This window comes from Peromyscus leucopus, chromosome 22 (genome assembly GCF_004664715.2).
Source record: "Peromyscus leucopus breed LL Stock chromosome 22, UCI_PerLeu_2.1, whole genome shotgun sequence".
Lineage (NCBI taxonomy): Eukaryota > Metazoa > Chordata > Mammalia > Rodentia > Cricetidae > Peromyscus > Peromyscus leucopus.
The window spans coordinates 5,345,501-5,417,589 of NC_051081.1; the positions used below are offsets into that span (position 1 = coordinate 5,345,501).

Consider the following 72,089-nt stretch of genomic DNA (forward strand, 5'->3'; position numbering starts at 1 on the left):
CATTGAAGAGATTCCAAATCACATTATTATGTTTATCAGTAAAGTATTAATGACTCACTGTAAGCCCCTTCAGCCAATGAGTGGCCAAAATCCTCCACTGAGGACCTCTAATTGCCAGGTTCCACCCGCAGAGTACTCTAACTGCTCTAACTGCTAGAATCTGTCTCCACCCTACAATGTAAAAATCCCAATCTCTGGACATGAAATCCCACCAATCTCCACCCTGGATAGCTCCATCCTGAAAAGTTCCACCCCCTTTCCAAGAAACTCAATATAAGCCACATGTCCTCTTCAGTCTGTTGCTGTTTCTCACCCAAGTAGAGGCAGCCACCATCTTTTTTCCCCCTCCCTAATAAATCTCTTGTGTGAGGCTTGTTGTTCAATATGACTTCATTGTATTCCTGGCTCTTGACTGCCAGAATACCTTTTCATCTAAGCTTCAATGCTTACATTTGGTGATGTTACTTGGATACTCTCTTCTAGTGCCTGCATTTCCCCTTATGATCTAAGTTGCACTGGCCCCCATCCCTCATTTCCAATCCACCCACAACTGACTCATCTTCTGGCTCACCAATTGCTCAGCACCCCATTTAACAGTGGCAATTAGGTACATTTTCTCTTTGGTTGGTATAAATGTTCCCTGCATCTGAGCAAGTGACCATTGAGTGTCTGACACCACTCTGGTACTCTTGGAAGTGGAAGTACCCTTGCCCATGTTCTTTAAGACTACAGCTGATTCTCTTCACCTGATCTCATCCCACCCCCTTGGAGCTGCAATCCTGAAATTTCCTTAGGCCAAACCAGGCTGTTGTGCCCCTTCCTGCCCTCTTCTTGAACCTTCCCTCTGGAGCTGCCTGTAATTCCACAACTCCATCAGTCCCTTGCGGCTTCTTTGACCAGTTCCCCAACCCTTTCCTGTGGATGACCCTCCCCTAGAGCTTGGTTTTCTCTTGCTTTCTAGCCTCTGCAGAAGATCTAGTACCAGACACTGACTCTCTGCTAGCTTAGCCAGCTAAGCTCCTGAACCCCATTGAATGTGGTGATGACCCACTGAATGGCTTGGACCTCATTTGGTCCTCCTTGTGTCCTGGGGATGCCCACAACTATGGGCTGCAGTAACATTTTCCTTTTCTTTCATTCATGGGAATTTGTCTTCCATACCCTTTAATTCCCCCTTTGTGAAAACCTCTTAGAAAACCTCCAGTCTCTCCACCTGACACTCAACCTGAAGGGCCCTAAATTTATTCACTTTTACAATAAAATTCAGCTTCAATACCCCTTACATAATCAATCCGAGAGGTCACATAATGACATCTTAGATCATAATATTATTTAGGACCCTTACAGATACTGTGAGCAATTAGGGAAATGGAAAGATTCCCCATTCACTATTTCTCTGCTCCAAACCCTATTTGTTTTTGTCTAGTCTCTCCTCCACACCTCACACACATTGTGTAAATGTCCTGTCTTTTAAGTTAACATAGATGGATCTGTAAGTTTGCTGCAAAGTGGGATCTAGAAATGAGACCTAGCAAAGAGGGGAAGAAAGCAAAAAAGCAGGCCAGCTGCAACATGCACACACCACACACACTCTCTTCACTGACTGGTGCTTCTCTCAGCTCCCTCCTGAAGCATCATTTGCCCATAGTCAGGACTCAAACATTTCCTATCTCTAAGCCTTCTTTGTTTTCAGCTTACTAGATTCAGTTTTATAGGAATCCAGGTGTCTTTTAGGTATGAGTGGCATTAGACTGTTGTTTTATACTGTACCACTTGAAATGAAATCTGATGCTGGAGTAGGGTATGGCTCTCCCTCCTCCAGACCAAACCATGCTTGTTAAAAGGGTTCTTTCAAAAATCTCTGTCCCATATTAGAAGAGCCATCTGCTGTGTGACAGAAAAAGGATACCAAAACAAAATAAAGAGACAGACTATTACCATTATGGACTATTACTACTCATCTCATATTCTCTTGGTTTTGGTTTAACTTTGGCTAAGGTATAAATCTTATCTCAAAATTTATAAAATGTACAAACTTCCTGTATCTCAAGGTTTCTAAGCATATTGGGTCTGATTAAAATCCTGTAAAATCTGTAACAAAGTGGTTAATTTAAATCTCATAACAGCATGGTTGATAGCTAAAAATCTATATAAAGGTAATCTTAAAGAAAACATTTGGCTTCCTGGCACCTTAGCTGCTATTATCCCAATGGGATGAAAGTAGCCATGCGACTGACAGCTATTGTTGCTAGAGTTGGAAAGGATGGACTTTGCCATGTGATCTCACTCTCACCTTAATAAAATGACCACATGGCATGAGCCATCCAAGAAAAAACACCTCCTAGCTGTGAGACCCAAAGCATATGATTCTTACACTATTTTCAATCACGGTAAGAAGCCTCTACCCACAGTTCCTTCTCTTCCTCTCCAGCCTCTCTGGTTTCCCTTTGTCCCTTCTTAGTGACAGGCTACCCACAGTCAAGGTTGAGGCCCTCCCTGATGAGTACCCTAAATGAAGTTACAACACCCCAGAGAGTATTCTTGCTTGGGATCAGTTTTAACTTGCCTCCTGGCTGGCCACCCTTAAAGAGATAAATTATGAAAACAATCCAAGAGGTCATTCAGGACAAACATGATAACTCATTTCAATTTCTAGACCACCTTACCAAGGCCATCTTACAATATATCAATCTAGATCCCAAAACCACAGATGGAAAACAACTCATTATGACCTACTTCTTCTCCCAGGATTTCCCAGATATTAGGGCCAAATTGAAACATCTAGAGAAAGGATCCCTGACTCTACAGGCAAAAGTCTTAGCAATGGCCTTTAAGGTATGCAATAAGAGAGATGAAAACACCATAGAACAAAAATATCTGATGCTATGTAAAGGCCTTTTGGCTGACCTTAGCAACTGCTCAGGCTTCCTGGCCTCCCAAAGACTGAGAACCTCTGTGTCCTGTTTCAAATGCAGTCAGGAGGGTCACTGGGCCCAGGCCTATCTGATCCCTCATAAACCACCCAGACCATATCCAAGGTCCCATCAGGAAAAGCCTTGTGGTGTTGACTGTCCCCATGTCCTTCATGGCATGGGGACATAAAGCCCAGATGGCCCATCAGCTGACCTCTTAGATCTGGTTATGGATTACTGAGGGGGCCCTGACTCCGTTGGCCTGACCACTGCCATCTTTCTCTAGGAGCATCTGGTAAACATCACAGTTCAGGGTGCTCTGTCTCTCTCCTTCTGGATATGGGGGCCACCTATTTAGTCCTGATGGAGTTTTAGGGACCCACATTTTCTTTTTCTCCTCTTGTCAGGATAGGGTAACAGCTTTACCAACTTTATCAAACCCCACCCAATGTATCACCCAGGCTCAATACTCAGTCTCTGTCCATAGCCTCAGGGGACTTAAGCCTCTTATCTCTGATCTTTTAAAAAAGACTCTTCTATGCCCTTTGGGCTTTCCCCCAAATGGGCATACTCTCTGAAATGCCCTTCAGGGCCACACAACATGTGCATTTCCACTTACTGAGATACTTGCACTTCTCTAGCAATTTTCTCCTCTAACTGCTTTAACCATTTGTCTCTCCCCTTCTACTGTGTGTCACTATGGAGCCCCCTGCTTTGTTTAATTTTACTACAAATGCTACCCAGGTGGACCAAAATACCTTTCTCTTCAGAGCTGTAACACATTTTTGGTGCTGAGTTCGGGGACTATTTCCTTAGGTATTTACCATCACTCTTCCTCTTGGTTCATCCAGGATCCCAACAGGTGGCTCCAACCATCCTTATACTCCAGGGTCAAATAGATCACTGAGCCACCATAAGTGCTACAAAATTGGCAACGATTAAATTCACTAACAGGAGAGAGAAGTGGTCTTTGTGTCTTCCTTAGGGAGGAATGTTGCTTCTATGTCAATGAATCAGGTATAGTAAAAGATAAGACCTGACAACTCCAAATGAATCTCCAAAAATGTAAGAAACAGCTCAATGCCTCTGGCTAGTGGCTCATTGATAATCCAATAAGGAATTGTATACTACTCTTCTTAACCCCTTCTCTTGCTTTTCTTAATCCTACTAGGTACAGCCTGCATTATAATCTTGTCTAGAATTCTTAAAAAACAGATTTAAAAAAATCCCTAACTAGACTTTTAATCAGTGGCTATTACAGGGTTACCAGCCCCTAGCTACAGAGCAAAGCCCAGAAACTCCCAATTATACCCTGATTGTGAAGATCAAATTCACCCAAAGGACTTTGACGCCCTGATTCACCAGGAAGTAGTCTAATGATAATATTGCCCCCTTTCCTGTGGTCTGATTGCTTATCAATAATAAACAAAAAAGAGGGTAATGTAAGCTCCTAGAGCCACATGAGTTGTCAGGCCTTTCCCTTGAGGACTTCTAATGTCCTCAGAATACTCTGACCTAACCTTACAGAGTAAAAAGCCAAATACCTGGACATGAAATCCCACCAATCTCCACCTTGGAAAGCTCCAATTCAATAAGTTCTACTCCTTGTATCCTGTATCCTGTTCAGTTTGCTGCTGATTCTTCCCTGAGCAGAGGCACCCAACCTTCTTATTTTTTTTCTCCCAATAAATCTCTTGTGTGAGGTTTGTTGTGTGGTGTGACTTTGTGGTAGTCTTTGGCTCCCAGCTGCCAGGATTGCTTTCCATCCAAGCTGTAATGCTTACACTCACTGCTCTGCCTACCTACAGCCCAAAGAAACCAGACACCACATCACCTACATGTCATCAAATACTTTGTCTACTTGGCCCTTCATAGAAAACCACCATACCTCCCCTGTCTTAGGGTCTCTGCTAGCACATCTTTGGTAACATTAGAGTCTGGAGATGCCTAGTCATGCCCTGTAACCCTTAAGTCAACTTGGATTTTATTATCAATTTAGGGGATTGACCTGTGACCTCTATACTTGCACATGTACACAAACAGCACACACAAATGATAAAACTGGGCACCACTGAGATGATTCTAGGGGTAAAGACACTTGCTGCCCAGCCTGTCTTTCTACCTGAGTTCCATCGCTGGGACCTATTTTGGGATAGTCTTTTCACCCTGTGTAAAAATGTGTTGTGATGATTGGTATTTAAAAAGCTAAATGGCAAATAGCTAGGCAGGAGAGTATAGGTAGGACTTCCAGGCAGAGAGAACTATGGAAGGAAAAAGAGGTTGAACCACCAGCCAGATGTGAAACAAGTCAGACATAAAGAATAGGAGGGCAAAGCCACATGGCAGAACTTAAGTTAACTGAAATGAGTTAATTTAAGTTATAAGAGCTAGTTGGAAACAAGCATAAGCTAAGGCCAAGATTTCACAATTAATAAGAAGTCTCCATGTCATTATTTGAGGGCAGGTTGCTAGGACAGAGACTCATTATATGGACCCAAATGGTTGAAAGAGAAAATGGATTCATATAACTTGTACTTGACCTCCATACATGCAAGCCCTCACCACTACATTAATAAACACATGCAATATTAAAAACTTTATAAGGGTAGTTGGGAAACTTAGGTTCAAATCCTAGTTTATTATCCATATGCTGGCTGTGTGATTTCTGTATAAGTAGCTTAACCTCCCTTTACAGAACTAAAGCTTTCCACACTTGTTACCATAGTTACAATAGCCATATGGTATTGTATGGTTATTGTACCCAGAATTGCTCTAGCTGAGACTCTTCCTCCTCTGTGTCTCAGTTTCCTAAATGAGAAGTGGAAGGATTTCATAATACCATGCCATCTGAGAGGCTCTTCAGTTTTGTGCAATAGCTCAGTAGGCCCTGACATTGAGCAGAAGGAAACCCTCTTTTTTTCATTCTCCTTGTCCTTGTCCAGGGACTCCTGGGCACAGCTCTGGCACTGATATTCGCACTTTACCTCTACATAGAACAACTGGATCTGCTTGGCTATGGTCAGGTGGGCCTCAGTTGTGTGCATCTCTCACTTCATAAACAATGCCTCACACTGCGTTTGTGGCTCTAGCCCACATGAAACTCTCAGAACATGTAGACCTGAAAAAGGATAGGACCTCAGCCTGTTCCTATCCTCCCATTCTGAACTGATGACATTCCACCACAAAAAAAGGTACTGGATTCTGACCTGACCCTAAGAACATTCTGATCTTGTCATGCACCTCTGGCAACTAGCTGTGTATTACTGGACACATAGTTAAGCCTCTCTGTTCCTTGACTTCCTCACTCAGTAGTACAGACCTATTCTCCAGGTACATAGAAGACTGAGGCCAATCGTCAGGACTTCAAGAACTACCTTGTTATTTTAAGGTTAGCCTAGGCACTGACAGAGATGCTCTCTGAAAACACACACATACACACAATTTTGTTTAACCAATTTTTTGTTTGTTTGCAGTTTCTGTTTGTTTTTTGGACAGGGTCTCATTGTTGACCTAGGTATCACCAAGTTGGATACATCAATGTTTTCAGCTCAGATGGTACTTATTGGGTAGAGCACTATCCCAGTATGCACCAGGCCTCTGCATAAACAGGGCATGTTGGTGAAACCTGTCATCCCAGAGTTGGAGGAGGAAGCAGGAAGGTCATGATTTCATGGTCATCCTGAACTTCATGAGCCTGTTTTAAAAACAATCCCCCCCCCAACAATGATTAACAAAAAATATCAGGGCTCAGTGGATATTGTAGCATGGTTCACCAGGTAAAATTGCTTGCAACCAAGACTGATGGACTTGGTTTGATCTTTAGGACACACATGATAGAAGGAGAGGACTGGGTCATACAGGCTGTCTTCTGACATTAGAAATATAGTATTCATGTACACATACAAAGACAAGAATGATACATTAAATCTTAATGAAAGAAAAAAGGTAAGAGCTTATTCAACAGTTTAGTACCTGGTGTGGGCCACATGGTGACCATTGCTGCTTGACAATCTTCCAGCATTTTGACTTTGCAGATCACAGTTCTCCAGCATCTTTTTACTTCCATTTTTAATAATTCACACAATGTTTTAAGGGAGTTTCCTTATGCCTTTTCCTATGGGAAATTTTGTGAGGGCTTTGGTGGAAGATGAGGATGCATACACTGGAAGTTTCCTTAAAAAAATAATTCCTTGGAAAAAAAATCCCCATCAGCAAGGAACCATAAATTGTGATAACCCTGACTACACCCACACAAGAATACCCATTGTCTTGTCCTGATTACATCAAGAATGGAGAAGTTGAAGATTTACTAACTGGACACACCTGGTCCCAAGGATGGAAGCACACTATTAAAGAGAAACAATGGGCTCATGTCCAGATAGGCATTTAGATACTTGCTGAACTTGTCACTTTTTGCTGTAAGAAAAAATGTTGTGATAAAGTTGATGGCTGCTTTCATCCTGGAATCATTAATTCTGCTTTTAATCTTGCTTGTGGCTAAAGTATTATACAATTTTAGAGTATAAAAGGTGAAACTTTCTTTCAATAAAGCGGCAGCTATTCTGATTCACTCAGATCCTGTCAGCCTCCTTCCTTCACTGACAACACACCTCTTTGGAACCTGAACCCATTGGAGCTGGATTCTGGCAAGTACCTCTTGCAGAAAACCTGTTTCTGTTTTCAGCACCTACATGGGGGTTCACACGTGTAACTTCAAAGTTTCAAGGGATCCAATCACCTCTTCTTGCTAAATGGACAGTGGCCTGTGTGTGGACAGACATGCAGACAGATATCCATGCTCAGGATGAATTATACCTTAAAGGTAGCAGGTGGCAGAAGACATTTGTGTGGAAGACCTCACTCATGTCCTCTCATGCTTGGACACCTGCCCTAACAGCTGCCTCTGTAGCCAGGTTATGTGGTCTGGCAGGGAGCCCAGACAATGTGCTCTATCTCTTACTGTCTGCACCCCAGGTAGAACAGATATCCTTAAGGTTCCCACAACCTCCCAAACAGATAAGAATCTTTGTGCATGCGTAATTATGTATTGGTAAAGATATTTTATCACATTGTATTCCTTTTGTGTACATCTGCAGGAAGGTACACACATGCCACAGTGCATTTGGCAGAAAGAGGAAAACTTGAGAATTGGTTCTCTGCTCCCATTATGTGGAAAGTAAACTTAGCTAAGTAGGGTTGGCAACAAGCCACATTATTGGCTGCTTTATCTTGTTGACTCTGAGTATACATTTTGGGAAATATGAAAGTATATGTTTACAGTATGTATCTGAGTGTGACTGGTGTGTTTATATGTGTAGGGCATGTGTGTGTGTGTCAGCATGGTTGACATATTTGCATGTGTGTGTAGTAGTCTTTAATGGTGTTTGGGTTTGTGGGAGTCTTGTGCGGGAGATGTAAATGCACAAGGCTGCCTGTGTGAAGCTCTGGCATGTAAGGCTTGGCTTGGCACTGACAGACTTGGTCTAATTCTACCCACCCATACACTTGTATCTCCCATTCATCTCTCTGGCTTAGCCTTTGCCCTGCCCACTCCTGAACCCTTCTTGGATGCAGCCCCACCCAACCCACCTCTTCCAGTACTGGCTCCACCCACTTTGATGAATGGCCCCCATCAGCCCTGTTCAAATCCTCCAACTTTAGCCAAATTTCAACCCCCTTAAAAATCTCCAACCACATCTAGCCTCTTTTCCTACACCAAGCCTCTGACTATACCCTGCCCAGCCTGTCTTTACACCCACACCAACAAACATTCCTGTCCCTACTTTTTCCCTCACCCACCTCCATGAGTCTATAGTCTCTATATATACTTGGCAGAAGAGGGAATGGTAATGGGAGTAGAAACCTTAGGCATTTGTGCAGTTTCTTCATATAACTTGCTTGTGTCTTCAGGACATGCTTAGCTAAATCACAAATATATCACTTCTACTTGATAATAGATTGCTTCTGTGAGCATCCTAATTTATGATTTCATGGGCCAGATAACACCTAGCTCATGATGGGCAGGAAGCTCAGGTTGCATGGCAATGTGCTGTCAAATGTTCAGTTTCCAATAAGGCCCAATAGCATGTCAATAGCTGTTTCTAAAAGGGAGAATAGTTATTGGCAGATGGTGGTAGTCTCACTCCAAGATCCAAAAGTTCTTTTCTTTGATACAACCACAGGGGACCAGCAAAGGCTCCTAAGAGCATCCTTATCTGCCACTGACATTTTGAGTAGCATCCAATTGGGTGGTACAAGTGGTAGAGAAGCCTGCACAGCAGCCTGAGCCTGTTGAAGACTCCTGTTCCAGGACCACAAAAAGCTAGTAGCTTATCAAGTCACTTGGTATATGTGCTGGAATAATACTCCCAAGAGAGGAATATGCTGTCTCCAGATTCCAAAGAGCTCCATTAAATGTTGTGCTTCTTTCTTGGTGGTGGGAAGAGACAGGTACACTAACTTGTCTGTCACCTTAGAAGGAATATGTCTGCATGCCACACACCAATGAATTCCTAAGAATTTCAATGAAGTAGAAGGTCTTTGAATTTTGGCTGGACTTGTCTCATCCACTGATGAGCATATGTCTTACCAATGAATTCAAAGTGGTTGCTAACTCTTGAACACATGGTCCAATCAACATAATGCCATAAAAGTAGTTTCACCAATGTGTTTTGTGGAAGAGTCAGGCAATCAAGATCCCTTCTAAGTTATGACACAGGAGGGGGAGGTAAAATATTATTGATGTAAAACTGTGAAGGAAGACAGTCCAGTGACATCTATTCTTCTATAGTTTTAAAAAGATTGGTGCATAATTAGACATTAAATATTTTGATTAGGCTGCAATTGCACTGGAAATAACAATCACAGTTCATGAGGCCAGAAAGGAATTGATAAAAGAAGTTAGCTTTCCCATGGACTCTCTTAAGTCCTCATCAAAATGGAGAAGATTCAAGATTCTATATATATTAGACTTATTAATCTAATTAGATTTAATAATAGATTAGATTTCTTAATAAATTACTCACCCCATAATTTAGGATCTTTTTCAGAAAATAGATGATATGTATCGAAAGGAAGCTTCAGTAAGGGAGCTGAGGGGACTGTCACCTGCACCCATGCTTTACTTTTGATTTTACTTGAATAAGAAATTCAACTTTTCTGCCCCTTTTACCAAATTTAAAGTTTGATCATGCAATTTAAAACATGGAGTTTCTCTCTCTCTTACACACATACCTTTACACCATCACCATACCTGGTACCCTAAGAAGGCAGAAAAGTTCCAGTCCTCCTGGACCAATAATTACAGGTACTTCTGAGCTACCTGATGTGGGTGCTAGGAACCAAATTTGGATACTCAACAGCAGCAGTACTAATGGGTTCACTCTCCAACTCCCAAAGATGCCATTATAACACAGAAAATGAAGATTCCCTTTACCTCTTCTACCTTCTATTACTTGCAGGTGATCAAAGTCCCAGCTACTTGGTTAATGAATGACTAAATGGTTTTCAATCCCTTTGTGAAAGGACTACTCACATTGCTTATTTTAATTGTTAACATGATTCTTAATGTGAATGAACTCAATGAGAGATTTAGTTGAGTAGAGAAGAGTCCACATTATGCTAGGAAAAGTTCCATAATGTGATATATACTTTAAAAAAATGTTTACTTTTATTTTATGGGAAAATGTGCTTTGCCTGCATTTATGGCTGTATTAGGGTGTTGGATATCCTGAAACAAACTGTCCTCAAATTCAGAGATATATATCTACTTGCCTATCTCTTCCAAGTGCTGAGATTACAAGAGCGCATCTCTAGATACAGGTGAGATATGTTCTTTAAATGACCTATCTTTGAATCAGATACTGAAAGAATAATATAAGTTAAAAACATAATATAATATAAACAGGAAGAACCTTTTTTAATGAGCAAAAATACTTCTTGGGATTTTTCAATGTATTAATCTGGTAAATTGTATCCTATGTTGTCAATATTTTGGTTAATTCTTTGCATTGTAAATTTCCTTCCTTTAAAAAGTTTTTAATGGCTGGATGTTGGTGGCATACACCTTTTATCCCAGCACCTGGGAGGCAGAGGCAGGAAGGGTTCTTTGAGTTTAAGGTCAGCCTGGTCTACAGAATGAGTTCCAGGATAACTAGGGCTACTCAGAGAAACTTTGTCTCAAAAAAAAAAAAAAAAAAGAACTGTGTGTAAATATAGTGCCATGCCATGGTGTGTTGTGGGACTTTCCTCTTTTCAACCAATGGCTTTGGGTTAAAAAGCCCTAGGGCGTGGTCTTGTCTGGGTATGTGACTGCTCAGGAGCTGAGGACGAGGGGTTATGTACTCTCCTGGGGGTCGAAGCCAGATCAAGCAGTGGAGAGCAGCTTGGGTTTGGTCCTCATCACCCTTGGACAGAATGGCAGCTGGATCAGCACTGGCATTTACTTGTTCCATATTCATGAGTGTGATTCCCATTTTATTCCTTAATAAATAAATCTTCTGCCCAGACATCTGCGGATTTCTCGCATTAATGGTGTGCATGTGCCCATCAGAGGACAACTTACTGGTATCTATTCTCTCCTTTCACTATTTGAGTATTAGAGATCAAATTGAGGCAGTCAAGTTTGGCAGTAAGTGCCCTAAATTGTTGAATGAACTCATTGGACCTTATTTTACCTTCAAAAATATACATGGTGTGTTGATGTGTGAGTGTGCATAAAACCCAACTGTAGCAATCAGAGAAAAGCTTCTATGATTAATATGTTCATTATCCCAGAGAATGAACTAGGGTCACCAGGCTTAGCAGCAACAACATTTACCCATTGATAAAATTCTCTTCCATTCGTGTTTCTGAGAAAACGTTAAGAACAAGTATTTAGTCCTTGGAATTAGTAACATGATTCAAAAATTATGGATGACAACATAAATATGATTTTCATTTGCAAGTAGGTTTTATTATTCAAACTATCGTATGTTCCTGTATTCATCAAATGCAATATGTTTACAACTTGAAAAGGACACATTATGTTAATGGTGGAGTGGCTCTATTAATCATACTCAAGCACTAGTTGGATATAGCTCAGTGGGATAAATGTAGGTTGAGTGCAAGTCTTTACCTCATTTATTAAGTTCATGGGGATTTTCACCAGTGTGAATTTTTTCATGATTTTGAAGTTTTGGGCAACATGTAAAGACTTTATCACACTGATTGTACTCATAAGGTTGTTGTTGAGTCTGATTTCTTTCATGACTGTGAAGATGACTTTTATATGCAAAGGATTTACCACATTGACTCCATTCATAGGGTTTTTCTTCAGTCTGAGTTCTTTCATTTATTTGAAGATGATTGTTACATGCAAAGTCTCTACCACATTGATTATATCCATAGGGTTTCTCTCCAGTGTGACTCCTTCCATGTCTGTTAAAATGACTTTTATATGCAAAAGCTTTACTACATTGACTGCATCCATAGGGTTTCTCTCCAGTATGACTTCTTTCATGCCTATGAAGATCACTTTTACATGCAAAGGCTTTACCACATTGATTACATTCATAGGGTTTCTCTCCAGTATGACTTCTTTCATGTATTTGAAGATGACTGTTCTGTACAAAGGCTTTACCACATTGATTACATTCATAGGGTTTCTCTCCATTATGACTTCTTTCATGCCTGTGAAGACTACTCTTTTGTGCAAAGGCTTTACAACATTGACTACATTCATAGGGTTTCTCTCCTGTATGACTTCTTTCATGCCTGTGAAGATGACTTTTATATGTAAAGGCTTTACCACATTGATTACATCCATAGGGTTTATCTCCAGTATGATTTCTTTCATGCCTGTGAAGATCACTTTTACATACAAAGGCTTTACTGCATTGACTACATTCATAGGGTTTCTCTCCGGTATGACTTCTTTCATGTATTTGAAGATAACTGTTCTGTGCAAAGACTTTACCACATTGATTACATTTATAGGGTTTCTGTCCAGTATGGATTATTTCATGCCTGTGAAGATTACTCTTCTGTGTAAAGGCTTTACCACACTGATTACATTCATAGGGTTTCTCTCCAGAATGACTTCTTTTATGTCTTTGGAGATAACTGGGACATGGAAAGGCTTTATCACACTGATCATATTCATACCTTTTCTCACTAGTATGAGTTCGACTCACTAGATGAAGACTGTGAAATGTTAAAGCTTGGCCACTTTCACTATATACATAGGGTTTTAATTCCAAATGTGTTCTTTGGTGTACTTTTATAGAGGAATCAGATCTAAAAGATTTATCAAGTTGATTATATTCATAGAGATCCTCTTCATTATTGGTTGTTTTGTATGTTTGAAGATACCTGTAATGGTTAAAGCCTTTAGTAGATGGCTCACACTTATTATTTCCTCTTCCCACATGATTCTTTTTAAATCTTTGAAGAGAATTCAGAGTTTTACCATACTGATTGCATGCATAACATTTTCTTATACCGTGAGTCACACCACATGTGCAAAGCAAACCAGTATAGACAGATAAATTTCCATATTTCCTGTAGTCATAAAGTTTTTCTTCAATGTGTGTTTGTTGATATATTCCCACTGAAGTTGGAAAACCAATTAACTGTAAACTTGTACCACAGTCATATCTTCTCATAGTGGGGACTACTACATATTTTCTAACTGTTCTGAGAGAGACAGAAGAACAATACATTTTTCCACATCCTGTATGCTCACATGGCTTGTATCCAGAGTGACAGATGATATACCTATTAAAGGAAGAATAACAAATAAAAGGTTTACACATTGCAGTCACATAGTCTAATGTTTTGTGTCTCATACAGGTGTGGTACAGTGATTCAGGTTTCTTCACCAAGACAGTCTCCTTGTCTCTCATAAAGTGCTTCACTCACTAAAATATGGTGGCACTCACTTCAAGTACTTGAGGAACACTAGCTTTAATATGAAAGATTTACATATAAAAGTTCTTAGACATTCACTAATCCCCTTATCAATGTGAATACATTTTATGATAATTGAATCATATGAAAATAAGTAGACAGACAGACACCTTACAAGATGACTCTCATAAGGCCATGATTTAGTTGTGACATGTTATGGTGGTGTTTCCTGGTTTTGTCCTTAAAGAAATGCTTTGCAAACCATGATCAGCTACCTAACACTGGAATATATAATGTTGTGAGAATTTAATAATCATCACAGAGCTGTGCTTATTTACACTGTTATTTTTCATTAAAAGTTAAAGGTAGCTGGGTGGTAGTGGCATATGCCTTTAATCCTAGCACTGAGGAGATAGAGGCAGGTGAATATCTGTGAGTTTGATGCCAGACTGGTCTACAGAGTGAGCTCTAGGACAAGCTCTAAATCTGCACAGAGAAACCCTGTCACAGAAAAAAAATGATCAGGGTACATTAACATTTCTTCAGAGGTCAATATGTATTAGCTTACATATAAAAATTACCTTCCATGTCTTCTAGAATTTTGACCATGTTCTTTAATATTGGTGTCTTCCCATTTATAACCTAAAATACAGTACCAGAAAATATATATTAGCAGAAATTAGGAACGAATGAAATTCTTATCTTTCATGAACCTTTGAAAAAAATGCATGATTTATTTACCAGATTCTTCCTCTTTAACATTCAAAATTATAGGAGAGTACCAATGTACAAGGAAGATTTATCCTCTTAAGTTAAAAACTGACAGAAAGCTCACATTCTTACCTATAATAGTGAGGTTCCAGTAGGTTTCTTGCATCACATCTTTGTAGAGTCTCTTCTGGGAAGGATCCAGCAAAGCCCACTCTTCATGAGTGAAGTTCACATGCACATCCTCATACGTCACTGCATCCTAAAGTATCTCATATATATACATAATAGAAATGTTGAGACTGTCCGCATTGCAAACGTACACTTCACTGAGAATATATTTACATAATTCTGTGTGCTTCATACAGTCTATAACATGGGTCATAGAATTTCAAATGCAGTTACCAATCCATTTTAAAAAGAAACAAGCCGGGCGGTGGTGGCGCACGCCTTTAATCCCAGCACTCAGGAGGCAGAGGCAGGCGGATCTCTGTGAGTTCGAGGCCAGCCTGGGCTACCAAGTGAGTTCCAGGAAAGGCGCAAAGCTACACAGAGAAACCCTGTCTCGAAAAACTAAAAAAAAAAAAAGAAATGGGCTATAGAGCTAAACAGAGAATTCTCAACAGAAGAAGCTCAAATGGCTGAAAGATATTTAAGGAATTGCTCAACATCCTTAGTCATCAGGGAGATGCAAATCAAAACGACTCTGAGATACCATCTTACACTTGTCAGAATGGCTAAGATGAAAAACACTGAAGACAGCTTATGTTGGAGAGGATGTGGAGCAAGGGGAACACTCCTACACTGTTGGTGAGAATGCAAACTTGTAAAGCCACTTTGGAAATCAATATGGCACTTTCTTAGAAAATTAGGAATCAACCTCCCTCAAGACCCAGCTATACCACTCTTGGGCATAACCCAAGGAATGCTCAATCATACCACAAGTACACATGCTCAACTATGTTCATAGCAACATTATTTGCAATAGCCAGAACCTGGGGAAACAACCTAGATGCCCTTCAACTGAAGAATGGATAAATAAAGTGTGGTACATATACACAGGGGAGTACTACTCAGCAGAGAAAATCAATGACATCATGAGGTTTCCAGGCAAATGGATGGAGCTAGAAAAAAATCATCCTGAGTAAGGTAATCCAGACTCAGAAAGACAAACATGGTATGTACTCACTCATAGGAGGATACTAGATGTAAAGCAAAGGATAACCAGACTGCAATTCACAACTCCAGGGAGGATAGCTAGTAAAGAGGACCCTAAGAAAGACACAGGGATCATCCAATGACAGAGAAATAAATGAGATCTACATGAGCAAACTGGGGGTGGGGCGGTAATGGAGAGTAAGGTTGGGGGAAAGAGAGCTTAGGGGAGAGGAAAGTCCCAGCTTGATCAGGAGCAGAGTGGGAGAATGGAGAGGGAGATACCATGATGAATGAAGACCCAAGGGGAATAGGAAGAAGCAGAGTGCTAGAGAGGTCCCCAGAAATCCACAAAGATACCTCCGCTCTAGACTACTGGTAATGGTCGACAGAGAGCCTGAGCTGACCTGCTCTGGTGATCGGACGGCCTGTCATAATAGAACTCTCATCCAGTGTCTGATGGAAGCAAATGCAGAGATCCATGGCCGAGCTCCAGGTGGAGCTCCGGGAGTCCAATCAGCAAGAGAGAGGAGGGATTGTATGAGCGAGAGATATTGAGACCATGGTTGGAGAAAGCACAGGGACAAATAGCCAAACTAGTGGAAACATATGAACTGTGAACCAATGGTGGAGGAACCCCCATGGAACTGGATCAGGCCCTGTGGATAAGTGAAACAGTTGATTAGCTTGAACTGTCTGGGAGGCCCCCAGGCGGTAGAGCCAAGACCTGTCCTTGGTGCATGGGCTGGCTTTTTGGAGCCTGGGGCCTATGCTGGGACACTTTACTCAGCCTTGGTGTGGGAGGAGGGGACTGGACCTGCCTTGGCTGAGTCTACCAGGCTGGGCTGACTCCCCAGGGGAGACCTTGCCTTGGAGGAGATGAAAATGGGGGGGGGGGTGAAATGGTGGGAAGGGCTGGAAGGTGGGAGGAGGGAGGACAGGGGAATTCGTTGCTGATAGGTGAAATTAAGTTAATTATAAAATAAAAATACTATTAACAAAAAGCTGGATGGTTGTGGCACACACCTTTAATCCAGCACTTGGGAGGCAGAGTCAGGGGGATCTCTGTGAGTTCGAGGCCAGCCTGGTCTACAGAGTGAGTTCCAGGATAGGCACCAAAACTTCAGAGAAATCCTGTCTGGAAAAAACAAACGAACAAACAAAAAAGAAGTACAGCTCTAATACATTCTTTGCAAGTGGAGAATGCGGCAGTCAGAAGAAACATTAATTTAGCATTGTTGGCAAGAACACAAATAACCTCAGACTGAGCTCACAGCGGCCATGCTAATGATAACTGCAGCCTCTCAGGCTGAAGAACCTGGTTCTCTTGACTCTTTTTGATCAAGCACCAGACCAGAACTTTCCACATCAACCCCTCCCTGGTCAAGAACACAAAACTAGTGTACCCTTGGTACTTTCATCAGGGCCTCTGAGAAAAACTTCCATGGGTCTCACTCCCTAAAGGCCCAATTCCAACCCAAACAAGCAAAAACTTAAAAACTAAAAAAGTTAACACACATGAAAATGGAAACATTAAGTATCAATGCATGGAAAGATAAGGCTTAGAAAGAAGGGCTGGTAGAGATTGGAGATTAAATCAACATAATAGGGAATAAGAAACTATTAATGACACCAAAAGTTCATTTTTAAAAATCATAATTGACACACATTTAGCTCTGTCACTTTTAAAAAGAAGACAGACTCAAATTGCTCTTCTCCCACATGAATTTAAGCTTAAAGTGGTAGTGCAGCCCTGGAATCCCACCACATGAAAGACTGAAGTAGGCCCATCACAAGTTTAAGGCCTGCCATGGCTACAGATGGAATTGACAAAATACTTGGGCAACTTAACCAGCTCCTGCCTCAAAACAACTTTTTTGTTTAGGGCTCAGTGTACAGATGCTGGTCACGCATGGGTCGGGTTTCAGACTGAGTACCTAGTATTTTCAACCCCCAAGGAAAATAGAGCCACTACAGTCAATATTCTTAAATAGGTGGTTAGAAGGTAGTGCTGTAACTGGAACCAGCTAGTTGGCTGAGGGAGTAAGTCATTTGCAACCCAGTCTCAGGACCTGAGGTGAACGCCCTGGAGAGAAACCACTTCTTCAGTTTGTCCTCTGACCCTCACACACATGCTTTGGCATATGTGTCCACATATGTCTCAAAGGCCCAAATTCAGAATTCTTAAAAAGAAAACTGAAAACAGTATGAAAAACAAAAAAGCAGCAAATGTAAAATTCCAGGAAAATAGCTAGCAACGTGTTAGTACAACCATTTACCAGAACGGAACCACACTGCCAGGACGGCAACAGGAAGTCAGGCAATCACAGTTAACTTCCTACCAAGCTATCAAGTTATCTCTGTGCAGCTTCCTTAAGGTACAATGGGAACAAATGAGTTTTTCATGGAAATTTTTATCTCCTGGTCACTTTCTTTTGTATTAAACAAATTACTCTGAGTTGGCAAACAAAAGAAAAACAAAGAAAGAAAGACAGAATGCAAAGAAATTTGTAATAAAATGAGTAAGAATCACAAATACAAAATCCAATCCTTAGCAGGATACACCATGGCCTGTCTCTGTGTATGGACTTTGCCTCAGGCCTGCTCAGGCAGTGCTTACTGAAGACTGAAGACTGAGTCTCCTCTACCGCCGTCAGCTCATTACAAAGCTCCTTTGTGACAGGAACATTTATTGTGGGCTCTTCTCAAATCTGAGGATCTGGGACCTCAAGAGTGGGTGGTTCACCAGACACCTGGGCAGTGACTCCCCCAAGGACTAAGGTACTATCTGTCATGTGTGAGTCCTCCATACCGCTGTCCTGTGCCTATGACATATATACTACTGGGATATCCACACAGCTGCAAGGTGGATGAAAACCCCATGACCAACCTTCTACTTTAGTGCTGTACAGATGTGGGACAGGTGCCAAAGGGTTTGTCTTCATGTTTTCCATCTGACAGACTCCATTCTACCATCCATAGATTCACTAAAAAGCATCATTATGATGCTGTGCCATCTAACAGCCTTCATATTCTTGAAATACAGGCCACCATAGTCTCAGGCTGTACATGCAATCCACTCAGGGACTCTTGGCTGGAAGGTGAAGTGATACCTTGATTCTTTCCCCAGCCCTGCAGTACTCCTAGAATGTTCCTTTGACATCTGGGAACAGACAGTAGGGCCTGTTTTTGAAATCTTATTTTACATGTATGGGTGCTTTGCCTGCCTGCATGTCTATCTTCCTTGTCTATGAAGTGCCCTTGGAGGTCAGAAGCAGCTTTTGGATCTGCTGGGATTGGAATTACAGATAGTTGGTGACCATTATTTGGGTGCTGGGAACTGAACCCCTATCCTCTGGAAGAAAAACCAATGCTTTTAACTGGAAAGCTCTCTCTCCAGCCCCAGTGGAAGTAAGTTTTCTAACCAGCCTGCAATGAAGTGTTTTGGCTTAACTTTGACCCCCGAGTTCCTGGAAATAAAAATATAGTATTAAGTATCTGAATAAAGGACAGGTGAAATGGTTCATCCTGGTCTGCAGAAAACCAAATTTCAATTCCTTCCATCTACATGGCAGCTTAAAGCCATCTGTAATTGTAATCTCAGAGGACCTGACACTGTCCTCTAGCTTTTTCAGGGAGCTGCATCCACATGGTGCACACACATACATGTAGGAAAAATACTCATCCTCCTAAATAAAATTTAAGATTTTAATATGAGAAACATGGGATCTTTTTTTTTTTTAATGTAGTGCAGGGAAATACATCCCAAGTCATCACAAGGCCTGCCCAAGCAACAGAAGGAATTCTAGACCAGCCTGCCCCACTTTTAAAATACTTTGCTTTCATGTTTGTGTGAGATGAGGGGGGTGGGTGCATGTGAGATGTGGGGCATGTGCATACCATGGCGCTTGTGTGGATCCAAAGATGACTTTGTGGAGGATCTCCTTACAACTTTTAGGTGGGCTTTGGGGATTGATTTTAGGTGGTCACATTCTTCGTATGCTTGCAAATATATCTCTGCTCACTGTGCCATCTCCTTGGCCTAACCTATCCAGTTTTATGGACCTTGTTTCGTTTGTAGATTGGCTGTGTCATTGAGACAGGACCAAAATATGCATTCTTGCCAAAATGAAACTCACTGTTAGACCAGGGTTGTTCAGAACTCAGAGAAATTTGCTTGTCTCTGCCTACAGAGTCCTGGGTTTAAAGGGATGCTGTTAAGAAACACTGAGCTGGTTGCCTTGGACATCCTATTCTAGATCTGTCAGCACCACTGGCACAGCACAGTTGCTCAGCTGTGCCTGTGACATCAGGGAAATGAGCAAGTGGCTATTTCTAGCCCAGTGTTCAGAAGTCAGTGAGCTCTAAGAACGGATTATAGCCTGACAAGTTGCAAAGCCATGATGAGGTAGCAGTGGGGTTTGGCTTTGAAGGTGTTGGCCAGATCCCAAAGTCTACCCTCAAGGGCTCACCATAGGGTTGCATAGTCAGAATTTTAGCAAGATTTGGAGTTAGAGGGTGTGGAACCTGTGTTTTCTAGGAGACATTCAGAGGGGACAAGAAAATACGAGGAACTATCCATCTTTTTTCATCTTCCAGATCTGGAAGCCAGGAAGAAGGCCTAGCTGTTGCCAATATGACTGGTCAGAATGGGTGCAGATATGATTTTAGGTCATGGGCCTTAGGCATGGCCTCTGTAACCTCACTAGGGAATTGCAGGCTTTAGGCAGCTCCTACATATCTCATCCTGGTAGCCCGTGTCCTAAATTAACATCCACATTTTACTTGGCTTGAGTTTGACTGTACTTCCAAGACTGGTGAAGTGGAGGGCACTCTAATACTTATGATTTCCATCAACCTAACTGCACATTTCCTTAGAACTGATAATTATGTAGGAGGAGTAAACTGGATGTAGGTACAAATAAATAGGTTAATTCTACAAAGGTAAAAATACTGCTGGACTTTAAATAAAAGAATTTACACAATGAACCCAATACTCTGATATTCTTAACCAAAAGTGGCCACAGTAAAATCTGACCTGAAAGAATGGTGTTAAGATCTTGGTACCCACTGTCTTGTTATCTTAGAGTCATGAGAAGCTATTTAAAGGTTGAAATCTAGAAGACGTGATGATTAGATTTGTGTTTGAAAAACTAGAACCCTAAGAATTTACTGGGAGTTGGAAAGTGTCAAAACTAAAGTCAAATTCTGGGTAAAATGATTAAGATAGATCTTAGTATACTATTGACATGGGACTAAGAATTCACTGGGACTGAACCTAGCCTGAAATTATAGAGGTATTTAATGAGGAGAATTGGGGGCATTAAAGGGGTGTAAGGGCTGAGTAAAGACAGGAAAGTGAAAATGTGTGCAAAAGAGGATAAATGATGATGAGATTGGCATCCTCAGATTTGATCTTCCTACCCAGCCTTTTAATGGCTGGGAATTCTTACTTTGTTTGTTTCCCAGGACCCACGTGGTAGAAAGAGAGAACCAACTCTCACGACTCTCATAATTTCTTATCTGGGATCCACATATGACAACAGCATTTGCATGCCCCTCCCCATACAAGCTAGCAAACAGATACATATGATTTAAAAATGGAAATATTTCTATATTCTCACAAGGAAAGCCACTGATTTCCTCAAACTTGGCAAGGATCCTGCCGGTTTCCTTCCCCATGGCAAAGATCAATGGTGTGCTCCACATTACTCCACTCCTACCTTACACTTCAACTTGTTGATCATCTGTCTCATTCAAAGCACCCTATTTCTGAAATAGATCCTCAAGAAAGAAATCCAGTTCATCAGCAACATATAGCTTATATCAGAAGGAACCAAACTGAAGCCATTTTGGATAGAACTGCCATTTTGAATGAAGATCAAATAAAGTTTAAGTTCCCAAGACCTTCCTAGATCTCCCTGGTTGGCAAGGTGAGACAGGAATGGTGGGCAAGCCATCCTGTCACATGAGTAAACCAACCATGTGGGAGGCCAGCTCCCACCTTTTAAATGGTTTCTATCAGGAGGAGAGAGAGACATAAGAAACTTTTAGGTAGAAAGACAGCAAAGAGGAGAAAGACAGAAACACAGAATAGCTTCAGGAGGATCTGGATCAAGACCCAACAGCACCTTCTGCCTCTTCAAAAGGGCTTTTTATAACAATGCAGGGAGGCAGGACAAAACACCCCCCCCCCTTGCTAGATCAAAACACACTGCACAGCCAAGTGTAGACCCTCCCAAACACTTGGTAACCACGCCGTGGTCAAATCATCCCCTTATGGAGCCCTGCTGCATGAAGCAAGCTCAGATTCTTGGACCCTGAGTAAGTTCTCACTAGGAAACCTCTGTGGGTCTCTACATAACCAATGAGAAAAAGATAAGTGTATCACAAAGAAACGTTCCTAGAAAAGTCTCTAATCCCTGAATCCTGATTTATGAAAAGTGTAACTTGGCACAGATATTTGCAGTTTTCAGGGTTAAAGCTCTGTAATATTCTGCCTAGGGGTCAAAGTTCAGCTCCTGAGTCTCTTCTGTGGCTCTAATCAATCAGTAGTAGCTGGATTACAATAGTTTTTTTTTTTTTTTCTGCAATGGCTTGGTGTCTGAGTTGTGTTGGCTCCAAGTAGACTCCATAATGTTGTTGGGTGGAACCCCCCTAGTAGAGACCACTTTCTACTTGTGTCTGTTTATATCATCAAACATAGAATAAATATATTTCTTTCTTCTTGTGAAATACTCCTTAGATATATTTAGAACTTTGGAAGTGGAATATGAAAGAATATTGTATGATGAAGCATTTCATTATCAGTTCGAAGTACTGAGTAATACTGTGAACGTAAGAGAACACTGAGCCTAGTATATCAGTATCATTTGTGCTAGCTAGTGTTTCAACCTACTTATTAATTTATTTGTTTACTCATTCATTCATTTATTCATTTAAGGGACAAGGTATCATGTATCTCAAGCTTGCCTCAAAAGCCCTATGTAGTCAATGACAACCACAAACATTTGAATGTTTCTATTTCATTGTTTGGTGGTGTGTTGTTTTGTATTTTGTTTTACTTGAAGACCAGTTGTATTACTGTAGTCCATGCTAGCCTGTAATTTGCTCTCCACTTGTCTCAGGCTCCCAAGTGTTGTCATTACAGCTGTTCACCTAGTGTATGCTACACAGAGCACAAATCACAAACTTAGTACAATGCCAAGCCAAAACTCCACATAAAGAGCTTCAAGTCCAGATTTGACGTTTTTTTGTAAAGTGTAGATTTTTGTGTTGAGAAAAGGAAAGACATCTTTATGAAGAATGTAGGGCCTCCAAAACCTGTCACATGAGTAAGTGTAAATAAAGTGATTCCCTAATGAAGGCAGGCTTCACCACTACTAATATAAACACCAAGAGCTGTCCTAAAAGTTATGCAGTAGGAGGTCACCAAAACTCACAGTTGGTTTATACCTGGTTGGTCAGCATAAAAGGACAATGGACATCCCAAGTGTGGGCTCTTCTGGTTCTGAACACTTTACTTTGTGAAATCTAATATTTTACAGGTAGTGTCAGAAGTGGATTAAATTATAGACAGCTTGTGCCAAGAGAACTGATGATATGAGGAAGATCATATGCAGTGTCTGAAGTATATGTAGATAAAGTGTGTTTCAGGGGCTGAAGATGTAGCTCATTTGGTAGACTGTTTGTGTAGCATGCAAGAAACATTGGGTTCAATTCCTAGCACTACATAAAATAGATAAGATTGTGCATGCCTACAATATTGGCAATTGACACAAAGGAGCAAGAGGATTAGAAGTAAAATGTCATCCTAGAACATATAACAAGTTCTAGGTCACCCAGAAAGACATTAGATCTACCTACTCACACATACCCAATCAACTAGATGGATTTTAAACTTAAAAGAACTTGGGTAAACAAGTCCAAAATGACAATTGGCCTAGGGTATCAAAACTTACCCTAGGGGCCACTGTCCACTGCTGACCCCATTAACCAATTGCTTTTAAATGTTGAGAGAATTGTAGTTGCTACCTGTCTGGTGGAGGAAAAACCCAAAAATAGGATATGTAAAGCCTCCCACCAGTCCTTGAGTCACCCAAATATTTGTTGTTCAGAAAATATCAGGCTATAGGCTGTTACAAGGCCTTAAAAAATTAAATTTTTGGAGTCTATGGGAATTTTATAGCCTGGCTTGCCATAAGACATGCTTGCATATTTCCACAGGATGCTGACTTGCCTTATGGATCATGGATCGCTTGATCACACCATATAACCAGGCTGCTGCAGGACAAAGGCACTCCTAGCTGACAGTCTGATTACAGGCTGTTATTTACCTCTCCATTCCTAATAATTGGGCTTCTACTTTACATATGAATTGATACAATTTCAGATCCTTTTGATGAACTGTTCATCAATGATATCAAAACGTATAGATCTGATATATTTATAAATGACACATTTCAGATTTCTTCCTCTAGCTATCTATCCTGCTATTTTGTTGAGACTTTAAGGAGTTGTGGGCAGAGACCTTTGCCGAGACTTTCCCTTAGGAGGGCTGAGCAGAGAAAGTAACAACTTTTCACCAGAACCTGAGTAAATTGCTACATTTCTGCAAGGGATTCCCCTTTAGCAGAGTGTCCCAGAAGAAGTAACATCTTGGGCTGGAGCTGAGAAGAAATGGACACCTCCCTTAGTACATTAACTTAGGAGAACAGAGCAGAAGTGGATAGCTTATCTGCAAAGGCTTTATCACATTGATTACATTCACAGGGTTTCCCTCCAGGATGACTTTTTTCATGCTTATGAAGATGACTCTTCTGTGCAAATTTACCATACTGATCACAGCCATAGTTTCTCACCAGTATGACTTCTTTCATGCATGTGAAGAGGACTATTACATGTAAAAGCTTTACTACATTGAATACATTATAGGGTTTCACTCCAGTATGAATTTCTTCATGACAGAGTAGACTACTTTTATATGCAAAGGCTTTTCCATATTGATTACATTCATAATGTTTCTTTCCTCTATGACTTCTTTCATGACTGTGAAGATTACTTTTCTGTGTAAATACTTCACCACATTGATTACATTCATAGGGATTCTCTCCTGTATGACTTCTTTCATTACTGTGAAGATTGTTCTCTGCAAAGGATATATACTTTTTAACAGTTATTAATTTATATTTTATATGAAAAGTTGTTTTGCATGCACATATAGCTAATGAGGCTGTGAGATCTCCTGAAAACAGAATTACAGACAGTTGTGAGCTTCTACGTGGATGATAAGAATTGAACCTGGGTCCTGTGGCAATGCATCTATCTTTCCAGTTTTGCTTTTTTTGATTTTTTGAGAAAGGACCACTCTATATACCTACAGCCATTCTGAAACAAAATACCAGGTCATCAGGCTTAGCAGGAAACACATTTACCCACTGATAAAATTTTCTGCCATTCATTTGTTTCTGAGAATATGTTAAGAACAAGTATTTAGTCCTTAATAAAGTAACATGATTTAAAAAATAACAGATAACAACTTTGGTAGTTTGAATATAACTGGACCCCATAATCTCATAGGGAGTGCCACTATTAGGTGTGGCTTTGCTGGAGTGGATAAGCCTTGTTGGAGGAAGTTTCACTGTGGGGGTGGCCTTTGAGGTTTCCTATGCTCAGGATACTGCTGAGTGTCTGTTGACTTCCCATTGCCTGCAAGGTGCAGCACTCTCAACTCCAGCACCACATCTGCCTACACGCCACCATTCTCCCTGTCATAATGATAATGGACTGAAGCTCTGAAACGATAAGCAAGTCATGCCAACTGAATGTTTTCTTTATAAGAGTTGCCATGGTCATGGTGTCTCTTCAGAGCAATGAAAACCCAAACTAAACCAACAGAATAAATATCATTTTCATTTGCAAATAGGCTTTATTATTCAAATTATTCTGTGTTCCTGCCTTCTTGAAACACAATGTTTACAACTTGAAAAGGAGACAATAGCCGGGCGGTGGTGGCGCACGCCTTTAATCCCAGCACCCAGGATGCAGAGCCAGGCGGATCTCTGTGAGTTCGAGGCCAGCCTGGGCTACCAAGTGAGTTCCAGGAAAGGCGCAAAGCTACACAGAGAAACCCTGTCTTGAAAAACAAAACAAAACAAAACAAGAAAAGGAGACAATAATTTAACAATGACTTGTCTCTATGAATCTTACTCAAGCACTGGTGTGGTGGTATTGTGTATTCTAATAAATTTATCTGGGGTCAGAGAACAGACAGCCACTAGATACAAAGGCTAGAAAATGGTGGCACTCACACCTTTAATCCTAGCATTCCAGAGATAGAAATCCCTCTGGATCTCTGTGAGTTCAAGGCCACATTGCAAACAGCCAAGCATGGTGACACACGCCTTTAATCCCAGAAAGCCAGCCTTTAATCCCAGGGAGTGGTGGTAGAAAGCAGGAAGATACATAAGGCGTGAGGACCAGAAACTAGAGATTGGGCTGGTTAAGATTTTGGCTGGTTAAGCATGTGGCTGGTTAAGCTTCAGGCTTTCGAGCAACACAGTTCAGCTGAGACCCATTCCGGATGAGGAGACAAGACCAGCTGAGGATCCGGTGAGGTGAGATAGCTATGGCTTGTTCTGTCTCTCTTATCTACCAGCATGGACCCCAATAACTCGCCTCGGGTTTGATTTTATTAATAAGAACTTTTAAGATTCCTGCTACACACTGGTGAGATAGCTCAGTGAGAAAAATGTATGTGGACTGCAAGGCTATACCTCATTTATTAGGTTCATGGGGAATTCTACCACTGTGAAATTTTCCATGACTTTAAATGTTACTGTAATGTGCAAACATTTTACCACACTGACCACATTCGTAGGATTTCTCTCTAGTATGACTTCTTTCATGCCTGTGAATATGACACTTATCTGCAAAGGCTTTATCACATTGATTACACTCATGGGGTTTCTCTCCAGTATGACTTCTTTCATGCATATGAAGAGGACTATTACATGCAAAAGCTTTACTACATTGATTACATTATAGGGTTTCACTCCAGTATGAATTCCTTCATGACAGAGTAGACTACTTTTATATGCAAAGGCTTTTCCATATTAATTACATTCATAGTGTTTCTTTCTTCTATGGCTTCTTTCATGACTGTGAAGATGACTATTACATACAAAGGCTTTACCACATTGATTACATTTATAGGGTTTCACTCCTCTATGACTTTTCTCATTACTGTGAAGATTATTCTCTGCAAAGGCATTACCACACTGATTACATTCATAGAGTTTCTCTCTACTATGACTTCTTTTGTGACTGAGATTAGTCTTCCATGCAAAGGCTTTACCACACTGATTACATTCATAGAGTTTCTCTCTACTATGACTTCTTTTGTGACTGAGATTAGTCTTCCATGCAAAGGCTTTACCACACTGATTACATTCATAGAGTTTCTCTCTACTATGACTTCTTTTATGACTGAGATTAGTCTTCCATGCAAAGGCTTTACCACACAAATTACATTCATATGGTTTCTCTCCAGTATGCGTTCTTTCATGACTGAGATGACTTTTATGAGCAAAGGCTTTATAACATTGACTATACATTCATAGGTTTTCTCTCTCCAACGACTTCTTTCGTGACTGAGAAGATTCTTCTGTGCAAAGGCATTACCACATTGACTACATCCATAGGGTTTCTCTCCAGTATGACTTGTATGTATTTGAAGATAAGGCAGACATACAAAGGCTCTACCACATTGATGATATCCATACCTTTTCTCTCTACCATGAGTTCTATGTACTTGATGAAGACTGTGACATACAAAGGTGTTATCGCTTTGATCATATTCCCAGGGTTTTACTTAAAAATGAGTTATTTGCTGTACTTCTAAAGAGGAATCAGATATAAAGGCTTTATCACATTGATGACATTCATAGAGATCCTCTTCATTATTGGCTGTTTTGTGTGCTTGAAGATAGCCGTAACAGCTGAAGTCTTTAGTAAATGGTTCACATTTACTACTTCCTCTTCCCATATGTATTTTTTCATGTCTTTGAAGAGAACTGGAAGAACTCACAGTTTTACCACAATGACTGCATTCGTAACAATTTCCTATCATGTGAATCATACTACAAGTGCAAAGGGATTTAGTAGAGACAGATAAATTTCCATATTTTTTGAATTCATAAGGTTTTTCTGCAATGTAAGTTTGTTAATGCATTTCCACTGAAGTTGGTATGCCAATTACTTGTAAACTTGTATAACAGTCATCATTTCTGCTCATAGTAGGGACTACTACATATCTTTTAATTGTTCTTAGAGAGACAGAAGAACAATGTTTATTTCCATGTCCCTTATGCTCACATGGCTTGAATCTATAGGGACAGATGATATACCTAATTAAAGGGAAAATAATCAAGAAAAGGTTTTCACATTGCATTCACATGTCTAATGTTTTATGTCTCATACAGATGTGGTATAGAGATTCAGGTTTCTACACAATGATAAATTTCTTGTCTCTCAGAAACTGCTCTTCTCACTAAACTAAAGTAAGTTACTCATTAAAAGTATATGAGGAATACTAATTTTGATATGGAAGATTTTTTTATAAAAGGTCTTAGACATTCACTAATCCACTTATCAATGTGAATACCTTTTATGATAATTGAATGGTATGAAAGTAAATAGATACACTGTTCTACAACATGCCCCTGATATGGCTATGAATTAAAATTGTGACATCTGTTGTAGCATTGTTTCCTTGTCTTGTCCTTAAAGGAATTTTTGCAAACAATAATCAGCTACCTGACACTGGAGCACAAGTGTTGTGAGAATTCAATAATCATCACAAAAGCTGAGCTTATTTGCATTGTTGATTTTCATTAAAACTTCAGGATACATTAACATTTCTTCGGAGGTACATATGTATCAGCTTGCACATGAAAATTACCTTCCATGTCTTCTAAAACTTTGATAATGTTCTTCAATATTGTGGTCTTCCCATTTGTACCCTAAAATACAGTACCAGAAAATGTATGTGATATATTACTGGAAATTAGGCACAAGTGAAATTACTATCTTTCTTGATCCTTTGAACAATGCCTGATTTATTCACCAAATTCTACCTCTTTCACATGCAAAAATCACGACCACAAGTATCCAAGAAAGTCTTATCTCCTTAAGTTAAAAAGTGACAGAAAGCTCACATTCTTACCTATAGCAGAGAGGTTCCAGTAGGTTTCCAGCATCACATTTTTGTAGAGACTCTTCTGGGAAGGATCCAGCAAAGCCCACTCTTCATGAGTGAAGTTCACATGTACATCCTCATAGGTCACCACTTCCTAAAGTATCCCATATATGTACATAATAGAAATATTGAGACTGCACTGCAAATGTATACTTCATTGAGAATATATTTACATAATGCTTTGTGCTCCATATATTCTACAACATGGGTCATAGAATTTCAAATGCAGTCACCAACTCATTGTATAAGGAAACAGAAAAGGAGAATGATGCCTTCCATTTCTATGCCTGCTGAATAGAATATGGCATTGCAGAAGAAATGCTAGTAATATATACAGAGAAACATGCAAACAGTTTAACACTATTTAGAATACATCAGCAAAATTTTATCCAAATTGTTAACTTCAAAAAAGGGTAGACAATATGGGTGTGGTGGTGCACACCTTTAACACCAAATGCCAGGAGGCAGAGACAGTTGAAACTATTATTCCAGGCCAGCCTGGTCTATGTAGAAATTACCAGGACAGCTAAAGTTAGACTAATGTGAGACTCTGTCTGAAACAACAACAACAAAAAAGAAAGCACTTAAGGGCTCCCTCAAAATTCCTCCATTGTATTAAACATTCACTCCAATTCTGTACTTGTGTATTACAAACTGGATTGATCCCTTGTAAATTATAAGGCTAGTAATTCCTAGGAAGGAAGGAATTTTTAATAAATTACTGACTGCTGAGTAGTGGTGGCACATGCCTTTAATCCTGGCACTCAAGGGCAGAGTCAGGTTCGAGGCCAGTCTGGTCTACAGAGCAAGATTCAGGACAGGCACCAAAACTACACAGAGAAACTGTCTCAAAAAACCAAATGAATGAATGAATGAATGAGTAAATAAATAAATAAGTAAATAACTGACTGATAGATCAAAGCATTCTCAAAAATACTACTAAAGCAATAAAACAACAAACTACAAAAGCAAAAATGATGGAATATATAAAGATGAGCCAACAGATAAGATCACCTTTTGCTTTTAAAGAGGTTCTAGATCAATTCCCAGCACTCACTGGAGGCACACAACTATTCCTATCATCAGGTCACAAGAATCCAATGCTGCCTTCAGTAAATGCTAGGCAGAGAACTAATAGTCACTCACAACCCCTTGTGCAGGATTAGAATCAAACCACATGGGGCCAAAGAGATGAGCAGTGGTTACCAGCACTTGATACTCAAAGTATCTGGTTTTGGTTCCCATCACCCATGTGGTTACTCACAACCACCTGTAATTCCAGTTCTAGGGGATCTGACTTTCTTCTGATCTCCACTGGCACCAGGCATATACATTGTACACAGGCATGTAAGTGGGCAAAGCATTCATATGTAACAAAATTATAATTAAAAATCCAATTAAAATGAAAAAAGAATTAAAAAGGGTGAGGGTGTAGGTTAATTGACAGCATACCTGTCTAGCATGCATGAAGCCCTGAGTGCAATTTCAGTTACATAAAGGGGGCAAGGATTGGGATGGCTGTAATCACAACACTTGAGTGGTGGAGGTAGAAGGATCAGAAGTTCAAGGGCATTATTGGGGACATAGGAAGTTTGACACCACGACTTAAGAAGGAAGAACACAAAAATAACCACACAAGAATATTCCAGGACAAAGAAGAGTAAAGCGTTTGGGATACAAGTTACTAGAGTTATGAAATGACACAAACCTGGAATATGTCATTCATAGTCAAAAGAAATGGCAAATTGGGTGTGGGAACTGAACTCTGTCTTCTGCAAGGCCCATATGCACACTTACCACTGAGCCATCTTTCCAGCCCCTAGCAACTAAGTACAGCATGGCTTTGGTTTCTGGATGTTATTACCAGCAGAAGACATACACATGGTTATCTTGGAGGAAGAAGACATTTAGAATACCCTAGCAATGGGTTGTATCTAAAGAAAACCAGAATTTGCTGTCTACAAGCAAGAGTTCACAGGTTCAAAACAGTCCTTGATTCTCAAGTTACATCCATCACATCCCTATATAATTATGTATGACTCTAAAAATAAAATACTGAGAATTAGGCTAAAGAGTATAGCCTGCAGAATAGGTCTCACTAAAATCAAGCCTTTATTGAAAAGCCCTTTACAGCTGGGCATGGAGACCTGACAGGCCTGATCTCACCAAATGGGAGGTAGAAGCAAGAAAATCGAGACTACAAGGTTAGTCTTAGCCCAGGGAGCTCCTGTAGTTCTACTTTTGGCTAACTGTTCATGCTAACTTAAGCATGTAAACCCCAAACATGCTATTTTTTGTGCTTAAAAGTTTATCCTGAAAAAGGCATGGGGCTACACTGGTATCCTAAACACTCAGTGTAGTACAGGCCAGCTAATAAAGACATTCTATTGGCTTAAAGCCATGGCCAAGCAGGCTTTCCTGGTGAACACTCACATTTGGAGATCCCACTGAGTTCCCAGAAACAAGACCCTCAGAAGACTGAGAGGTCTCTGAGCCTCTTGGAGAGGGGAGGAGTGCAATGGTCAGGGGACTACTAGGAGTGTGCAACTTGAGATAATCTAGGTACTCAGGTGTCTAAGCTGGGATTGTACTGTTGTGAAGAGACATCATGACCACAGCAATTCTTATAAAGGTAAACATTTGATTGAGGCTGGCTTACAATTCAGAGGTTTAGTCCATTATTGTCATGGTAAGAAGCATGGTGACATGCAGGCAGATATAGAGCTGAAGAAGCAGGTGCAGAAGACAGAGACACACAGATCTCAAAGCCCACCTCCACAGTCATTCACTTCCTCCAACAAGGGAACATCTACTCCAACAAGGCCAGCCTCCTAATAGTGCTACTCCTTATGAGTCAAGCATGAGTCTATGGGGGCCATTTCTATTTAAACCACACCAGGGCTCCCTTTGATCAAGTACTGCCTAATGCTTCAGAGGGGTCTGACACCTCCAGCACAAAAGGAAACAAATTAGAAACTCCCCTGTTCTGTCACCTTTGAAGGTTAAGTCTTACTGAAGTGCCTTCTGTTTAGACACAAAGAAGAGGCCAGATATGCATGCTGAACCACCCCAGAAACAATGGGACATATATCACTGGATCCCTTTGTTCAGGTGTATGAATATGTGAGGGCCACCCTGGTTGTTTTTAATGAATGTTTGTCTCTCTCTGTGTGTGTCTCTACATGCCTTTCTATGTATTTTCATAAGTTTTGTTTCACTGTAATGACCAGAAGCTTTCTCTGGTGTGAAACTCTCTTCCAGCAGGTTAAAGAAGTACACTCTTTCCTGCTGGGGACTCAAATCCTTTTGGCTCTGCCAAGGCACCCATAAGAGAAAATGAACCTCTCCACCTGTCCCACTCTAGAAGCACTTGCTCATTTTGTTGTCTGACTCCTGCTCACATTCAGTGTTGGTCCCTAGGTCGAGGTGGGGAGGGGTTGGGCCTCTACTGCAAGCCCCAAGCCCCCTACCATGTAATTGAAATGCACACAGGGTGGGGGGCAAATAGTTTCCCTAGGTGAACATCCCCTCCACTTTGTGCTGCTCTAAGTTGTTCCAGGAGAAAGAGAAAACTACTCCTGGACTGAAACAAAATGAAAAGAAAAAGTTCCACTACTTCCTCTTTCATAATTTATATCTCTTTTTCACCAATGATCTGTAAAACCAACCAATCTCTCCGAAAAAAGTAAAAATGCTGCCCCTGGGCTGGGCAAGGGAATTGCTGCCAGGCAATGCAGCCTGGAAAGAACAGATATTCCCTTCTCTCTAAAACTGACCAAGGAGACTTTAAGCAATTTCACAGTGTACTTTTTAGAAAGATTAAAGACAGCTGCTAAAAAGATTTCCTTTGTCACTCAGCCAGTCAGGGTATTTGAAAAATGTTATAAAAGCATAAAGAAATTTAGAGGTATAAGCAGGTCCAAGTTGCTGTAGGTAGTGCAAAACCTGGTTTAACAACAAAAAAAGCGATCAGGACAGGAACTTTTGCATAAATTGAAAGCCACCATCACATTCTTTGATAATGAGACACAGTTGGACTTACAGACACAAAGCAAAAGTTTGGTATCTTCCTCTCTATCAGAAGAATATCTCCTAGCTGAAAGTTCTGTCTACAATCAAAAGATAAACATTACCCATGACCGTGGAAACAAAAGGGGAAATTGAAGTCCATATTGCCTAGCTTGAAGAGACAAGCATCCTGGTGCCCTGCCAGTCACACTGGAATATGCTTCTCCTGCATATAAAGAAACCTGGGACCTCTAATTCCCAGGAGTCTAGTTCTTCCACAGAAACAGGTATACACTTCTTGGACATCAAAGATGAATTCTTCAGTCTCACACTGGTACAGAGATGAGTCACCCCTTCTTTGCTTTTAAATGGACAGACTCAGGGAGAGGTTACAGTAGGCAATATCCCTGGACAAGGTTGCCCTAGGAGTTAAAGACACTAAATGCAGAGTTCCTGACCTTCCTTTAGAGCTTTCCTGGGAAAGCAGATTATAAAAGGGCCACCAAGGGACTGCTGCAAGAGTTACAGACCTCGGACTACAAAATGTTGGCTAAGAAAGCCCAACTTTGTAGAAACCTACCTAATTCACTAACAGCTGAAGGAAGGCAAAAGGAGCCTGCATCACAGGATTGCTTCCATCCTTCAGTCATCAATTCCAAAGACTAAGAAACAGGTTCAAGAGTTCCTAGGAGTAGCTGAATATTGCTACCTCTGGATACCAGTTGGTAGAAATTGCAAAGCTTCTACATACCAGCACCAAGGGAGGCACTGAGTCTCTAATCTGGACTGAGAGTAAACAAAAGGAATTTAAGGCTTTAAAAAGTTTGGCCTTGGCCGGGCGGTGGTGGCGCACGCCTTTAATCCCAGCACTTGGGAGGCAGAGGCAGGCGGATCTCTGTGAGTTCGAGCAGCCTGGTACCAAGTGAGTTCAGGAAGGCCAAGCTACATAGAGAAACCCTGTCTCGAAAAACCAAAAAAAAAAAGTTTTGCCTTACTCCAGCCATAGAATTTCCAGATGTCTCCAAACCTTTTCATCTGTTTCTCCATGAAACAAGACAAAAGGGATTTTAACCCAAACTTTGGGGCCATGGAAATGACCTGTGACATACATGCACAAAGGATTGAACCTTGTATCCACAAGTTGGCCCACCTTTCTAAGAGCAATGGTAGCTAATGCTAGTGTAATGAATGGAAACAAAAACAAGTTGACTCTCAGTCAAGATCTTATACACACAGCACACAACATGGATCATGCCTCCTATGAGGAGCACTAATACACTGGCTGTGTAATGCCTGTGTGATCCAGTACCAGGCCCCATTCCTGGTCCACCCAAAACTCTAATTTGAGTCACCCACCATCATCAATTTGTCTATACTCTTGCGTGTTGACACAGGTGCTCCTCCTCAGGTGATGAAAGATGAAACCAGGTATGTGGGAGCTACAACAGCTCCAGTAACTGAAATAATAAGGACTCACAACAGGTACTTTAGACCAGAGAGCAGAACTGATTGATCTGACCCAGGCTCTCAGGTAGAAAAAAAAGAAAGTCCTCTATCATATACACAATCACTATGCTTTTACTGCCGGGTATGTCAACAGTAGGATCTACAGAGAAAGAGGGTTTTTCACTGCTGGGAAAAAGGACATTAAAAAAGTCTTGGCCCTCCTATGGGCTATTTGGTTCCTCCTACAAATTGCTATCTCCCACTGCTAGGCTTCTGACCTGGCTGCCCACCAAACCAGTGGGGCCTGTTGATATTCTGATGACATACCATGACCCTTTACTGCCTGAGACTCCATGGTTTAAAAAAAAAAAATGGGCAGCTCAAAACCACAGAATGATGGACACCAGAGGGAAGGACCATTCTCCCCAAAACAATTGATTGAGCTGTTGGTAATTACTCTTCACCAGGATACTTAACTGGGGTCTACAAAACTTCGTGAGGTGCTCAGACCAGGGTATATTTGGATAGCCTAGTGTGGTGGTATTATGTTCCCCAAAATATTGTGCACCCTAATAAACTTATCTGGGGTCGGAGAATGGAACAGCCACTAGATACAGAGGCTAGAAAATGGTGGCACTCACGCCTTTAATCCTAGCCTTCTGGAGACATGGATCTCTGTGAGTTCAAGGCTACACTGGAAATAGCCAAGCATAGTGACTCATGCCTCTAATCCCAGAAAGTGAGCCTTTAATCCTAGGGAGTGACGACAGAAAGCAGAAAGGTATATAAGGCATGAAGTCCAGAAACTAGAAGCATTTGGCTGGTTAAGCTTTTAGGCTTTGAGCAGCACAGCTCAGCTGAGAGGCTTCCAGTCTGAGGAAATCAGCTGAGGAATTGGCAAGGTGAAGTGGCTGTGGTTTGTTCAGCCTCTCTGATCTTCTAGCATTCACCCCAATAACTGGCCTCAGGTTTGATCTTATTAATAAGACTCTTTAAGATTCATGCTACAGCCTAGCAAGGGATGTCTCAGGCAGATAACAGGTTTGTGCTCAAGTGAATCTAAAACAGAGAGCCCTTACCTAGGAAAGCATCCAAATGACAGAACAAGACCCCAAGATCTCTGGGAAAACTGACTTCACCAAGAGCCACTCTGCTTGGGGAAGTTAAAAGTACTTGCTAGTTTTTATAGATACCATCTCTGGATCAGTAAAAGTGTTCCCGACCCAGACTAAAACTACTCAGATAATACCTAAAAGAGCTCCTTCAGGAAGGGGTCCCCTGATTTGGCCTACCTAGCAAGGAGGTCTAACAATGGCCTGGCTTTCATCATCAAATTTCTCAACTAAGAACTAAAGCTTTAGCTACAGAATGAAAACTCCATTGTGAATACAGACCTCAGAGTTCTGGCCAGGTAAAAAGAATAAAAAAGACATTTAAAAAAACAAAACCAAAAAAACACTTTAACAAAACTCTCATTAGACTCTACCAAAAATGGACAGGCCTTCTTCCTGTTCTTTGTTTCTGCCAGCAGCAATCCATACAGGGAGGAATTTAGCCCCCCTCAGAGATGATGTTTGTAAAACCTCCCCCACTGTTTCCAAGGCCTAGAAAACAAACAGTCTGCAAAACTCTTAACCATTAGTTTCTCAAGTCACTACAGGCATCCAGCCCTCCATAATGGCTGTTCATTGGATTATCTTAGAGACCCAGCTGACCTCTGAGTCCACCGCAAGTTTGCCCTTGTTCCAGTTCAATGATACTATTGGGGTCAAATGAGTAGCCAAAGGAACAGTGGAACTAACCTAGAAAGGACCCAAAAAGGTAATTATCTTCATTCCCTTGGCTGTGAAGATAGCTCACATTACACCATTTACCTACCACACCGAGGTCCAGAAAGGAGAAGCCAAAGATGCTGCCAAATGGACTGTCTCTGGACTACAGAGCCATTAAATTTAGGTTTCATTGGGTACCCAAGACTTTCAAATCCCTGTCCCTCTACCTCCTCCTGAGTCTTACATTTCATTTGGTATGAGTGCAGGGTCAGGGTCCAACCACCACTGCCTGAAGGCCTGAACTTGGGAACTAAGAAGACAGATACACAAAAGTAAGTACAAACCAGCAACCCATATTCATTTTGACCTTTGCTCACTGAAGCCCACTTTAAATGTCTGGCTCTATTAGAAAAGGAAGATGGGGGTTTATCTTTTGAGATAGAAATACAGAATTTACAATTCTATGCATGCCCATGTGGCTAGGCTCCATGGTTGCCAGAAACAAGGGAGTTTCCAGTAAAAAAAAAAAAAAAAAAATGGGTTTGTAAACTGAAGATTCCTGGCAAAGCTCTTTAAAAAGATTCTGGCCTTTAGGAAATTGAAAAATCAGATTCTATGCCACAGGAAGGGACCATGGGGGTGGAGTTAGTCATTCCCAGCCAGAAATTGGCCAGGAGTGCTGGCTGTGCTTAGACACCTGGCCCCCAACATACTACACAGGGATAGGAACTAACCAGACTGTGAGCCTTTTACTGACAAAACTTACAGCGACTGACAGCAACCAAGTTAATGTTCTCCTTTATGGGTTAATTCATCAGGATAACAACAATATTACTGAGCCACTGAGACTACTTGGTAGGCAGGTACCAAGGGTTTCACTAAATGTGCCTCTCCGGATGCTTTCCAAATTAAGTAGACAGGTTGATCAGGACCTAGAGTGTTAAAAGTTTGCATTTCTGAATTAAAACAACAGTTAGAGTCCCTTACAAAAAAGATCCTACAAAATTGAAAAGTCTTAGACTTACTTCTCAAGATATAAAGGAAACTATGGCTTTGCAAAAAAAAAAAAAAGTTGTATCTATACTAATTGATCAAGAGTAATTAAAAAAATATTGCTGTGGTTGGAAAAATAATTGATACCAGTCTGTTCTCTTGGTTCCCCTAGATAACTACTCCATTATTGTTCTGATTGGACGAATGCAGGGTCCCTGAATCTTAAAATAAAACAGGATGACTCTATGATTTGATTCATTCACTAGGTCCAGTGGGGAATGTAACAGGCCCTGGACCCTCAGACCTCATCACAACTGACTCCATAATGGAAGTAGCATTCAGGATGTAAAACTCAGGAGGTAGACAACACCATCTGCCAAAAATAAAAACAAAGGCCTAATCCATTAAGATTCATATTTATGGAAAGTCTATAAATGTACTAAACTTACTTTTTAGTCTGTAGTTCTGCTTCTGGCTAAACATTTTTGTTAACTGAAATATGTCAACCCAGAACATGGTTTTTCTACTTAAAAGCACAAACTGAAAAAGGCTCAGGGCTACATTGGGATCCAGAACACTCAGTGTAGCAGGATGGCAAATAAAGATTTTTCTATTGGCATAAATCCATGTCCTAGCAGTCTTCTCTGGTGAATGCCCCACAAGCACCTGGTGGAACTTTCTCCAAAATTGACCATATACATAAACACAAAGCAAGTCTCAACAGATGTAAGAACACTAAAATAGTTCCTTGCATCTTATCAGATCACCACAGATTAGAGCTAGATATCAACCATAGCAGAAGCATCAGAAAGCTTACAAACTCGTAGAACCTGAACATCCCTATAATGAATGAATAAAGGGTAAAAATAAAATAAAGAAATAAAGACATTCTATAAATAACGTACCACAGATGGAATGTTTTCTCAAGAAATCAGTTCTTTACTCTTTCATTTAGCCTTCCTTGAACACAGGACATGAACAGAATACAGAGAGGTAATACGCCAAAATATTACAAAAACAACCTGTCTTTCTGACTGTTCTATTGCTGTGAATAAGTACTATGACTAAGGCAACTCTTATAATGGAAGGATTTTAATTTGGGGATTGATTCTAGTGAGAGCATTCATCCATTATCATCTTGAAAGAAAGCATCAGTAGGTAGGCATGGGGCTGAGTGTTATATCCCGATACACAGGAAAACAGGAGAAAGAAATACTTCTCTTTCCCTGGTCTTTTGAAACCTCAAAGCCCACATACACATCTTAACAAACAAGACGCTCCTACCCCCATAAGGGCATACAACTCAATTTTACACAATTACTTCCATTAATTGGGGACCAAGCATTCAATGATAGAAATCTGGGGGTGTTGAGCAAATATATACAATGACAGGATACAATCTAAGAAGAAAGAGCTCTAAAGGAAAAGAGTGAAAGTTATTAAGGCAAACAGAAACAGGAAGAGAGAAGGTGAGAGAAAGAGACAGGAAGAGAGGGAGAGAGGAGACAAAGACAGAGAGAGGGAAGGAAAAAATATTTCCAAATATTACAAGGAGCCAACTTCTCTGGCTGGGTTACAGGCTTCCTTAATATAACCTTCCCTACCCCATCTAAGAGATTAACACATTTCGTACCACACATGCTATCTGTTAGGGGACCTCACAAGTTTCCTCTCTTGTTTTGCATATCATCTGTTAAGGACTCCCATGAATTTTCTCATGTTTCAAGTGCCATCTGTTATGGATCTTAGATGTAAACACACTGTCTTGTCCACATGGAAAGGAGCGATCTCATGGGTGGAAACTGCAGGTTAATGTATGAAAAATTATATAATTGCAGGAATGTAGTTACACTGTATTTTGGTCATTCAAACAGTCTTCGTCTTCAAGTTCCTGGCACTTTTGGAAATGCCCTTGCTCAGAATAAGGAGGGAAACCAACAAAACTGATACACTTCTGGAAATATTTAATGATAATTTATCCGATATTCCTAGTGAGGTCAAAGATGTAGATGACTGTTTTGATGATTCCAGAGATGATTCTACGAACAATGAAATTACTAGCCCTGTAAGGAAGAACAAGGTGGTGGTGTTTTCAAGTGATTCCAACACTGACGAAGCTACTGTTGGTTTGAAAATGACACACTACCACACTTACAGATGTTTGTAGGTTATGCTTAGGTCACTACATTTCTGACTCAGTGTGACTCTGTACCCTCCATTACTAATCTTTTTTTGGTGATGAATTTTTTGAGATGTGCAAAGAGTTGCCCAGCTATCATGATCAAATTGTAATGAAATGCAAAACACCATCTAGAACACCAAAGTGGTCTCCAGTTACACAGAAGGACATCAAGAAATTCCTTGGCCTAATTATTCTTATGAGTCAAACAGGAAAAGACAGCTTGAAAGACGACTGGTGAACAGATCCTTTGATATGTACCTCTATATTTCCACAGACCAAGAATCGCCATAGATTTGAGTAAATATAGACATCCTGACATTTCAACGATCATGCCAAAATGGACAGTCACTCGGAGATATTTTCAAGATCCAACCTGTGGTGGATTATTTCCTGCCTAAATTTCACATAATAAACAAACCAAAGCAGCAGTTTTCTTTGGACGAGGGAATGATACATGGAGAGGACATTTAAAATTTCAAATGTACAATCCAGTGAAATAACAGAATACAGTTTACTTGTTCAGATGGTGTATGAGAGTGACACCACTGTATCTGCAATATACACTGTTGAAGGAAAGAAACTGCAAGAAACTGCTCTTTCAGTCCTTGGACCCAGTCTTGGCAGATGGCATCATGTTTACCAAGATAACCATTGCAGTGCTACATCTGCTGATGAGCTGCTGCTACAGAACCAAGCTAGAGTCCACGGGACTGTTAGGGAGAGTAGAGGTGTACCAAGAAATTTAAAAATGAAAGTATCAAAAAGGAAGAAAACTGACATTCTTCTCCTAGCATGAAAAGACAAGGGGGTTGATAGCCTGAATGATATCAACAATCCATGACACTTCTGTCTCAACAACAGAAAAAAAAAAAAAAAAAAAAAAAAAAAAAACAGAAAACAGGAGAGAATATTGTAAACCCACCCGCATCAAGGAATCCAGTGCCCACATGGAAGGCACTAACACTGCAGCTCAATTCCTTTCACGTTGTTCCATTCTAAGAAAAACCATGAAATGGACAAAAAAAGTAGTGCTGCATCTTATAAACTGTGGACTTTTTGATTCCCTTAGCGTGTACAACGTCCTCAATCTACAAGCAAAACTGAAGTACAAACAGTCTCTGCTCTCGGTGGTGAGAGATTGGATAATAGATGACAATAATGAAGGCTCTCCGGAACCAAAGGCAAACCTGTCCAGCCCTTCCCCTGGGGTTCGGGGGAGAGCACTTCATAACAATCCACCGAAAAGGCTGTCAGGTGATATGAAGCAGCATGTACCTACATGTACTTCAGCGAGTGGAAAGAAAAAAATTCCTATGAGACCCTGAAGAATTTGTACTGTCTATGGGAAAAGGAGTGAATCTAGATACTTATGTAAATTTTGTTTGGTCCCTCTTTTTAGAGGAAAATGTTTTTACTCAGTACCACATGTTGTAAAAGTACTAAGAACTTTGTTTAATTAGTTGTTCAATTGTCTTTGTAAATAAAAATGTTATAGCTATTGGAAAACAACACCTAGAGTGCATTATGATCTGTAATTATGATGATTTAAATAATGTGCAGTTTGCCCCAAAACATGCGGTTCCAGGCATATGTCTTAAGAGACTTCTATGCAGTACAAAATACATTAAAGATTTCAAGGCCTCCAAACTTAGGTTTAAGTCCATATCTTTTCTCTGAGTGCATGGCATTATCCCTTGTTTCCCTCCCAGTTCCCTCAGAGAACCTGGGAAACCTTGGATCAGGTTCAGTGTGCTGAAGTGTGACTGCTGTAGATGATGCCATCCAAAGCTGCATTTCTAACTGGGCAGAAGTGCCATACAAGGTTTCGAAGGTTTGAAATTTGATCTTACTATTTTAACAAGTTCAAATCTTAAGGTCATCCATTACAGCCAACACAGGGAGTTAGAAATCTGTCTGATCACAGCCCAGACCAGGCTCAACTGGGATAAGATGGGGCCAAGCAACACCTTGTGTCTGGGGACTGAGAAGGTGAAAGACCTGCATGACAACTGGCTTCCACAGTATAACCTGTGTGGTAGGACACATGGAAGAACTCAACTGTCTCTGCTTGAGGCCATGAAATCTTTCATCTGTTCCTTAGCTGTGTGGCACCCACCTCCCTAGGACAGTAGTACCATCTCATACTAGCCTAGTTAAAGTATCTTTTTAGTGACTCAGCAGTTAAGAGCACTGGCTGCTCTGCCAGAGGACCTGGGTTCAATTCCCAGCAACTACATGTCTGTAACTCCAGTTCTAGGGGACTCGATACCCTCACATAGATATGCATGCAGGCAAAACACCAATGCTATGTAAAGTAGAAAATAAATAAATAAATAAAGTATCTTTTTAAAGGAAAAGGTGCAATCATACACAATTAACCTTTGAAAAGTGGGGATCTCACTGGACTTGTGCCTAATGGAGGATGGGCTCGCGTTAGCAGAAACCTGGGAAAGCCTTGAATATAAAACACATGCCTTTAATCCCAGTACTCAGGAGGCAGGGGCAGGTGGATCTCTGTGAGTTCAAGGTCAGCCTGGTCTACAAAAGCAAGTTACAGGATAGCAAGAGCTACACCGAGAAACACTCAATAAACAAATAACAATAACAACAAAAAGACTGTGCTGTCTGGGAAAGAACAGAAATCAACAGAACATGCAAGCAAACTTAGAAACAAAAACACTATTAATAAGACACGAGACCAGAAAAACCAGTAAGTCTAGCCTTACAGGTGCCTGGACCACTGTGGCAGCTACACGAAAATGTGTTAATGACAGACTTTACACCTTGCACACAATTAAATGCAGAGAGATCCTAGACCTGAATGTTCATTGCCAAGTGCAGAATTTCTAGAAACACTTGAGAAACTGGGGCTCTGCAAGGTGGCAAATCTGCCTTCCACAATGACATAAATAGACTGCAAGCACGTGCTTTGAAACTTGATGTCAACAACAAGGATATTTCCACAACTGGGCTCCAACACCCCTGGCTCTGCCCTTGGAGTAATGTCATTCAAGTCTGCTGGTTCCTTCAAAGCCGCGGGAGCGACAGTAACAACACTGTTACAGTAACACCTTTCCATTGTAAAGATGAAAAGGGCACATGCTAGCCTTGCATGATGCCATCAGCAACACGGATGTTTCCACAAAGGGCTCCACTCCCCATGCTCTGCACAGGCGTAGTCAGCAGAGAAATACCATTCAAAAGTTCTGTTTCCCCTTGGAGTTGCAGCTATCTCAGGGAACCTGAGATCTCTGGCGACATTGAGGGTCCAGCTGGTTCCCACTGTCCCGCTCCTGGGACTCCTCCCCGCTCCCCTAGCCCCTCCCCGTGGGAACCCTGGCTCCTCACTCACCATGACACAGACTCCGACCTGGCCCCACTCTTCTCACAGCTCCCTGTAGTGGGTCACAGCACAGCACATGGAAATACACGAGTATCCCTAAGGCACAGAGCCCAGGAACCTGTAGCATGGCAGACCAGAAGTTCCACCCCCATTCTGACTGGCAGTCTATCTGGAGTCGCTGATTGGCTAGTGATGCCTGAGTGACATGGGCAGCTCCCTTAGAGACAGAGTGCTGTGGTTCCCAGCCCAGGCTTCCACTCCAGGCACAGAACTGTCCCAGACCAGTAGAGATTGGCATTGCAACAGAACTCGCACCTGGACTGCAAAGTCGTCCCTGCACTATACCTGCACTTAGTAGGCACCTCCTCCTGGGAACAGGGTATCTAGCATACGGAGATCATTAAACTATGTACAGTAGTGTGATCGCCCTGCCTCACAGCTGAAAGGGAGACCAGTCCACCCAGGTCAAATACAAACCATCTGACCGATATTCACCAGACAGGCGCAATATCAATAAGGCACACACTTCTCTCAACCGCACACTGGTAATCAAGACTGTAACACTTTCCAGCCTTCTGTGGTGGCACTGGCCTATCATGCCAGTATTTGAGAGGTGGAGGCAGGACATTAAAAGTTTAAACCTGGTCTAGAGAGCTAGTTCTAGGACAGCCAAGGCTACACAAAGAAATCCTGTCTCAAAGAACCAATAAACAAACAAACAAACAAACAAATAAATTAAACAGCTTGGTCTGTGACACCAAACACCAACACTTAGGGTCCCCAAAGGGGTGGGAGGTGACCAGGGTGACCACTTGGGATAAGATGTTAAAGATAGAAGGTTTGGGATCAGTATGTTTTGAATAAGCTGTGATGGCTCCTGTGAGCAAGTTCATTAAGATGTACAGGGCTGATACAGTATTTGCAGGTAGAGAATGGGGCAGTCAACAGAAAGATAACTTAGTAATGATGGCAAGAGCACAGGATACCTCAGACTGAGCTCACAGTGGCCATGAGATTGAAAACCACAGCATCTCAGCCTGAAGAGGCTGGTTCCCTTGAGTCCAGGAGGCTGGCTCAAGCACCTGACCAGACCTTGTCAAGTCAGCCCTTGGGCAAAACACAAAAGTAGTATTCTTAGCACTTTCGTCAGAGCCTCTGAGAAAGTTTCCACAGACCTGGCTCCCAAATGGCCCACCTACAACCTAAACAAACAAACAAACAAACAAACAAAAAAAAAAGTGAAAATGTTAAAAAAAAAAATTAATGCATGGAAAGGTAGGGCATAAAAGAAAGAATAGTAGAGATTGGAGATGAAATAGACACAATAGGGAATAAGAAAATATTAACAACACCAAAGGTTTATTTTATTTATTTATTTATATATTTATTTATTTATTGGTTTTCCTCTGTGTAACAGTCCTGGCTGTCCTGGAACTTGCTCTGTAGACTAGGCTGACCTTGAACTCACAGAGTCCTGCCTGCCTCTGCCTCCCAAGTGTTAGGATTAAAGGCACATGCCATAACTGATATGAATTTAGCTCTGTTACTTTTAAAAAGAAGGCAGTCAAGTTGCTAATCTCCAAAATGAATTTCACGCTGAATGTGGTAGTGCAGTCCTGGCACTCCCAGCACATGAAGGTTGAGGCAGGCGCATCATAAGTTTAAGGCCTGGTATGGCTACAGACTAAATTAACAAAAAACTTGGGCAACTTAACCAGACCCTCCCTCAAAATAGTGTTTTGTTTAAGGCTAAGTGGACAGATCCTTTCCAAACATGGGAAGGGCTTTAGACTGAGTACCCAGTCTTCTCTACCCCAAAAATGAAAACAGCACCTACAATGAATATACTGAAATGGGTGGATTAGAAGGGAGTGCTCTGGCAGGAACCAGCCAGTTGTTTAAGTGACTAAAGACACCTGCAACCAAGGCCAAGGACTTGTGATCATCCTAGCAGAGAACCCATTCCTTCAACTTGTCCTCTGTCCTTCACGCATGTGCTGTGGCATATGTGTTCACACATGTCTCATTGCCCAAAGTCAGAACTAAACAAACAAACAAAACCCTGAAAACAATAAGAAAAAAAGCAGCAAAACAGCTTAGCTATGTGGTAGTTCACCTTTGAACACAATAGAGCTCCTTCACTAAACTACCAGGATGGCAGTAGGAAGCAAAGCATTCAGTTAACTTCCTACCAAGTTATCTCTTCACAGCTCCCTTATGTCCTGCCCACTTTCTTTTGCGTTAAACAACTAACTCTATTCCATGTTGGCAAAGAGAAGAAAAAGAAAGAGAGACAGAAAGCTTTGTAATAAAATGAGTAAGAATCATGAATACAGGATCTGTCAAATCAATCCCTTAAGCAGGATGTACCAGGTCTGTCTCTGTGTATGGACATTGTCATAGGCCTGCTCAGACAGTGCTTACAGTTTCCAGACTGAGGACTGAGTCTGTTTTATGGCCATCAGCTCATTATCGAGCTCCTTTGTGATGGGAATAGTTTATTGTGGACCCTTCTCACCTCTGAGGATCTGGGACCTCAAGAATTCACCACACATCTGGGCAGTGACTCCCCCAGGGGCTAAAGTCCTGGAACTGCTGTCCTGTGACACTTACATATACTACCTGGATGTACGTACAGCTGCTGGGTAGATAGATGACAACCATGCATGGCCAACCTCCTCCTGTGCTGTTGCATAGATGTGGAGCAGGCACCAGAAGGCTTGCTTGCATGCCTTTCATGTGAGAGACCCTACTCTGCAGTCCTGAGATTCACCACCAAGCATTATCATCATTCTGCACTGTCTAGAATTTCCCATATTCTGGACTGTTAAAACTGAGGATAGGCCACCATTTCTTGACAGCTCTGCAGGTAAGCCACTGAGGGCCATCACTTGCCTGGCAGATGAAGTGATACATGATCCTTTCTCCAGTCTTTCTGTGCTCCTAGACTTTTCCTTTGACATCTGGGAACAGAAAGTAGTGAGTGGTAGTAGTGAGTGGTAGAAGTACCTGTTTCTTACAACTTTATTATACATGGATAGGTGCTTTGCCTGCATGTATGTCTGTCCTCCATGTCTGTGAAATACCCTTGGAAGTCACCAGAAGCTTGTTGGATCCCCTGGGACTGGAATTACAGAAAGTTGATGGCCACCATGTGGGTGCTGGGAATTGAACCCCAATCTTCTGGAAGAACAACCAATGCGTTTAACTTCAGAGCCATCTCTCCAGCGCACACAGAAGTATGTGTTCAAACCAGCCTGCAATGAAATATTTTGGCCTAACACCCAAGTTGCTCCTGGGGAAAAAAATACATTATTATGTATCTGAATAAAGGTCTGGAGAGATGTCTATCATGTTCACAGCACTGGCTGTTCTTACAGAGGACCAAATTTTAATTCTTCCCATCTACATGGCATCTCAAACCCATCTGTAATTGCAGTTCCAGAGGACCTGAAACCCACTTCTAGCTTCTTCAGAGCATTCCATGCACATAGTGCAAAAACACACTATAGGAAAAATACCCATCCACCTAAATAAAATTTAAGATCTTAAGAACAGAAACACAGGATAATTTCTGAATCCATGGTGCAGGGACACACACCCCAATTCATATCAAGTCCTGCCTGAGCAACAGAAGGAATTCTTGTCCCACTTTTAAAATAATTTGTTATTGTGTTTCTGTGAGTGGTGGGGGAGTTATGTGAATATCACGGCTCTTGTGGCGTTCAAAAGGCAACTTTGTGGAGTCTCTCCTTGCAGGTTTTAGGTGGGCTTTTAGGACTGAATCCAGTTGGTCATATGCTTCATATGCTTGCAAACAACTGTGTTCACTGAGCAATCTCCTTCGTTCAGCCTGTCCAATGTAATGCACCCTGTTTTGTTTGTGGTTAGATTTTGTTGTTGAGACAGTACCACACTGTGTTTTCTTGCTGGCCTGAAACTCACCATTGGAACAGGGTGGCCCGGAACTCTGAGGAATCTGCCGGTGTCTGCCTCCAGACTGCTGGGATTAAAGGGATGCTGCTCTAAATGCTGGGCGGCCTTCCTTGAAGACGCTCTCCTGCAGCTGTCAGCACCACAGGCACAGCACAGGTGCTCAGCTGTGCTGTGACACGGGGGCAAAGAGCGAATGGCTATTTGTAAGCTCAGTGTTCAGAAGCCAGTGGGCACTAAGAATATTTCATAGCATGACATTTTGCAGAGCCATGTTGAGGTGGCTCTGACCTTGATAATGTTGGCCAGATCCCAAAGTCAGACCTCAGGGGATCACCAAAGGGTTGCATGGTCAGCATTTTAGAAGATGGACCTTTGGAGGTGGAGGAGTATGGAAACTGGCTTTTCTAGAAAACACTGAGAGGCCAGGAAAATCTAAGCAACTATCCACTCCTTTTCATCTTCCAGGTTAGGAAGCCAGGAACAAGGCCTACCTCTTGGCCACATGGCTGATCGGAATGGGTGCAGGTATAATTTTAGGCCATGGGCCTCAGGTGCAGCTTCTGTAACCTCACCAGGGACCTGCAAAACCATGGAAACAGGCTTTGGGCAACTCCACACATCTCATCTTGGTAGCCCAAGTCCTAAATTACAAATTATTGTCTTGAGCTTGACTGTACTTCCAAGACTGGTGAAGTGAGGTCTGTGGTAGTGGCATTAGGGATGGAGCGTCCTCTAAGACTCAACATTTCTACCCACTCAACTACACATGGCCTTATCACTGATAATTATGAAGGAGGGGCAAACTGGGTGTAGGTGCTGTGACACATATAAACATGTCAATTCTGAAAAAGAAAAAAGTACTGCTGAGCTGAGTTGTAAAGAATTTGTTTTTTTTTTTTTTTTTTTTTTTTTTCTTTTTTTCCTGGAGCTGAGGACTGAACCCAGGGCCTTGCGCTCTACCACTGAGCTAAATCCCCAACCCCAAGAAAAGAATTTCAAGTGTGAACTTGAACTTGACACTTTGGCATTCTTAACCAAAAGTGGCCACAAGTAACACCTGAACTGAGAGGGTGGTGTCAAGATTCGAGTACTGGCTGTCTTGTTATGGTAGAGTCATGAAAAGCTATTTCAAGGTTGAAATCTAGAAGATGCCAGGATTAGATTTGTGTTTGGAAAACTATAACCATATAGAATTGATTGCAAGTTGAGGTGTGTCAAAAGTAAAACCAGACTCTGGGTAAAATAATTAAGATACATCTTAGTACACTATTGAAATGGGAAAAAGACCCCACTAGGACTGAACTTAATCTGAATTTGTAGAGGTGACAGACTAGGAGCATTAAGGGCATTAAGGGGGTGTGAGGGCCCAGTAAGTCAGCAAATTGAAAATGTGTGTAAAGGTGGTCCTTAGACAAGACCTTCCTACCCAGGTTCCTGATGGCTGGGAATTCTGACTTTGTTTGATCCCCAGGACCCACAGAGTGGAAATACAGAAGCAACTCACATAAGTTCTTCTTTGGGATCCACATGACATGGGCATGCCCCTCTTTATGAAAGTTAGTAAACAAATAAATGTCACTTAAAAATTAAAATTAAAATGTATATACATTCTCATAAGGAAAGAACCTGATCCCCTCAAACTTGGCAAGGATCCTGCCTCAGTTTCCTTTCCAACTGCTGAGATCAAAGGCATACTCGACATAACCCACCTCCTGCATTACACTTCAGCTTGTGTGCTCCACAGTCCTCCAACCCCTACCTTACAATTAAGCTTGTGTGCTCTACACTCCCCCAACACTTACCTTACAATTCATCTTCTGTGCTCTACACCCTCCACCTCTACCTTACAATTCATCTTCTGTGCTCCACACCCTCCACCTCTACCTTACAATTCAGTTTGTGTGCTCCACACCCTCCACCTCTACCTTACAATTCAGGTCGCTGATCATCTGTCTCATTTAAGCCACCCAATTCCTGTAATAGATACTTATGAAAACAGATCTTCAGTTCATCAGTAACATGTAGCTATTTTGGTGGTAGTGTAGTAAGAAGGAACCAAACTGAAGCCATTCTGGATAGAAATTCCATTTTGAATAAGGATCAAATAAAGTTTAAGTTTCCAAGACCTCCCCAAACTTCCCGGGGTAACAGACATCCCGGTTGGCAAGGTGAGAGAAGAATGGTGGGCAAGCTGGCCTAGCACACTTGAGTAAACCAACCAATGAGAACAAGTAAGTGTACCACAGAAAAATGTTCTAGGAGAGGCCCTACTCCCTGAATCCTGATTGGTGAAAAGTGTAACTGTAACTTGGCACAGATGTTTGTAGTTTTCATGCTTAAAAGTTCTGTAAGTTTCTACTTTGGGGTCACATTCAGCTCCCAAAACTGTTCTGCATCCCTGATTATCGGTAGCAGTTGGATTACAATAAATTTTTGTTTTCTGCATTGATTTGGTATGTGAGTTGTATTAGGTCCAAGTGGACCCCATAACAGTGTTGGATGGAACACTCCTGTTAGAGACCACTGTCTAGCTATATATAAGTTTACATCATCATATATAGTAGAAACATATTTCTTTTTTCTTGTGAAATACTTTCGATATTTAATATTTTGGTAAGTCAAACCAATGGAGTATGACAGAATATTGAATGATGAAGCATTTCATTATTAGTTTTGAGGCTGCTGAATAATATGTGAGAACACAAAGGCACACTGAGCCCAGTATTTCAGCACCAGCTAGTATTTCAACCTATTTACTTACTTTCTTACTTACTATTCATTTATGAGACAAGGTGCCATGCATCTCAAACTAGCCTCAAACTCCCTATGTAGTCAATGATGACCACAAACATTTGAATGTTTTGGTTGGTTGGTGGTTTGTTTTGTTGTATTTTGTTTTGCTTGGAGACAAGTTCTCTTAGTGTAGTACATGCTGGTCTGTAATTTGCCATTCCCTGTCTCAGCCTCCCAAGTGCTGGCATTACAGCTGTTCACTCAGTGTATGCTACAACAAATCAAGAGCTTGTTGCAATGATAAAGCAACATTCAACCTAATGAGCTTCAAGCATAGTTTTGGTGTGTGTGTGGTGTGTGTGTGTGTGTGTGTGTGTGTGTATGTGTGTGTGTGTGTGTGTGTAAAGTGTAGATTTTTGTATTAAGAAAAGGAAAGATGTGTTTATGAAGAAATACAGCCACCAAGACCTGTAAGTGTAAGTAAAGTGATTCCCTAGCTGAGGCAGGCCACACCATTGCTAACATAACCACTTGACCTATTGTAAAGTTATACAATAGGAGAAGGTCACCAACACCCAAAGCTGATTTATAGCTGGTTGGTCATTGTGGAAGGTGTGGAAATACAACGGACATCCTGAGTGTGGGCTCTTCTGGTTCTGAACTCTTTACTTTGTAGGATCTAAGTTTTTCCAGGTAAGGTCAGAAGTGGATTAAATTCTAGACAGCCAGCCCATTTCAAGAAATCTGATTGTGTGAGGGAGATCGTACGCAGTGTCTGAAGTATATGTAGATAAACTATGTTTCAGGGACTAGGGATGTAGCTCATTTGGTAGAGTGGTTGTCTAACATGCAAGAAACACTGGGTTTATTCCTAAAACTACATGAAATAGGTGCGATGGTACAGGCCTATAATCTTAGCAACTGACAGATGGAAGCAGGAGCATTGGAAGTACAATGTCATCATGGAACAAATAACAATTCTAGGTCAGCCTGGAAGATGTTAGACCTACCTACCCATATATATCCAAAAGAAAGAGACAGAGAGACAGACAGACACAGAGAAAGAGAGGGAGGAAGAGGGAGGAAGGGAGGGAGGGAGAGAGAGAGAGAGAGAGAGAGGGAGGGAGGGAGAGACAGGCAAACAAATTTTCTCAAAACATAGTCCCATCATATCATCACAACACATAGTTCACCTCTCACTGTTGAGTCTTGGAATTCAGGATCTTTCTACTGCTAAATCCAATGTCAGGCTAGCCATGGTAACTCATCCCTGCAATCCCAGACCTCTGTAGGCTGAGGTAACCTGTTGATTACTAGGTTAGCTTAGGATACATAGCAAAAAAAAGTTTTAAAAGGAAAGGGGGTAGATGCGAGACAAAGAAAAAAATTTGTGCATTTGTAGAATTATGTCTCAGAAATGATCTGCAATTCCAGTACTTGGAGAGTAAGGCAAGAAGATTAAGTTCCAATCAGGCTGGGCTAAGTGTATAAAGTAGTTCCTGGCCAGTTTGGGCTACAAAGAAATTTCAGAGTGTATCTCTGAAACATATGGGGTCTTTTAAAAAGATAACAGTAGACCAGTGATTTGGCTTAGCAGGTACACATGCTTGGCATGCCAGTACAAGCCAGAGGACATGAGTTTGAACCCAGGTACGTATATGAAAGTGGAAGGGGAGAACAACTTCAGAAAAATTTGTCTTCTGACCCCTCCCCCATTCATGTGTCCTGGTGCCTGTGACAGTGGCAGTGTGTGTGTGATACCAGGTATCTAAGGGTTTCTATTGCTATGAAGAGACACCATGACCACAGCAACTCTTATAAAGAAAAACATTTCACTTGAGTGGTTCACTTACAGTTCAGAGGTTAAGTCCATTATCATCATGGCAGGGAACATGGAGATGTGCAGGCAGACATGGTGCAGAGAAAATCCTACATTTTGCAGGCAACAGGAAATGGTCTGAGGGTCACACTGAACAACACTTGAGCAAGAGACCTCAAAGCCCGCCTCCACCTCCACGGTGACACACTTCCTTCAACAAGGCCACACCTCTTAATAGCACAACTCCCTATAAGTTTACAGTGTAAGAAGGCGTCGTGTAGCCTAGTCTCGGATCAGCATATGATTACCTGTCCAATGGGTTTCCTTAGAGCATATGATTACCTGTCCACTGAGTTTCCTCAGAGCAATACACTTGTGGAAATGGACTCTCACTTGGCAAGAACCAGTAGTCCACAGAACAGCATAGGAATTTGCAAAATTCATTCAGCTTGCAGACTCTTTTCTCACATTATATTGGTAATTCTTTGGGCAGTTTTTAGTTTTATTTTGTCAGTCACACATGCAACAGCTATAATTTTCCATGGAAATTCTGTTCCTTTTCAAATATTTTCCCCTATGATTCAGCAGGGTGTTAATGCTTCTTAAATCTGGAATTACTAACTGCAGCTCTCAACCCTGGGAACTTTTTTGACTCAATAGAGATATTTAGGTATATATGAGAAAACAACATTGGAACATTAACCATGTTTCACAGTTTGGAAAAGAAGAGCAGGGCATGCATAAACAGACTAGGAATAAAGCATAGTGCTAACTGTTGAGAGTAAGTTCTCTGGGCACCAAGCATAGAACTATTGGTAGGATCTGGTATGCTCCAAGAAGAAAAAATACAATGCAAAATGTGAGTTATATTGATCCATTTTTACAATACATAGGAGTTTATATTGGTGGAAGAAGTATGGTATAGTGAGATGGGGAAAGAGCGCTTTACCAATGTCTGCCTTTTACAGAGAGATTGAGACATGGGACCCTCTTGTAGAAAAGGGAACCGTATAAAAATATATTTTGCAGACATGAAAGAATTGTCTGGGTTTGAATATTGTTGTTCTTATAGCATTGTATCCATGTCCATTACTTCTTCACTTTGTATCCGCAACTGACATAAGTGCTGTGAGAACAGGATGTGTCTGGCTCAATATTTAGTTAAGCCTGCAAAAATGCTGACTCTATGTCTAGACTAAGGTAATGCAGGGGGTAAGAAGGTGTATTTGGGGAAGCATAAAGGGAACAATGGGGGCTTCCATAATGATCACGATGTATTTCTTAAAGTTAAAAATAGAACCCAATATTAGAGCTGTTCATGTAACCCTGGTAAGAAAAACTCTGTTTAAGTATAAATAAAGACAGACTGAGCTATTCGGGGCCACTTGAGTGCAATCCGTTTGGTGGTCAGAAGTTTTCCTTGTGCTGATGCCCCTTCCCCATCTCAGGACCTGAACTAGAGCCGAGGCTGGACTTCAGCATTACAGGGGCCAATTACATACAAATTACCACAGCAGGGAAGCTAGGGAGAATGCTCAATGCTAGAGGCTCTAGTAGCCCTCGTGCCTCAGTCTCCCTAACTACTGGTACTAGATGTATACAATGGGAAACTTCTGGCTCAAAATAACTTATTATCCTCCAGACACTTGATAATAGTCACTCAACACAGAAAACTCTCTGCTACACCATGAAAATGGCACAAATCTATCAGTTCCTTGAAAATTTTCAGGATTTTTGCAGAAAGTCAATGCTGTCCTGCCATTTGGTCTCTTTAGAAGACAGCTCTTCCCAGCCCCACCTCTTAAGGTCCCATTCCTTCATAAGGTCTGTCCTGGACCAGTGATCTCAGTGTCCTGCTGTGCCTCAGTGGAACCTGAATGAAGAGAGACACACTTTCTACAGTCAAATGCTTCCTGAATGGGAAAATTTAACCCATTTTAGCAAAGGCCAATGGATAGTTAACTGCACAATTCTGAGCATGACTCCAGGAGGATATGTGCTACCTGCTTTTCTTGCTTTCCTTATACAAATCATATTGCCGGCTGCCTCTAGTTTCTTTCTTTCTTTTTTTTTTTTTTTTGGTTTTTCGAGACAGGGTTTCTCTGTGTAGCTTTGCACCTTTCCTGGGACTCACTTGGTAGCCCCAGGCTGGCCTCGAACTCACAGAGATCCGCCTCCCGAGTGCTGGGATTAAAGGCGTGTGCCACCACCGCCCGGCTTGCCTCTAGTTTCTTACAGCTATGGGTGAAATGGCTATTGCATTAGGAAAACGTCCCCCATGATGCTCCTCTGGGTGAGTCAGAGGGGATGTTGTTAAAAATATAAAGTGGCTCTGATTCAGCTCCTAAAGCCTTTGTGTCATGTGTGACCACGAATTCAAGATTCTTAAGAACAGGATGTTGCCTTTCCAATACATCTTGTGACTAGTCTGAAAGAGTCACAGTAGTTCATGACATTACAAATTTGCATAACTGTTCTGCAGAGAATGATTTTAACCCCAAGAGTCTAGGGGAAATTCAAATAAAGAGATGATATCAAGAGTTAATGGGAACAGCCTAGGAATAGGGAATGAAGCAGAATTATAGGAATCCACAATATCTTCCTTTCTGATAGCTGTGCCAATACTGTAGAAAGTTGAGAGGAAGAGAACATGAGAACAAGAAATAAGCAATGTCAACTATTAAGAGTAAGCTTTTAAGTTTTGTAGTTTATAGGATGATAGGAAAAAACCTGGTATATCCCCCATAGGAGATAGAGTAGTACAGAATGAAGGATGAATTGGTTCAGCTTTGGCTGATGAGTTAATTGTGAGAACTTAGATTTGACTAGAGCTAAACATTAACCACTAGAGGCAAAATGTTCTTTCACTTTGCATGATGCTGTAAGTGCAAATGCTGCCAACTGGGCACACTGTTCTACTTGTAGGTGTGCCTAGTTAGAAAAACTTCCTTTGCCACCTGCAACACTGCATATGCCCCTGACATTAAAGCTATGAATCAAGTAGGTAGTGATTACCAGTGGGAAAGTTGGGGGATGGAAGGGGAACGAGGTAAAGGAACAAACTGTCAATTACTGTAACCATTATTAGAAACTTGTATGGAACTACAAACGTTTAATCAAGAACTGAGGAGGTTCAGTCAGGAGGACAACAGGGTCAATGCCCTGTGGACCTAAACTCAGGATCAAAGCAAAGAAAGTCAACATAACAAACCTTGTCTCAAAATATTTCCTGAAACCTTGAAGGTGCAACTGTTCTGGAAATAATGTGCCATCACAATGAGAAGTCATGCCACACACTTAGAGAGTGAGAAAAATCTCTTCAGTAATTACAAGTCTCCAGCTCTACTTAACACACAAAGAGGAGCTGGCTGGGAACAGATCTGCTAACTTGTATACACAATAGGCTTATGCATTCCACATACACTGTCAACTTCAAGAAATGCTGGTTACCATCCCTTCTATCATGGCTTGCTCAGCTGGCTTCCTTCTACAATTCAGCATCACCTGCCCAGGGCAGCACCAACCACAGTGGGATGGGCCCTATTACGTCAGTGTGACTCTAGCTTCTGTCAAGCTGACCAAATCTAACCAGCACACCTACTGAGTCATCTCCCAAACCCCAAAGACAGATTGTTAAGCAAACCTCAACTCTCTTAACACTTGTTTTTCAGCATATACTTGTGCGCACACACACATATGAAGTTTGAAAATCAAGTTTAGGACTAGAGGGATGGCTCAGCAGTTACCACCACTTGTTGCTCTTGTAGAAGTCCTGGGTTTGGTTCCCAACTCTAACATGGTGGCACACAATCATCCCTAAATGCTGTTGTAGGGGATCTGATGCCTCCTTCTGTCTTCTGTGGGCACAAAACACATGTAGTGAACATACACATGTGCAAGCAAATTACTCATGTGGTGATATATTGTGTATCAAATAAAGCTTGCCTGAGGATCAGAGGACAGAACCAGCCACTAGATTAAACATACAGGCCAGACAGTGGTAGCACACACCCTTAATCCTAGCACTCAGGAGGCAGAGATCCATCTGGATCTCTGTGAGTTCAAAGCCACCCTGAACTACATGAGATTGACTCAGTCTAGGAAAGAAACAGAGCCAGGCAGTGGTGGCACACACCTTTAATCCTAGCACGTGGCAATCACACACCCTAATCCCAGCACTTGAGATCTCATGCCTTTGCTACAGTATTTGGGAAGCACACACATCATTAATCCCAGCACTAGGAAGGAAGTGAAATGGCTGGGTGGAGAAAGGCATGTAAGGGGAGAGGACACAAGAACTAAGGCCTTTTGGCTGAGACCCTTTCAGCTGAGGACCCAGGGGCAATCAGTCTGAGGATTCATGGAGACAGGATCCGCTAAGGAACTGGCGAGGTGAGAAGTGGCTGTGGCTTGTTTTCTCTGATCTTTCAGCATTTACCCTAAAACCTGGCTCCGGGGTTTTTATTAAACCATTTAGGATTTGTACAACACACTCATACACATGAAATAAAATACTGAAAAATTAAAAACACATACCCTCATATCTCTTATATGTCACCATAGTTAAATAAGCCAGAAATACACACAAATGTGACAAATATCTGTAGCAAAAACTATAATTTTGTAATTAAAAGAATCAAGATACTCAATCAAAGGAGAGAAATTCCATGATTGTAAGACAGGAAGTATTATTCCAGTACGGAATTGAAGCTTTAGATTCAGCAACACTCCAATAAAAAGTCTAACAATTTTTCTATCCATTACAGAAAACTGATGACAAAAGGTCATCATGAACGAAAAAAAAGATCAACACAAGATTAGGTAAACAGCACACACTCTGATACCATCTGTCTTTAAAACTTCCCATACAGCTGCAATAAAGACTGTACTGTCTGAGAAAGAATTAAGAGATCAACAGATCATGAGAGCAAACTTACAAATAAAAACACAATTAATGTAGTCAAAAATTTTAACACAGGAGGCCAGGAAACCCTGTAAGTCTGGCCTTGCTGACACACGTGACTGGACCACCCTGGCATCCACATGCAGATGTGTTAATGACACAGACTTTACACCCTGCACAGAAATAACTGCAGGTGGATCTACACCTGAATGTTCAGGGCCAAGTGCAGAACTTCCAGAAGACACCAGAGTGACCGGGGCTCTGCGAGTTAACAAGTCTACCGCCCAGGAGACAATGAAACTCTCACTTGTGGGGCCTGAACAGTGTAGTCAGCAATAGGACAAATCCACACAGTGTCCTGTGTCGCCCCCCGCCCCCGCATCCCCATGTTCGCACAGCCGCAGCCGCAGCCCACAGATAAAAGTCATCCAGAGGCCACAGGGCCCGACAGAGAACGGGAGGGGACTCAGGGAACCCACGGACCTCATGGGGCTCCGCGTCGGCCGCCGGTTCCCACAGCTCCGGGACCCCACCCCGGCTCCCGCGGCTCCTCCCCGCGTGGGGACGGCGGCCCCTCGCTCACCATGGCGGATTCCGAGCTCTCCCGGCTCTCTCCTCCCAGCTCCCGGCAGCGGGTCAGCACAACAATACTGTAACGGCGTCTCCCTCAGCCCTGGAGGCGCGCAGCGTGCAGCATGGCGGACCGGAAGTGCCCTCCCCTATCCTGAATGGTAGTAAGCTTCGGAGCCCTGATTTGCTAGTGTGGCCTGAGTGACAGGAGCAGATCCCTTAAAGACACATTACTGTGAGGGGGACACAGCTTAACGGTCCCCAGCCCTGGCTTCCACCCCAGGCTCAGAACTGTCACAGACCTGCAGAGATTGGCATTGCAGCAGAACTTGAGCGTGAACTGCAAAATTGTCCTCCCACGTTCCCTGCTCTCAGTAAGCTCTTCCCCTTCTTCCTCCTGTGCACAGGATGTCAGGTCTCAAACCTGGGACCAACAGCTCAGGTGCCTATTTAACAAAGCAGACACTGGCTGCCAGATTCTCCCAGCATCCCTCAGTCCCTATCTATTGGCTATCTGTATGGCTGGCATACCCTACCTACCCCCTATCCTGAACTTCCCCAGCCCAGGGTCTGGGCTGCCCTTCCCTATAATCCAAACATTTCAGCAACTTGACTTTTTTCCCCCATCTGCCCTTTACCTTCCTGGCCTCTTGGTCTGTCTCGCAGACAGACCAAGAGGTCAGGATCTGCTTGCAGTTAATTCTGTGCATGGCGTAAAGTCTGTGTCATAAACCCATTTGCATGTAGATGCCAGGGAGGTCCTAGCTCCTCTTCTCACATGGATCAGGCTCATGTCCACTCTGGACTCTCCCAGATGTCCCTGCATTTCCCTACATTCTTCCTTTTATCTATAATAAACGATCTCTTCCACCATACCTAGCAGCAGCCATATCCTTTCCTCTTATATTTCTTTTCTTTTTTATTAAGAAATTTCCTGTTCATTTTACATACCAACCACAGATCTCCTCCGCTCATTCCTTCCACCCTCTCGTCTTTCCTCCCATCCCAACCCTCATTCCCACCTGCTCCAAAGCAAGGCCTCCCTTGGGAGTAAGCAGAGCCTGATACACTTAGTTGAGGCAGGTCCAAGCCCCTCCCCCTGGACCAAGGCTGTGTAAGGTGTCCCACCATAGGCAGTGGGCTCTAAAAAGCCCACTCATGCCCTAGGGATGGATCCTGATCCCATTGCCAGGGGACCCCCGTAAGCAGATCAAGCTACACAACTGTCTTGCTTATGCAGAGGGCCTAGTCCAGTCCCATAGAGGCTCCATAGCTATTGATCCACAGTTCGTGAGTTCCCATTAGTTTGGTTTGGTTGTCTGTGTACGTTTCCCCATCATGATCTTAATGGCCCTTGCTCATAGAATCCCTCCTCTCTCTCTCTGTCTTGGAATGGACTCCTGGAGCTTGGCCTAGTGCTTGGCTGTGGATCTCTGCATCTGCTTCATCAGTTACTGGAGAAAGCCTCTATGATGACAGTTAGGGTATTCACTAATCTGATTGCCCGGGTAAGCTACTTCAGGCACCCTCTCTGCTATAGCTAGTAGTCTAAGGTGGTGTCATCTTTGTGGATTTCTGGGAGCTGCCCTAGCACCCATTTTCTCCCTATCCCCATGTTGTCTCCCTCTATCATGGTATCTCTTTCATTGCTCTTTCATTCCATCCCTGTTCCAGCTCAATCATTCCATTCCCTTATGTTCTCTTCCACCATCCCCTACCTCCATTGCCCCCCCATCCCCAGTTTACTCATAGAGATCTCAATCGTTTCCTCTTCCCAGGGCTATCCATTTGTCCCACTTGGGGTTCTGCTTGTTAACTAACCTCTCTGGAGCTGTGGGTTGTAGTCAGGTTATCCTTTGCCTTTCATCTAGTATCCACTTATAAGTGGGTACATACCATGTTTCTCCTTCTGAGTCTGGGTTACCTCACTCAGGATAATATTTTCTAGTTTCATCCATTTGCCTGCAAATTTCATGATGTCATTGTTTTTTACTGTTAAGTAATATTATATTGTATATATGTGCCACATTTTCTTTATCCATTATTCAGTTGAAGGGCATTTAGGTTGTTTCCAGATTCTGGCTATTACAAACAATGCTGCTGTGAACATAGGAGAGCATGTGTCCACCTGGTATAATTGAGCGTTCCTTGGGTACATGAGATCTGAGTACATGAGACTCAGATCCCCAAAACATATACCCACCATCATGCAAAGTAATCTTTCTACTATGTTCTAATTTAATTTACAATTGAAACACTATTTTCTCCCTGTTTTCAGTTCATCACACAACCCTCATCAGTGAGGCTTCTGCTTGTACAAATTGGAAATTAATACAGAGACCCACAAATGGACAATATGAAGGGAGTGAGAGACATAAAAACAGAGTTTTGAGTAGTCATCCATAAATAGGATATCAGAGCTAACTCCCTCTCATCAAGGTTAGAGATTGATGGTGAAGAAAGAAGAAAGATTATAAGATCCTAATGTGGTAGGTTACTCTAAGCTGAAGACAGTTTACATGCACAACAGGGGTGATTGGCTTCTGAATTCTGAGAGATTGTGACAGGCTGCATAAGGCCTTCCCAAGTTCAACGTAGACAAAATCTGAGCATGCAGAAGCAAAGTGGATACAGAGTTCCATCCACAAACAAGAAGTTACTTTTGACTGATAACTGCTAGGAAAGGAAAATCAGTTTTCTCCCATGGAGTGTCACTATGAATATCAACTACTTTCCAGAGGGGGCTTAATGCCAAGCATAGCTGGTTAACAGAAACCTGACTTGGTGGGGTTTTTTTTTTTTAGTTTTTTTTTTTTTTTTGGTTTTTCGAGACAGGGTTTCTCCATTTAGTTTTGGTGCCTGTCCTGGATCTTGCTCTGTAGATCAGACTGGCCTTGAACTCACAGATATCCACCTGGTTCTGCCTTCTGAGCACTGGGATTAAAGGCATGCACCACCATCACCCTGCCGGACTCCATGTTTTTTGTGTACTGTTATTTGTTTGGTTTATTTATATTTTTTTCACAACTCCAGAGAAGCTAACTAACAAGGAAGACCCAAAGAGGGATACGTGGATCTCCCTGGGAAGGGGAAATAGATGATATCTCCATGAGTAAATTGGGGATGAGGGGTGGGCAATGGAGAGTAGGGGATAGGGGGTGAGAACATAAGGGAATGGGATGGTTGAGCTGGAACAGGGTGGGAACGGGAAAGCAATGAAAGAGATACCATGATAGAGAGAGATATCATGGGGATAGAGAGAAACCCAGGGCTAGCGAAATTGTGAGGAATCCCCAAAGATGACTCCAGCTTGGACTACTAGAAATAATGAAGAGGGTATCTGAACTGAACTGGCTTACCCCAGTGATCAGACCAGTGAATACCCTAACTGTCATCACAGAGCATTTCTCCAATAACTGATGGAAGCAGGATCAGAGAATCATGGCCAAACACCAGGCCAAGCTCCAAGAGTCCAGTCAGAGTGAGAGAGGAGGGATTCCATGAGCAAGTGCATCAAGATCATGATGGGGAAGCATGCAAGATGACCAAATCAAACTAGTGGGAAATCATGAAAGTTGGATTAATGGCTGTGGAGCCTACATGGGACTGGACTAGGCCCTTTGCATAGCGAGACAGTTGTGTAGCTTGATTTGCTGGTGGGGTAGGGGGGCCTGGTGTAGGATTAGAATCCATCTCTAGTGCATGAGGGGGCTTTTTGGAGCCCACTACCTATGATGGAACACCTCATGCAGTCTTGAGACAGGGGGAAAGGCTTGGACTTGCCTCTCCTGGATGTGCGTCCCCATGGGATGCCTTGCCTTCATGTGGGTGAGAGTAGTGGGTGGATTGGACGGGGGAGGCTGGGGGACAGGAGAGAAGAGGGGGATCTTTGGTGTGTAAAAGTGAATGGAAATTTTTCTTAATAATAAATGTCCTTAAACTGATGAATGCATAATGAAAATGTGGACATGTGCAACCTGGCACTCTATTAAGCTCTAAAGAAAACTGAACTCTTAAAACTTGCAAGTTAATTGACAGAACTGGAACATGTTACACTACATAAAGTAACCCAGTTTCTTTGGCACTCTAATTTTTCTAACTCTGAAATACACAACAGACAGTTTTTCCCCCAGGAATCCATCCTTCTCCACTCCACAATGCCCCTGTTCAGGAGATGTTGGTCATTTAATTCTCATTATACTGGCATCTTCAAAATAGTGGCGCTTTTGCTGCAAATGTTCTTCTTCATCAACATTCTTTTCTGGGTTTACTTCAAGGACTCTGAACATTATCTCCATGACTCCTTCAATATTGGTGCTTTTACTGAAACTAAGGCTTTATTTATTCACAGGAATACCAAACAAACTTTATACCAAATTTGATATTAGTTTGGATTATTGTTATCAGGATGAAAAATGATGACCAAAGCAACATGGGGAGGATGAATCATGCTTCCTCATCAGAAAATCCAGAGCAGGAACTCAAGCAGGGCAGTAACTTGGAGGCAGAAGATAAAGTGCAGGCCATGGAGGCTGCTTCGTTATTGGCTTCTTCCTCATACATTCTTAAGCTTGCTTTCTCACAAGGTGGACTTAGGACCACCAGCATAAAGGTGGCACCATCTGTGTTAGACTAGACCCTCCCCACCTAACATTGATTAAGACAATGCCCTTCAAGCTTGCCTGTCATCATTGTCACTATCACAGGGAGGCATTTTCTCAATTAAGGTAATCCCTTGTTTGAGCCTCTGCCTTGGCTTCCCACAATGGACTGATTTGGGATAAATCAAAAGAAAGAATTTGCTTCCTTCTCAAATTGATTTTTTTCTTGTTTCATTACAGCTTTATTAGCACTAAGACATCATATCACCCTTGTCAAAATGGCTAAGATCACCTAAATCACTGAAAATGACGTTTAGCGATAGTGTGGTGAAAAGGGATTCCACATTCCCTGTTGGTGGTGGAGTTACAAACTGTTGCAGTAACATGAAAATTCAGTGTGGAGGACTCTCAAAATGTAAAAATAAGATTACCACATGACCCATCTATGCTACACCTTGGCATCCTATTGCACATACATTTGCATAGCCATGTGCATTATCACTAGTCACAATAGCTAGAAAATGGAAGCAATCTAAATGTTCTTTAACCAAGGTATAGATAATTAAAATATGGTTTAAAAATACTATGGAAAATTATTCTGGTGTAAAGAAAATGAAATCATGAAATTTACAGGTAAATGGATGGTACTAGGTGAAAATAGATTGAGTGAGATACCCCCAACCCCAAAAGACAAAGTTTGAAAATTGGTTTTCTTTCTGTTTGTTTGTTTCTCTGTGTAGCTTTGGTGCCTGTCCTGGATCTCACTCTGTAGACCAAGCTGGCCTCAAACTCATAGACATCCTTCTGGCTCTGCCTCCTGAGTGTTGGGATTAAAGGTGTGTGCCACCGCCACCACTGCCTGGCTGAAAATTATTATTTTTTAATTCTCCTAGCTCCAAGTCTTCTTAGGTAACTACATACCTAGGAGTATTTGTAGAACCAGAAAAGTAAAAAGAGATTATTTCTGAGGTAGTGAGTCAGAGAGCAATATAGTGGGAAATAGCAGGGTACAAGAATTCTCATTATGGGAATGGGAAAGGTGGTCTCTATGTAGGGAAGAGTGGATGGATATAACTATTAAAGAGGGAGGAGTAAGAAAATTAAATAAATCATAAAGAGTACTACTATTATCTATTTATCTCCCAATCTATAATATACGTAAGTTTGTATACTCCACACATACAGTTTTTTAAATATTTTTTATCTGTGATGAAAATGTACCATCCAATAGCCATGGACCATTTAATGTAAATTCAAACATATATAAGAAGCCTCCTTTGGAGATTGGAGTCAGAGCTGGCCAAGAGACTCCCAAAACATTACATATTATTGTGATTGCTGTTCTTGACTTCTTCCAAGTGATAGAAGGAAATCCCCTATTTCTGAAAACATCATGTGCTCCAGATGAATGGACCTGATGTTTCTTAGCTTGAACTCACCCAAATATGTTCTCTCTGAGGACCAACCTTCATGATTCCGGATAAAACACACAAATTTCAAAGGAGGGAAGCAGCCAACAGTCCCACCCAGCTGTGATTCCTACCAACCATAAAACAACCATGGTGCCTCCCAAAGGATGCTGTAATGGCAAGCATTATTTAGCACTAAATAATAGCTATCTAATTGGACTTAACACCCCCCTAAAGAAGAGTAATACCATGTCTGGTACTAGAAACAAATAAATTAAAAGGGAGAGTAAAGTCTTGGATCTTGGAGAAGGACATACAACCACCAGTTTATTAAAACAGCATATTCAGTCACTATATTATAAATATTTATCCTTATACCCTAGACAAATGTAGTTCTCATAAAAGAAATATTATTTGGAAATAGAGACCAAAACAAATCAAAATGCAAAATTTTGGAAACCAGTCTAAAAAGATACATCTACTAAATGAATCACAGACTTCAGGTTTGGGCAATAATGCAGAGGATTATGTAGAAAAACTGTTAAGATCCAGAAGAACAGAGAGTTTGCTGTGAGTTTGCATTTGGTAGTAATTTATATATACACACACACATACATAATACAGCGACAGTCATCTTTGCACTGAAGCTGCAACACTTTCCTCAATATCTCAGTCACATTTTCAGTTACTGTTGGTATCATGGAATACTATTCATATCTGTATCAGCCAAAATGATTTTATCCTAATTTGATTACATCAGCTAACAACAGACTTTCAGATAGAAATTCCCAGGTATCAGTTCGTAAGATTTCATAAGCTGTTGAGAAGACATGATTCAAAGATTTCCTGCAATTTTGCACTACGAAGGCCATGGGCTTCATGTGTCAGTTAATAAAGTAGGTCGCATGTATGTGTTTTACTCCCAACTACTAGGTGTGAGATAATAGTGACCTTTCCACCATGAATAATGATTCTCCATTTTTCAGCAACCCTTACTTTTCTGTGTCTATGTTGCTACTTGTGGGTCTTGTGAGATTTACCCCTTTACTCTTTGGGCTATCAACCAGTCTTATTATTGTCAAGGTCTCATTTAGGCAACCTTTTTCTTTTTTTTTTTTTTTGAAAATTAAAGGGTTATATAAACAGGGTGAAATAAATCTTGTGTCTGGTACTTGAGAGGTATTTGAGCACTTGAATGTTTAAGCTGCTGTTGCAGACAACCTGATGAGCTGTTTCCAGAACATACCTAACTCAGCTCAGCCACCTCATATTTCAGCTCCAAGGATCATGATCCTCTGGCCTTCAGAGGTTCCTGCACTCATATTAGCATATACACTTGTGCATGAACACACATGCAATTAAAAATAAAATAAATATTAGAAATAAGTCGTCAGTTCTTATCATGGGACAGATAAAACTTACAATTGATGTAGAAAGCATTTATTTTCATGGAAAATGAGGAAACTAAGTTCTATAATGTCTACCTACCACTTTTTCTGTTTAGAAGAGATACATTTTAGAGATTCACTGCTAACATGGGATTGAAGTGTTCATGGTGACAATGGGGGTGATTCTGAACTATAACAGTGGTGTTCTTATGGCTCTGTCAAAAGTAGAGTAAATATTAAGGAAAACCACTGCTGTTGACAATTTGCCCATATAAAGAGACCCTCCCCTCCTGTATCTCCCTGTATTGACAACTTCCATTTTGGGGGCATGAGTTACAATAATGTACCATAACGCATTTATCATTATCAAAAGAAAGTCATTCCCTATATATTGATTCAAATATTGTGCTGTAGAGCTTTCATGGTGAGCAAATTAACATGACTTACGTCTTGGCAGATACATCTATTAATGTGCTAGTATCTTGGATTGTTATCTCTTGGTTTCTGCAGATGCCAACTCTCATCTGTACAACCACAACCTCTTCCTGCCTACCAGAAAAAAATATCAATTACACAATAATGAGTCGATAGTCATTGGTGCATTTTTCCTATTTGTTTTTATTTCCCAGAAAGAGCAAAATTAGATTGGAAAAGGTATCATTGGGTGGAGAATATCTGGTATTGTAAGCACATTGTATTGACTCATTATTTTTTAAGATCCATGTGTCCTAGGCTATGTGTGGCTTGAACATCATTATTGCATGTATTTCCCATCATTAGGCTCCCTATCTGTAGTTCCGAAATCCTCTCTTTAATTTTGTTTTCTCATTTACTCCTTTTGTCCTCTCAAGTGCAAAGAGAGAGATTTGGTTTCAGTGGTTTATGTTCCATATTTGACAATTGCAATTTGTGGATGTATCTTGTGCTTCTGTTAATTCCTCTGACTCTGAGTACATTCAGTTCTAGCTCTGCAGTGGTATGGTGGCTGGCAGAAGCTTGGCACAGCACTTCAGGGAATTGTGGAATATCAAATTAGAGGACATAATGCCCTTGAAAGCAGTGAATTTGGAATCCCTCCACAGGTTCTATAAGGATAGGATTTGCCTGTGTCAGCTCCTTTTGATTTGGGTGCAGGATTGTCCAAATGGAAAGATAAAACCTCTTATCTACTATTTTCTATCTTTAATGTTTCTCAAAGTATTGAAAATATATTTCCCCCACATCTTTTCATTCTCAGACATTTTTGTTACCATTTTATACCCATTTGACCCATATTTTTCCATTATAATTTTGCTTGATTTTATGTATGATTCATACAGACATATCCTATGAGATGATGCCCACTGAGGGTTCTTCCTTAGACACTCTCAATTCTGTAGGCATGGATCTAGACAGTCTGTTTAGTATGTTTCAGTTTATTTGGTGAATTTACAGAGAAATAACAATGTGCATTTCTTTTTAAAGGAAATGAGGCATATTTGGTATCATGCAGCTAGGTCTATCAGTGTAGGGAATCCATGTAATAAAGATTTAAAATGGAGAAATAAAGCATGTACTCAACTCTGAACTCAGCATGAGGAAATAAAAATATGGAATTAAGGTCCAGCATGTGATCAATTGATAGAAAATTTCTGAAAATGTGGGGTGGATTCTGGTGTATGTGACAGTGCAACACTTTGCTAGCACCTTGGTATGGTGGTGAGTTATCAGGTCAAGACAGTGGAGAAGGGAAGTAGTTCAGATGTAAAACCTCATTAGACATATGAAAAAATATGTCTATATTTTTCATATTTTGTCTGATATTGAAGTAGAAAACATGATCAGAGGAATCCAAAAGTTCACAACTAGTTGAAATATTTCATGTGATCTCTACAAGAGATAAGTCTCCCCATAATTCCTCATTTCCTCTGCTGTCCAGTTTCACCAGCTCAGGTACCACTGTGCACAATGCCCTGTGTCCCTCCAGACAGTACAGCAGTAGCAGTCTTCCTGCAAAGAACACACTGGCAGTAAAATAGACTGAAGTGTCCAGCATGTCAGATATGAACAGAGGGCAATGCCTTGTCATGATTTAACATGTCATGATATAAGGAAACAGAGTTCTGAGATAGAAATTTTTGATTTTCTGTGTATGATAAATATATTTGCCTTATGTAACATAGTCTCAAAATTTCTCTGTTTGTACAAGATAGGCTATACATCAAAGTATACAAAACCTCATTCATGCTTCTGATTAAATCTTTCATACTAATGTTAGGGAGTGCACAGTCATTTGGAAATATGGCTGTTCTGACAGTCGTCAGTCCATTCCCCACACATTCTGGTTCTATGTGCACAAGTATAATCATAATTACAATGATCGAACAAAAGATCATGAGCAGTGGGGCTGGTACATTACAGCTCATAATAATGATGTTTGTATTTACCAGCTTGTAATTGAATTTTGTTTTCCTGTTGTTATTCTTCAGAGATGACAAATTACAATTCAACAGACATGAAATACAAAGTAGAAATATTTACTTTCTGATTAATGTAAATTAATTCATAAGAGCACATTATCTTACTTCATGTTTATGAGACTATTGAGCTGTTACTATACTGTACCTTCTCAGATTGCCAATGAAATGCTGTCATGGAGGAAACATTTAGAAACACAGAGGATATTTTCAGTTTACTGACTTTTCCTTTTGGTTGATCTCTAGATTTGGTGCCTATATATGGGTCTACATTTCATTTGTAGGTAAAGTTACATAAATAATCAGATATTAGGGTGCTTCTTCTGGAGTCTTATTTTAGACTTTCTAATCTATTTGTACTAAATTTTAAAGTTTTTTAAGAGATAAAATCCTCAAAAATTGTGCATATTCAAAAAATATTTAGCAAGTTTTAAATAAACTCAGGAGTTTGATATTTTTATTTTTGTTATGTTGGATGATAATCCAGCAGATCATAGAATATTCAATGGTCAAACAATGGCACTTAATAAATATCCTCTTTTTAAATAAAATCTTCATTTATTTCATAGTTGTATACATTTATGACATATGATATTTTCTAAGCAGGATTTAAATATAATGCTCAAGTCTGGTTGATGTGTCAACATCCATATCATTGCTTTGTGTTTGGAGATTTGAGGTCCTCACCTATATTTGTTATCCACTATACGTAATAAAGTAGATGATGTACAATGCAGGTCTTTAGATATGGTTATTCACTCAAATTGTGCTTGCATCACAACTCTCCAGATAAGTTTACCCCTCCAGTCTTCACAGTCCCTCCCATGTAGAAATTGTTAGTCCATCCAGAGTGCTGGGTTAAATGGCAGTTGTATGTATTCTGCTGATCAGGAGACCAAAGTCTATTATATGAATATCATTTTCTTTGATATCCAAAGAAGTGGACTAGCCGGATCTTCCTTGGGTCTCCTTCTCATGAACATGCATGGTTCTTGGTGATGATTTTAATATCTATAGCACTAGCAGCTGTATAAGAGATTCCTCCTCCTCTATGTCATCATCAGTATGTGTGACCTAATCCTTTAACAGTAACATTGTAACTCATGAGAGATGATTGCTCACACTCGTTATAGAATGTCTTACCATGAAAAATAATGAAATCAGGCAATTTTCTAAAAATATTTTGACCATTGGAGGTACTGTTGTAGTCCATGACTGTGTTTTTGGTTTCTGACAACTTCACACAAACTAGAGTGAACTGAAGAGAAGAAACCACAACTGAAGAATTGCCCACTGTGGACATTGCCAAGAGTTGTCAGGAGCTCCTGGGTTGTATAAAAAAGCAAGCTGATCAATCAATAGAGAAATCATCATTACTCCATGCTCTCTACTTTAGGTCCTGCCTTGAGTTCTTGATTTTGCTTCCCCGTGAGATAAAATTAACCATTTCTTGACTATGTTACATTTGATCATGGTGTTTCTCACAGCTGCACAAAGAAACTGTGGTATTATCCTTTCAGATGACACGATCTGCTTTAAGTGCATTACTTGGGGATTCTGATAACTGGATCCTATAACTGCATGGTGTATTTTGTGTATTAATTATCTGTTTTGTGAATCATTGCAAAGGCCTCATTCAGCATCTGTTATCTCTGTGACATCTTTTTGTGACTCTCATAATTGTTTTATTTTTCTGTCCTTCTATGTATCCAATCTTGTTCCTTCTGTTAATTATGAATAAAACAAACTGTGCCTTCACAAAGTGCTTGTATGTATTGTATAGCTTGATGTTTTCCTTTTAGATATTTTATATAATTTGAAATGATATTATACAGGGTAAGAATAACATCAAATGTAACAGTCTTTCACATGTGGCTTTCTGTATTTCCTATATTTTCACTGAAACTGTGCTCTTTCCAATTTGTTCTTCACATCTACACAAGGAATCCTTGATTCTAATGCGTGGGGTTAGGTGTTCATACTCTATCCTGAACTAGAAATCTGAATGTCTGTTTTAATAGTCAAGACCTGTTATTTGACTGCCTTTTATTTCTACTCCATCTTACAATCATTTAATAGAGTGCCTCTAACTCAGCTATTTTTATGAATATTGTGTCTAAGAGTATTGCCTATTTTTCATATTTTTTGATATAGGTCATTGTACATGCAGAGATAGCCTGAAACCCATGACATTAAAAAAAAAAAAAAACCGCTGATTCGGAATTCACAGATATGCGTGTATCTGCATTCTTAGTGTTATCATCATAGACACATATCACCACAGCTGACCTTACTCAGCTTTTTCACAAGTTGTTGGTTTTCTATTTCTGTGAGCAATGCACTTGGCATATTTATTGACTTCTTTCTTACATTTTTCAAATTTTTGCTTGTGTTGAACACTCTATATATGAAAGGGATAGCACTTACTTTCATGCATAGAAAACTGGCATTTCATCATGATGCAAAACTTAATAGTTTTCTGTGTCTTTAAACTGTCATAAATACCATTTAAACTAACCTAAACAAACTGTTTCATTTGGATTCCAGTGAATTTGTACATTGTATTGGACAGTATGGATGGGTTAAGGTTTTAAGGCTTCTTTTGAATTGTATTTGTCTTATACTTAATGTTAGTAAAGATATAATGATTCTGTTATAATTTTTATTTTTATATTTATGAGAATTTGTGATCTATCTACATAGCTACTATAGTTACTGTTAGGCTAATACCTTTTCTACAGGAAATTTCTCCATTTAACTGATAGTGTTGCACTGTACTGTAATGAAAATGAATGGATAAGGTTGTATCTTTGACAGCAGAGTACTTTCCAAGCATGCTCAAGGCATAAGTTGTATCCCCTAGCACTGTGTACAGTGGGTTGTGAGTCACATGACTATAATCATAACCCATGTGTGATAAAAAATGGAGATGATCCCTTCAAGTCCTCTTCATCCAAATGGTGATTTTGACGATATTATAATTTAAATGAATCATTGTCCTAAGGGGCAAAAAGAGGTTGACATTAGGAATTTATTTACCTTGTTTGCTTCTGTGGTACTTTGCTTTGTCTTGTAACTCCCAGGACTTTCTATTTTTAATGAGAACAATTTTTGAGCTACAAAATTTGTGCTCTGTTTTCATATTCATCTTTCCTTTTCTTGGAAATAACTATGTATGCAAAAGAATTGGAAGCCAAGGAATATACCAATCATGGTGTTAGAATAAATTGTTATGCTCAACATTGTTCTTATATGACTACTGCTGAGCCAGATTCTTTAGACATCTGTATACTACAGCATACATACACTGTCAGAAACAGTGAGAAGAGGGAAAGATGTGGCAGGATAAAACAGTTCATTGTTAGGACGGACTCAAAACAAGTGAGTTACATCTTTTCAAGGGAGTAACGTAGTTGTAAGTCTATGTTTGTATGAATTTTTAATATGAAGATGAGTTGTTTCTCCTAAATCAATTTACTTGTCGTTGAAAAAATATGCATGCATTGAGGAGAGAGTGATATCTGGATATGGACCAAGAGCATGTTATTATCATATCTGCTAAGCTTATCCTTCAGTGTACATGTGTTTCCCTATGATCAGGGATAGGATAATTACGTTATTTAAGACATAATATGACTTTGGAATATTTCCTACATAATCTAAAATTTTGTTATAATTTGTGTCTTTCTTTGTAATATTTTATTATAGTCATCATGGAACTTTATCACTTGACTCTTTGTATTTCCCAGCAAAAGTCTCTATTGTTGTACCCTTTTATACCTTCTCACAAACCCCCATTAATCCCAGTCAAATGTATGGGATCCTTTTCTTTCTTTCTTTCTTTCTTCCTTCTTTCTTCTTCCTTTCTTCCTTCTTTCTTCCTTTCTTTCTTTCTTCCTTTCTTTCTTTCTTTCTTTTTTTGACAGGGTTTTTCTGTGTAGCTTTGTGCCTCTCCTGGAACTCACTTGGTAGCCCAGGCTGGCCTCAAACTCACAGAGATCTGCCTGGCTCTGCCTCCTGAGTGCTGGTATTAAAGGCATGCACCACCACCGCCCAATGGGATCCTTTTCTATAGTTATTACTGTTACATACATATGTACAACTATGCAATCACTACCTGTTGAGTCCATTTAATGTTGCTCGTATGTATATGGTTTGGGAGCTGAGTACTTATGGTTGGATAATTGATTAGGTTTTCATCCATAAAAGTTATTATTTCATCCTGTTTTCAGCAGTAATTAGTTGCGTATGGTCCTATGTCTACCGGTGACTCTTTCTTGAGAATACATCCCCTGAGGAAGCATGTCTACAGTTGTCATAGTTAAGTTCTTTTATAACCAGTCATAATGTTGGGTTATTGTGTGTGTACCTTCTCTGTTTTTTCTAAGATAAATAATGTCAAATATTTCCAGGTCATCTGACCCTCAGAAACTTTCTGCCCATATTCCACAATGTTCCCTAAGCATATTTGCAAGAAATTTATAGTAGGTTTATCAGTTCTCCTGGGCACCCCTAAAGATTGCTCATTCTACTATGACAACTTCTGTTATTCTTTAGTTATCTTCTGTTGCACTGAGTATTTTCTTTTGTTAGGGGTGAGAGCCACACTTATATGTGGGTATAAGCAAAAATATTTAGGATGAAGTTAGGAATAGTTCAGGCTTAAAAAGCTCCACCCTACTTTTAAAAGGCTTAGGAAATAAATAGAAGGATCCTGGTGAGCCATTCTGTATTGAGAACTGTGATGTTTGTTTTCTTTTCACATAAACTTAAATTAATTAATGTCTTTGCCAGTTGGACATTTGCAATACAAAAAAGAATAATATGTATCAAGGTCTATGGGGGGCTCTTGCCCCTCAATAGCCCTCTCTCAGAGTCTGGAAAGAGTCTACAACCAGCTAATAATCTAAACTTTGATGATATTAAATGAATATGTACACAAAACTCTTAGTCATTCACTTTATTTTTCTGTGTCAGTTCTCTCTCTACATGGCTTCTGTTCAGTTCTCAGATTCAGCTTCTCTTTGTCCCCTTTCTTCCTGTCCTCTCCTTGTCCTAATTCTAGCTAAGCTCTTTTGCTCTCCACTTCATCTTTGTCCTCTGATCCTCTTTTCCATTATGTTCCTTCTTCTCTTACTCTCTTGATCTGACTCAATTCACCTACAATCTGCAAAAACTCTGCCTTGCTGCTTGCTGGTTGGGTGGAACAACCCTGCTCAGAGATAGGAGTATAGCCTCAATATTTACTAGACCTGGTATACAAAAACCCTTTTGTTCTGAGTCAATTGCTCTGAAATGTCACTAGGCCTGTATGAGGAAGGAGAGTCTGAGCTTCATTTGCACAAGAAATAAAGCTGTGCAGGTAGCATCAGTCAGTGTCTCCAGAAGGGTATTTACCTTAATTCAGGAGACCATTTGCTCTTATGTGTTGCTGGAGGGCTTCTCTCTGGGTTCCACCAAGCCCCGCAGTCCCACAATCCACATATAAAACAATCACTCAGACACTTATATTACTTATAAACTGTATGGCTGTGGTAGGCTTCTTGCTGTTTTTATATCTTAAATTAACCCATTTCTATAAATCTATATCTTGCCATGTGGCTGGTGGCT

The 72,089-nt window shown here is 40.8% G+C and overlaps 1 protein-coding gene and 2 non-coding genes across 7 annotated transcripts; 2 read left to right on the plus strand and 1 right to left on the minus strand.

The window, feature by feature from the left end:
• Window positions 1-11,838: 11,838 nt before the first annotated feature.
• Window positions 11,839-56,993, minus strand: LOC114687850 (zinc finger protein 431-like). 5 transcript variants are annotated; one of them, XM_037197879.1, is made up of 5 exons: window positions 28,888-28,912; window positions 28,624-28,684; window positions 14,643-14,769; window positions 14,381-14,441; window positions 11,839-13,667 (listed from the first exon to the last, which is right to left on the minus strand). In XM_037197879.1, exons 3-5 carry the CDS (start codon window positions 14,674-14,676, stop codon window positions 12,029-12,031), a joined length of 1,734 nt encoding a protein of 577 aa, XP_037053774.1. In that variant the 5' UTR covers window positions 14,677-14,769; window positions 28,624-28,684; window positions 28,888-28,912; the 3' UTR covers window positions 11,839-12,028. The 5 variants fall into 5 exon arrangements, with proteins under 5 accessions (XP_037053774.1, XP_028718320.1, XP_037053775.1 ...); XM_028862487.2 differs by lacking the exons at window positions 28,624-28,684; window positions 28,888-28,912 and adding an exon at window positions 56,639-56,993; XM_037197880.1 differs by lacking the exons at window positions 28,624-28,684; window positions 28,888-28,912 and adding an exon at window positions 56,639-56,990 and having other exon boundaries at window positions 14,643-14,778.
• Window positions 19,912-20,053, plus strand: LOC114687853. The gene has a single exon (XR_003733710.1). It is a non-coding gene; the product is annotated as a small nucleolar RNA SNORA43 (small nucleolar RNA).
• On the plus strand, window positions 46,719-46,860 carry LOC114687852. Its single transcript, XR_003733709.1, has one exon. It is a non-coding gene; the product is annotated as a small nucleolar RNA SNORA43 (small nucleolar RNA).
• Window positions 56,994-72,089: the final 15,096 nt, after the last annotated feature.

Coding starts and splice junctions, on each gene's coding strand:
- LOC114687850 (XM_028862487.2), bottom strand. Junction 14,442..14,642: donor CTGGAACCTCACTATTATAG/GTAAGAATGTGA, acceptor ACTGTATTTTAG/GTTATAAATGGGAAGACACC. Junction 13,668..14,380: donor AATTCTAGAAGACATGGAAG/GTAATTTTTATA, acceptor TTCCTTTAATAG/GTATATCATCTGTCACTCTG.